The sequence below is a fragment of the Astatotilapia calliptera genome, chromosome 7, assembly GCF_900246225.1.
Source record: "Astatotilapia calliptera chromosome 7, fAstCal1.2, whole genome shotgun sequence".
Lineage (NCBI taxonomy): Eukaryota > Metazoa > Chordata > Actinopteri > Cichliformes > Cichlidae > Astatotilapia > Astatotilapia calliptera.
The window spans coordinates 62,266,955-62,320,299 of record NC_039308.1 but is presented as its reverse complement, the minus strand read 5'-3'; the positions used below and the strand labels follow the sequence as shown (position 1 = coordinate 62,320,299).

The 53,345-nt window shown below is 39.4% G+C and overlaps 1 protein-coding gene across 3 annotated transcripts; it reads right to left on the bottom strand.

Moving 5' to 3' along the window:
* Nucleotides 1–8,326: 8,326 nt before the first annotated feature.
* trim44 (tripartite motif containing 44) lies at nucleotides 8,327–51,474 on the bottom strand. Of its 3 annotated transcripts, none has more exons than XM_026176413.1 (6): nucleotides 51,186–51,473; nucleotides 49,771–50,452; nucleotides 48,459–48,536; nucleotides 41,733–42,029; nucleotides 36,379–36,401; nucleotides 8,327–9,719 (listed from the first exon to the last, which is right to left on the bottom strand). In XM_026176413.1, exons 2-6 carry the CDS (start codon nucleotides 50,413–50,415, stop codon nucleotides 9,635–9,637), a joined length of 1,128 nt encoding a protein of 375 aa, XP_026032198.1. In that variant the 5' UTR covers nucleotides 50,416–50,452; nucleotides 51,186–51,473; the 3' UTR covers nucleotides 8,327–9,634. The 3 variants fall into 3 exon arrangements, with proteins under 3 accessions (XP_026032198.1, XP_026032199.1, XP_026032200.1); XM_026176414.1 differs by having other exon boundaries at nucleotides 49,771–50,420; XM_026176415.1 differs by lacking the exon at nucleotides 8,327–9,719 and adding an exon at nucleotides 12,315–12,426 and having other exon boundaries at nucleotides 51,186–51,474.
* Between the last annotated feature and the right edge of the window lie 1,871 nt (nucleotides 51,475–53,345).

Genomic DNA, 53,345 nt, shown 5'->3' with positions numbered 1-53,345 from the left:
TTGTTCTATTTCTTATTTACTTGTAGCTAATGGCAATGGGGGAGGTTGTAATAAATCACAGACGCTGTAAAAGTTATGAAAAAAACCCAAATCCAAATATTTATGCAATCCTTCCACATTTTGTAAAGTTGTGCAGTGAGCCAGATTGGAGTCTCTGGCAGGCAAATTCTGGCCCCCGGGCCTTATGTTTGACCCCTGTGAGATCTTAAGTTAGAAGCATTATTTAAACTTTATTTAGGCCATCTCTCAGCAATGCAATTAAAATTAATGAGGAAATAAAAACAACATTAAACGAGCGACTTAGCCAAATCAGAGCGCATTTACATTCCTATTTAGAAATTCTGTAGCCAGGATCACATGTGACCCAGCTGCTGCGTGACCTTTTTAAATTCCCTGACAGTCATCGGTTGGCTGACATTCAAACAACCAGTCACAGCAGAACAGAAAAATGTTCAGGCTGATCCAGTCTTGCATTAACTAAATGAAAACGTATCACATGGTGAAAATGCCTTCCTTTTTTTGGGTTGTTTTGTACCCGGAGCAGCTGGAAAATGGACAACAAGCGCCCAGCCCAGTAAAACAGGAACAATCCGAATCCATTTTATTACTCTGGCCATTAAAAAAGGGAAAAGGCTTACCTGATTTAATGATTCTCAACAAAGTTCTCCTTTTGAACGTCTTCTGCACCACTTCCAGGGATGCTGCTCTTCTTCAGATCACACCTTGTTGCATGCAGCCAAATGTGGTGAGTCACAATTCTCTGCAAGTGCCCAACGAACCCCGGAATTGTGATTTGTGGCTGCATTTGCGGCTCAGAGGCCCAAAAATAGACATCCTTGCTTTATGTGAATCACAAAAACGTATACATACTTGATAAGCAACTAACATTCCTCAGTTAAAGCAAAACAGGTGCTGTCGAACGAATTAATTAATTGCAGAAAAGCTTCATTTTGTATGTAATTATAATAGAATGGAATAAAATAGCTCGAAACCTGAGACTGCAGTTTAGGGAAGGACTCAATGAGGAGTGGAGGTGGCTCCCAGGCCAGGCAGTTTCCTATGTACTAATAAGAGAGGAGAAAACTGAACAAAAGGGTTGGAAAGAGTACAAAAATTTGAATAAACAGTCCATAGTGGAGTGAGGCATATATAGTTTAGAACCAGAAAGGGTGTGTGTGAGGTGTAGTTCCACTCCTGAAATTCAGATAAATGATCTCCAGTTAAGCATATTTCAATATAAAGATGATTAGCTCTTGTACTTTGTCATTAAATAAAGCTTAGAGAATTCAAAGTGGCATTTCATGATCGGAATATAACAATCCCAAAACCACAGTAGAGGTCTAATGGACTCAAATTCTTGTATTGTCTTATACATACAGTAACTTCTGTTTGATAAAAAATGGTCAGATTTGATCTACAAAGTCTAATGTAATTAATTTCCAGTAATATAAGATTTGAACATTATTTCCCCTCTACTGCTGGGATATTAAAGGGTGCTGATGACTTTAAATCATTGATCAGTTTTTGCGAACCATCTGTTGACGCGTTAGCACATCACTTTCCAGCATACTCCATTCTGTATCGTCCAACAAACCCACAGGAGGACAGCGGTTCAGGTTTTATGGTAGACACTGTCCCTGATAAAACTGCTAACACCATCCATCTCATCAAACATGGAGGCGTGTATCTAATCTCCTAGCCTCAAGGCAGACCTGGAGGCCAGATGGCCGCACCCTTCCTTCCCCTCAGGCCAGGCTGGAGCAATTACTACTGCTGCTTCACACACAGACCTGTGTCACCAACGCAATTAACAAGCTCCGGAGGAGTCTGGGCAACCAGAGAGGGACAGACTGTGTACACAGCATGAATGATGAGAGGAACGAGAAAGGACGCATCAGGTTTGGTTGCCAGGTTTTAGTGAACATTTAATATGGGTTAGACTAGACTTGTAGCTGCTGCAAAGGTTTTTGTAATTTCTAGAAGTCTTGCATATGTAGATATGCTTGTTCTATGTTTTCATATTACAGCGTGTATACAGGGAGTGCAGAATTATTAGGCAAATGAGTATTTTGTCCACATCATCCTCTTCATGCATGTTGTCTTACTCCAAGCTGTATAGGCTCGAAAGCCTACTACCAATTAAGCATATTAGGTGATGTGCATCTCTGTAATGGAAGGGGTGTGGTCTAATGACATCAACACCCTATGTCAGGTGTGCATAATTATTAGGCAACTTCCTTTCCTTTGGCAAAATGGGTCAAAAGAAGGACTTGACAGGCTCAGAAAAGTCAAAAATAGTGAGATATCTTGCAGAGGGATGCAGCAGTCTCAAAATTGCAAAGCTTCTGAAGCGTGATCATCGAACAATCAAGCGTTTCATTCAAAATAGTCAACAGGGTCGCAAGAAGCGTGTGGAAAAACCAAGGCGCAAAATAACTGCCCATGAACTGAGAAAAGTCAAGCGTGCAGCTGCCAAGATGCCACTTGCCACCAGTTTGGCCATATTTCAGAGCTGCAACATCACTGGAGTGCCCAAAAGCACAAGGTGTGCAATACTCAGAGACATGGCCAAGGTAAGAAAGGCTGAAAGACGACCACCACTGAACAAGACACACAAGCTGAAACGTCAAGACTGGGCCAAGAAAGACTGATTTTTCTCAGGTTTTATGGACTGATGAGATGAGAGTGAGTCTTGATGGGCCAGATGGATGGGCCCGTGGCTGGATTGGTAAAGGGCAGAGAGCTCCAGTCCGACTCAGACGCCAGCAAGGTGGAGGTGGAGTACTGGTTTGGGCTGGTATCATCAAAAATGAGCTTGTGGGGCCTTTTCGGGTTGAGGATGGAGTCAAGCTCAACTCCCAGTCCTACTGCCAGTTTCTGGAAGACACCTTCTTCAAGCAGTGGTACAGGAAGAAGTCTGCATCCTTCAAGAAAAACATGATTTTCATGCAGGACAATGCTCCATCACACGCGTCCAAGTACTCCACAGCGTGGCTGGCAAGAAAGGGTATAAAAGAAGAAAAACTAATGACATGGCCACCTTGTTCACCTGATCTGAACCCCATTGAGAACCTGTGGTCCATCATCAAATGTGAGATTTACAAGGAGGGAAAACAGTACACCTCTCTGAACAGTGTCTGGGAGGCTGTGGTTGCTGCTGCACGCAATGTTGATGGTGAACAGATCAAAACACTGACAGAATCCATGGATGGCAGGCTTTTGAGTGTCCTTGCAAAGAAAGGTGGCTATATTGGTCGCTGATTTGTTTTTGTTTTGTTTTTGAATGTCAGAAATGTATATTTGTGAATGTGGAGATGTTATATTGGTTTCACTGGTAAAAATAAATAATTGAAATGGGTATATATTTGTTTTTTGTTAAGTTGCCTAATAATTATGCACAGTAATAGTCACCTGCACACACAGATATCCCCCTAAAATAGCAGAAACTAAAAACAAACTAAAAACTACTTCCAAAAACATTCAGCTTTGATATTAATGAGTTTTTTGGGTTCATTGAGAACATGGTTGTTGTTCAATAATAAAATTATTCCTCAAAAATACAACTTGCCTAATAATTCTGCACTCCCTGTATGTATTGTTTTCGCTTTTATGTAACTTCAGGGAGAGGCTTTGTGGAGTGAGCCTGCAAAAATGTAATATTACGCTTCTATCTCCTTTGCATTCTGCATTCATGCTTGTTGTGAAAATGATTCATCACAGCTGTGGCAGAGAGACTAAAATGTGTTACAGCCCCCAGAAGGAAAGGCAGTAGGTGTTATCTAGGTGAAATGTCATTTTATTCATGGGCACATTCCTTTATCCGCCAGAGGAAACCAGCCCATCACAATCATCATTTCTGTTACCTTGCAAGCCACCAGCCACCAGTTTTATGACTCCTAATTGCCTTCCTAATTTGAAACTTTCATTCCTTATTACATACCTGGGTATAAACCTTTTCTACTCTTTCATTCATTTACTCTTCCAGGTAGGAAACTTTGACAGGAAAATATTGCATAAAGGTGGGAGACTGAGGGCCCTAAAGGTGTCTTAGCTGAATCTGGGATGAAAGAGTGATGGAGACCGTCGAAAGGAGAGATGGATTCTCTGGCCTGTCTCGTCTCCACCCAGTCATTGTTCATGAGCTAGGTTTTCCAGACAGCTGTCTGTACCTGCCACCTGTGACAGATGCCTGCTGTCAGTCAGTCTGGGATGGTCCACGATCTGCATCACCTTCTCGCTCCAGTTGGATCTCATATGAGCCCCAAAAACCCCCAATGAATGTGAAAAGATTGATTAATTCCCTGTTACTATTTCCCAGAGGCACTTTATATGAAGCAGAGACAAGTTAGAGGTATTAGGTGCAGGTTGTGACATAAAATACTAACAACCAATGCAGACAAAGGTCATAAATAACCTTTAAAGCTGTTTTAAACTGCTTTTTTAATCGATTCATTCCCACCACAATAAAAAAGATCATTTGTGTAAACCAGTGATTTGCAAACATTTTCTGGCATGACTCCACCACACAATTTTATCAAACACTAAAATCATTTACAAAATTCATAGAAGGTCAACACTATAGCATTTCAATATTAATTTGCCTTAGTTACTCTTAATGATTTTCGCCTGGTTGTTTGCACCAATTTGCACTTGCTCTGTGCCCCAGAGTCTGAAAAGCAATGGTGCAAAACGAGGAGGCCAAAATGTGTTTTATCAGAAAGACAATAGACTCTAGAAGTGTGTTCCTCATCTTCTACTTTCCTCACAGTCTTAGTTTTGTCCAGTGCTCTCAATGACACCAAATATATCAGAAAATTATTAAATGTATATATTTCAGAATCTGATTTAAAGAGGACATAATGTCTACTTTGTAAACAGATCATTCATAAAATGCTATGTGAAGGAACCATACTTTTACTGCAACAGACACACTATTGAAGCCAATTCTGTAAATGAAAGTAAAAATAAAAACTCACACAGCAATGCAAACAACAAAAATTGTGGAGTGTCTATGTCTATGCAATCTATCCATCTAGAGATGTAGTGTGGAAACCAAGGCGCAACTTTTACAGCTGAAAAGTGTTAAAGAGGCAAGAGGCAAAAACTGTAGTTCCTCTAGGTACCAACTGAGGATGGCTCCAAACAGGCGTCTGTCCCCACAAAGTCCTGCTTTATAGCATATTTACCTCCATGGATAGTTTCCCCTTTATAACGACTCTGACTGAGAGGTTTTTTAATAACTCACCAGCCTAGATAAACAGCACGTTTAGGTCTGTTAGGCCTCATCCACCACTTTGACCCAAACATACTTTTTGTGTGTGTTTGCAGTCAGTGCCCTTTGGAGCATTTTTAATTGATTATCTGACAAAAAATTGGTCTTGCTTTGTAGCACAGACCATCTGAGACATATGTGCTTCAATTTTGGTGAGTGTAATGCTGTAATTTTTATTAGCATTGATTAACCTGCCCATGTGTTGTACTGATACAGTTTATGAATAGTTAGCTTTCTACCCAAGCTAACTATTGTAGCATTAGCTGATAAAGTAGAGATTAGATTAGATTAGATGAAACTTTATTAATCCCTCAGGGGTGTTCCTCCGGGAAATTCAGTTTCCAGTAGCAAAGCACCGTAGTACTCTTATAGTACTCTTGAGAGCAACTGTCTGAACTCGGATGATAAAACATGCTTAGGATGGTTAGGATAAAGGAGGCAAAATACATCCTTAACATTCCTGACCACGTTTTGCCATCTGAGTTCAGGAAGTTGCTCTCAGGTTGCTGCTAACTTGAACCCCAGTGTAGAACAAATATAATAGGTTGTTTGGGTAAGCTGCAAACAAATAGTCCTTCTGTGGGATTAGTAAAGATATCTTAATGTGAAAGTCCACTCTTTAATTCATATTGAGATTGTAGAATACTATGTGTAGATACCACAGTAGCAAACCGGTGTTTGGAATCAGTACACATCCTTATCTGTCTGATTCTCATCGACTTAACCATTAGCTGCACTCTTCTGCATCTTCTGCTCTGTTGTGGTTCTCTTGCTGCATTGCCACACATCCTTTGCCTCTTTTATGGATGGTGAAACAGGCTCCTCCATGGTAACAAAGTACATTTAAGTCTTATAAATATGTTCACACAACTTTTATGATGTGCGCTTGCGAGTTTTGTGGATTTTCACACCTAAATTGGCTTTTATATGTGTGAATATGAGCATACTTTGGTGATATAAAAAATCTATTCAACAAAGAAGAAATATAGTTTAATCAAAGACAGAAATAATAGGCTAATTACTCAGATTGTAGACAATTATGCTTACCCATTTGCCTAAATGTGCAAAACAATTTGCAATTTTTGCTACAGAATTAAAAATGTCCTGAAAACTTCAACTGTCAAAGTGGAAAAAAAAATAACCCTAATAACCTAATCAAATTTTTCCACTGCTCTTCATCTCCCTCTCTGTAGGGTGCAGATTGAAAACCCTTATAAGTCGACACAGGTGATGAAAATATTGGCTTTCAAGGTGACACTAGCTTTGATTTTCACCACCACGTCAGGTGTTATAGCAGTCATATCTGGTTGTAGCGAGAGTGCTTAAACCGAAAGCCAACTGATGAAAATGTAAAATAAATAAATCTCAACTAGCAACCTCAGACCGATGCCTGTTTGCTTGTTTGTATTTGTGCAGGTGCGCATGTGTGTGCATGTGTGTGTCTGAAGAGACCAGAGGAAAAGATGAATAAGAGAGTGCATTTACTGTGAGAGAAGCAATACATTCTACTCAAAGATACATGCCAACTGGGCGAGGGTGGAGGTGTGGGTCTCTGCAAACGCACATCCTAACAAATACTTAAAAAAGCACACACATAAATAAACACACAGTGTGCACGTGCAAGATACATTTCAGCGCAGTGTGGAGCCTGTTATTAGAGAAATTTCCTATTTCTCTTGCCGCTATTGCACGCTAATAAACAGAATCATTAGGGCATGTTTTGGTGGGTTGGTGAGTGGCGGAGTTGCTCCATTACTGGGAAACCCACAGACTCTGACTGCCTTTTAAAATGACGGCAGAGAAACAGGCTCCATTAATGGCGGCAATCAAAGCTTCATCCCCACCACTAGCAAGCCTGTCACGTAGCTAATTCAATCTCACAACCCATGAAGCAATTAATTCATGTCAATACAAATACACAAACAGCTTTTTTTCTTCTTGCCCCATAAGAAAAGTGGAGGTCTTAAAACTGAGCTTCTGTTTATTTGCACACCTTTGTGACGGTGTGTGATCATGCTCGGTGAAGTGTACGAGGAAGAGCAGGTGTAATTGGGTGTGGAAAAAAAGAAACCTCGTGGTCTCCCAGCTAAATGAGATCCGACAATCGTTTCCTCTGCATTTTCTCCCCTGACAACGGGCACATTGTCCCCCTCCCCTCCCTTCTCAGGTTTGTCATTATTGCTCCATGACATAAGCAACGCACATGAAGGGATAATAAAACCAGCCTCCATTTGATAACACAGGAGCTTGTATCTGACTATGCCCACGCCTAACTAACTTAAATCAATTTAGCCGCAGACACTAAAACGCTCACAACAAAAGAGAATCTCTAAAGGGGTTTAAGTGCTCTGGGGCTTTGACAGGAGGCAATGGCTTAGTAAATGTTGGAAGATCAAAAGTTAAACCAATTAGAGAATACCAAACTAGATGTTATCATCTAGATAGCAACCAGAGGCTAAATGAGTTTGTCAGAGTCAATGTCTCAGTGTTTTGTTTGAGTCAATATTTCAATTATGCTCTAAGAAAGCATTCTTGGCTTGATGAAGCAGCTCAGGGAGAAACTGGGTGTGAAGTGAAATGCGTCACACGGTGTGTCTGAAAAGTAATGTGAGAAAGGAACACGAGTGACGGAGAGACAAAGCCTTTCAGATTCAGGTTAGGAGTTGATCAAAGTGGGTTCTAGCTCATCTGAGACTATAGGCATGAAGCTAGTGTGCATTTAAATGCATTTGTGGAGAAGCAGAGACCCTAAAGAGCTCTCCTGCTCCATCACCCCCTCTTGTTTCCAAACCTCCCATTCCCAGCACTTTCTGAATGTGTTGCTTCTTTGAATTTTAATGGAAAAAGATTCTCCACTTCCCGATTTCCCTCTTTAGGGCATTTCATCTTGTTTCCTGTCTCTATCTATCAGAAAAAGGAAAAGTCTCACATGCCTGTAAGGTTTTCTGATAATGGTGACTTGGTTGACTGATGATCTTCATATGTTTCTAGAGTTTTGCAAGAGATAAAAACAATTGCTCTTAAAGTGGAGATATGAATGTCATTATCTGCATCCAATCTAAGAAACAAGCAGTTTATTTATAGATTTAAGACAAAAATAGACAAATAAAAACAAGTGAAAACATCAGATAGCCAGACTCCTGTGTGCTGTTATACTAGGAAAAAGAAAAAAAAGCGCTTTCAGTTTTTTAAACAGACTGTTGACAAACCAACATTTCCCTTGGGAAGGTATACGCTCAGTGCATCTTAGTGTAGTGCTACAGTGGTGAAGTCATGTTGTTGTCAAACTTGTCCCACATATTATGGGTGACACAGCTTTCAATTGTGGATTTAAGGCAACAGAATCAATCACATTAAAAACAAACTGCTGATACAGACAGACGCATGGCAGTACATCATAAATGAAAGGTATGGATGAGCAGGTCAAGGTAGGAGGTGCATACACTTGTCTGGAATGTAATCTGTCACTCGGTGCAGATTGGCCAGGAGTAATGAGCCTTTACATTACAGTACATAAAAGGTGATAACTGCTGGAGAGCTGTTTTGCGCAAAATGTGGTTCAATTTTCACCTAACAAAGAGTCAGCAACATTCACCGATCGATAGATGTCAAAATGTCCCCCCACCTTTGATAATAAATCTGACAAGCACATGAGGAAGTGGCACAAATCTACAAGCCTTCTGAGACAGGGTAGGGCAGAGGATGTGGGGAAAAGAGAAGGTGAAAGCAACAGGATGATATAAAGCACATATGACAGTTTCCTTTCCCCCCCCCCTTTTATACAATCAACATAAAACACCCAGAACAATAAATTCTCTTGACAATCTAAGGCATTGTGGCATCTGAGAAATGCTCCCTTTTTATATCCGAGAGTGTCCAGAGGGTTTGTCAAGACAGCAGAGCCAAAATGATATTGCAAATAAATGAAGAGTGAAGTGCACCGTGTCAAAGAATTTCCTATTGCTGACATCAGTTTGGGCTTAACATATGCTTTGCTCGCCTGCCTACCCAGGCTACCGTCTAAGTCAGCCAGGCTCACCAGTAAGCCAAGGATCTGACTGGCTGTGAAAATTGAGCCTGATGGTAATTGATTGCACATAACTTGCGTGCTTCAATTAAAGAAAGTTAGTAGCTAGTGAGGAATTAGAAAAGTTTGAGTAGAAAAGATGTGGCTATCCATATTTGTCACAGTAGCTTTCTTCAAGGTCACTTTACTGCCAGCAGGCACTGAAAGGGGAGGGCGAGGTCCCAGGGAGATGGCTGACAGAGAGAGGGCCAGCCTGACAGCTCAAGCGAGCTGATGGCTGGCTGAAGCAGACAGTGAAGGACAGGTGGACGTAATAAGAGTCTGATCTTCTTGTATCAGGGGGCGTGGTCCATTGATGGTCCAGAATCATTGTCTTCAAAGTCCCGTGGGTTCATGGGCTCTGCTCGTGGCTCAGGCAGCCTAGATGACAGAAAAACACACATGTTATATCATATCCAGTCTTCCAGCTTTTCCTCTCTTTTATCTTTTTCCACAAACATCTGAAAGCTGTCACACAAACAGCACCGTGCCACCCACACAGTTCAACACTCACGCATGTTATGGAAATATAATAAACCTTTTGTGAAATGTAATCAGCTTCAATCAAGCTACGCCTTAAGTAGAAATCATCCATTCTGTCGGTTTTATATCAGCAGCTCTGAGCTGACAGAGACAAAGTGATAGCTAAATTGCAGGGACCTGTTGTAATTTGAGCCTGGCTGATAGATTCAATTTCACTGGAGACAGTCTACACTAATCATATGCTCTAATTGGACAATGTCGAAAGGGTGACGGAGCACTGGTGATGCCAGATAAGCAACTCTCCTGTAACTTCTCTCCCACCCGATCTTTCTCATTATGATTTTCCATCTAAATCTACAGGCCAACATCCATTTTTAAAAGACTACATGTCAGCATCTTTTTCTAAACACACACACATACACACATTTATTCACAGTATGTGGAAGCTATTTAATTCACAGAGATTCAGTGCACTTTAGGGCTATGCCATTTAATCTCGCCGTTCAAATACATCAATTCAAAGCAATCGCTTTCTATGACCTTGGGCAGGTAGTTTGCATTTATATATGTGAATTTACACTCATCTATCAAAGCATGAATACGCAAAGAAGAGCTTAGTTCAAATAAACCTCTGACTTTCTACTTTGCCGGCCACAAACTACAGTAGAAGGACAAATAAACTATTATGGAGGTTTGATTGCCTGCATACTTAAAGATGTACATGAATGCCAGGCTTTTAATGCCTTTTCTTTATCACTCTCAATAGTATGTTGTATTGGTACAGTGCTGCTTTTTTCATATCTTTCAGTTTTTACATTTGGAGGTTTAATGACGAGCAAACAGCAACAGGTACATTTTAATCAATAATTTCTTCCACGCAAATGGTTACAAATGATAGTTAATAAAACAAATGAATATATTCCCAGACAAGCACTCGGTGCAGGAACTAATAATTGGAAAGCTTCTGCACATAGTATCAAAACAGTTATAATGCGAGTAACAGTTGTTTGTAGAACATATTAGTGTGATGTGGGTGCAACACAAGTCATTTTATAAAACATTCTCTCTGATGTCTTGAAATGTATGTAAGTTGATGTATAGGAGATGTGATGGAAAGATTTGTTATAATCAGACTGTTCAACAGTCTTGAGCTATTCTTTGTTATTCTTTATTCAATCATTAGACAATGAAAATGACTGAAAAAGTAGCCAATCTAGTGCTTATACCTGAATATTTTCAGTGGAAATCCTTTTATCTATGCACTAAACTCAAGCGATGAATCTATACATTACAGAAAGCTTAGCAAAGAATCGGTATTAAATTGTACCTTTAGGCACTGTGTCACTAGCAGCCTGTCACAACAACACATAACATGTTCCCATTTCTTTAGTTCAATGTACAAAAAGTACCAACAATAACACAGTTTGACAGCCAACAAGATGATTCCCGAAGAGCTATTAGCAGAAAACTTGTATCTCGACATGATGTTCTTAAATTTTTTTTAGGAAACTCACAAGTGGAGGAGAAAAAAAAAGAGACGGGTCTAAAAAAGGTATCTACAGGAAATGAACAGTATCCAAAAGTCAGTCATTCAGGACCCTTCAGCTGATCCATCTACTGTTTAAAAAAGTCGCATCAGAGATGGTCTCAGCAGAAGGGTAGCTGTCAAGAAGACATTATTAAGGAAGAGAACCAGAAAGAAAAGAATGAAGTATGCCAAACTACAGAAGAACGGACTGAAAATCAGTGGCAGTATGTTTTATGGAGTGATGGAGGACGGAGGGCAGGTCGTCTACTAAACTGAAAGTTGGTGGTTCGACCTCTGGCTGCTCCAGGCTGTATGCCAAATACAAATATCCATGGGCAAGCTACTAACTCCAAGTTGGTATCTAACCCCATGTGTGTGAATATCATGGTTTGGGGCTGCATTTTAGCCAGGGATGTCTTGACAATGTTGATGGAATTATTATACAGAAAAGTACCATCAGATCTTGGGTTTCATTTTTCAGTGTGACAATGACCCCAAACACACGCTTAGTAAAAGCATGTCTGGATAGAAAAACATACAATGGAACACTAGCAGTCATGGATTGGTCTCCCCAGAGCTTGGATCTCACTGACTAATTTAATATATTATTGAAAGACTATTACATCACGTAGTAGTATTCTACCTGTGGGTAGCTACAGTTAGTACTCTATACAACACCCAGCCACAATCTTAAAACACAGAAAACTGAAATAAGCTATTTCAATAAGATATTGACCCAAATGCTATTTTCAGTTCTACTACTACATACTAACCACCGAAACACTGACGCAGTGAATACTAAAGATATTAACACTAAGATGTTTTGACAAGACACAATAACCAGTTTAAAAGTGTCAGGACGATGTAAGATATTACATCGTCCTGACACTTTTAAACTGAAACTTTTCATCTAAGAACAAAAAAGCAGCAAACTAATAAATATATTCTAGACCTTATTTTGTGAATGTTACCTCATTTTTCTGTTATAGATACATTTCCTTCGATCTCTGCTTCCCTGAAGCTTCCTTGCCACCTTTCTTCTTCCATCTTTGTTGTCCATGTCATTTATAGCACAATCTTTGAGGGGGAAAAAAAAATCCCAATTTTTGTTACCAGGAAGCAAAACCTTTCAGAGCACTGCTCCCTGAATATTCCTGTCTGACACACTTTTGTTGGCAGAAACAAAGAACTGATTTCTCTCCCTTTCTGCACCTCCTCGAGGAGCAGATCATCACAATAGAAACTCAAAACAGGGAAGCTGATCAAAGAACACCATGACATGCAAGAATACCTGGTAGTCCCTATGTGTATGACCTGTAATTAGAACCATATTAGCCTTCCAGATCTCAATGAGTTCACACCAATTTAGTTATTGGTCAAACTGTAAAACAACACTATAAACCAAGAAGCTATAATAATCATGCAGAAACACACACACACCTTGGCATCCAGCGCCAACTTACTGACTGCCAAAAGTAATGATATTAGAGTCAACAAGACAAATAGCACAGGGTAAGTTTCTATTTAGTTGTACAATCTCACTTAAGCGTCAAAATAATTAATTCTTCCACAGCTCCGTAAACTCAAATTCTTGGCAAAGTTACCTTTTGTGCTTTTATCCACTAGACCAACTTTACTGAGGATTCAAGCTGTCTACTGCATCACACAGGCTGTTCATTCATTGTCATCTGCATAGCACACAAAAGTCTATATTGAGCTGAGCCCTGAGCTCTCACAAAGCTCTGTCCTGTCTGAGATGGTGTTTGGGGTAAAACGTTGACAGACTTATTTGTGTAAGGCAATTTCATCTTGCATCTCCAGTCAACCAAAACAGTCACCCTGCTCCTCACACACACACAAAGAGAGGCACAAGTGAGGCCTACACTACGGAGGCAAATGAACTATTTATATTCAGATGGTCTTTGCTAAGCTTTAGGACACATGGATGTTATAACTTATTTATTCCACCCAGAGGAAAATGCCATTACTTGAGTGAGAGTGAGGCTGTGAATGGGACATGTAGTGGACAAAAAAAAAAAGACAGTAGAGCTTTCAACATACAGTGGATGGGAGATAAGTTCCCCATAACTCAAAGGCTTTGATTTGTTCTCTTTTTCTGTCTGTTCATCTTCCCTGGCCTAAGTAAAAGATCACTTAGCTGATTGTATATGTGCATGTCTTCTGACGACTTAGTTCTTTCCATCCATGACTTATTCATAAGCCTTAATGCAGTTGATGTTTTATTGATCACGACTGATCATTGCCTCCTTCTCTTTATGTGACCATGGCCAGCGGATAAGAGTAGAGCTGAAGGCTGAGAGGGCTGCTACAGAGCAGGCATGGTCTTCAGTGTAACGTGCTGGCTATGCTTCTGGGTGATGGATGGACAATAAGCATTGTGTATGTGTGTGTGTGTGTGTGTGTGTGCGTGCGTGTGTGTGTGTGTGTGCGTGCGTGCGTGCGTGCGTGTGTGTGTGTGTGTGTGTGTGTGTGCGCGCGTGTGTGTGTGTGTGTGTGTGTGTGTGTGAGGGAGAAAGAGATACGGGTTTAGATAGGATTGATCGAGTAGGAAAAAGCTAATCTTACTAATGTTTCCTCTCTGAGTGACAAAGAAAAGTTTCACCAGTAGAACCAGAGTGACTCCATCGCTCACTAGAGAAAACCTCTGTCTCCCTGTGACAAAAACAGAGGGGGGGGCAAGCATGTGATGATCCCTATACTTTGACTTTTGTCTCTTTTAATCTTTTTTTTTGTTTTGGCCATAGCCTAGGGAGCTCTCTAGTAGATGGAGGAGGGAGGGGTCCTTGCCCTGATTAAGTTTGAATTCCCTGCTCTTGGCAGAGGAGCTGCGAGACTCCTAAGTCATCATCCGGAAAGAGTCCCATCCTGCTGTGGCAGCCTTGCCAGCTTGAGCCAGCCTCATTGCCATATGAATAATCATACTGCAGTAGCTTGGATATGCTGTGTGTGTGTGTGTGTGTGTGTGTGTGTGTGTGTGTGTGTGTGTAAATAGAGAGACAGAAAAGGGAGGAGCTGAAAAGCAAACTGCAGGTCGCTGATAGGGGAGTGAGGTTCTCCTTGATTAAGCAAAGAGGTTGAACAAGAGTAAGGCTATGTACATAGTCCTCATGACAATCATCCGGAGGGGGAAATAACTATTGCAATTTGCATTTCCAAACAGTGGTGATGCCATCTAAGCGTACCCCATCACATAAGATGGCTGAGCCCATTCCTCAAGCCCTGGGGGTCTATGAGGTTTGGTCTAATGAGAGAGGATCCTTAATGGTTATTGATAGAGCCCATGAGGACAGACTCTTACCCTTACTCTCCAGTCAAGCAGTGCACTCTGCTACTATTTAATGAAGTAAAATTCGCTGCTTCTGAAGGATGATTTAACACTAAAAACAGATTTCTGACAAGAGATGACGAGCGAAAGGAGAGCAGAACATTAAGGAAATAACGAAGGAAGATGGTGAAAAAAATGTAAATGGCAACGTATAATGTAAAAAAGTAAAGACAGACTCGAGTATTATGAGTAATCTACCATCTACGCACTATTGCTTGATCTAATAGTCCTAGAGAGGCTTACATCCTTCTCTCTCTTTTGCCATCAAGTCATCAACATCCATCTTCTCTCCGTGGATTTATGTTCTTTCCTTTCATCTGACAACCTTGTCTACGGATGAGTAATTTAGAAATGGCCCATGCACACACACCTTTCATTAAAAGCACCCCTGTGATCTTCCCAGCACTTTGCACTGTGATGATCCTGTTAGCTAGAATTTGAGATATGAATGTATTCTAATGAGGAGAAATGTAAGGGCAAGTCAGAGGAGGGAAAAGGAGTGACACGGAAAGGTGAAGGAAGACCATTCGGTCGAGCTTCGGAACGCTAAATATCAGAGAACAAAGAAAGGAGAGCCAGAGTGATGGAAGAAAAGCGATATTATCTTGATTTAAATGTGTGCTGCTGAGACAAGAGGAAGGAAGTGGTAATAAATAAGAGTGAAAGGTATGGATAACAGATTTTAAAGCGTTTCTTTTAAAGTTCCACTAGTCCACATTCTTCAGGTTATTTACTACACACGAAACGGCAACAGCTTTTGGCAGGCTATAATACAAGCTCAAAAGGCAGTGCATTTAAAAAAGGAATATAATAAGCACAGCAGACATGTTAAGGAAAAAAAGAGTACCTGAAGATAAGCTAAAACTGTTTCAAGGTGAAAAAAAATCTGTTTAACCTAAGGAAATCCGAAGTGCTACATTCAACATAATGCATTCTTTGAGTGCAGTATCCAATATTTCTAAGTCAATAAATGATACCATACTTTATTAAAAATGTCTTTTTCTATTAAAAAAATAAGATGTTCCATTGATGGCCATCACATCTATTCAAATAAGATACAGTGAAGGGTGTTAGAGCTGTTTCCTTTAATAAATTTAAGAGAACAGCGATGTATCGAGGGGCTTAAGAACACGGACAACAGTATCCATATAAATTACATCTGCATAGTCAAGCACTCATAGGAATGTTGCCAAGAACAAGGACACAAGCTATAGAAAGAAGCTTGCGTAGGGAAAAAGCATGCCCATAATTAAGTAAGTCTATTGATCTTAGTCCCCTAAAATTTGCTGGATTAATTTCGCAATCAGCAGAACAAAATAAGTGTGAGCATTTCTAAATGCCCTGACACAGTTGTTAAGGTCCTGGCGGCAATCCATTCAGGTGCTATTTTCCCCTATCCTTAACATCTGAGACATTTCTTGTAATATCCTTTGTACTGTCCTCTGTAATATCCTTAAGGAACAACAACAAACTGTTTTGTTGGCTGTGTAATGAAATGTTTAGTTTGTCTCGAAGGTGTAAAATTAGAACATGATCACTTAAGATTAAGGCAAGCACCACTGACAGAAATTTATGTGGTTTATTCTTTAAGATTAAATCTAGATGCGTTGATGTTTCTTGATTTTTGGCATGTGGCTAATTAGGAGTTGAATTTAATTTAATTCAATACACTAATTCTTTTTTTTAAGGAATTTCTTTTCCAGATAAATGCTTGTGAGAATGGCATCTATCTAGGAGCAGATGCATCCTAAAATGCCTTGAGGAGCAGACCTCCTGGGCTGGATGAATCAGTGAAGCCAGCGAAATTCAAATCCCTGATGCTGAGGAAAGGAAAGATCACTTGAAAGGTCACAGAGAAATTATCCATGCACTAAAAAAACAAAAACAAATAAAGAGGTGATTGCTGCACCTTGAGAGACCTGGCATCAAATCAAAGGCAGGCTTGCTGGTTTGAACAAGTCATGCTTACAAAATAAGTTTCTTCCCTGAACATACCAACATTACAGGCCCTATTATCTGCAGCCTTTCCTAAGCAGTTTTTTTTAATCTTCTGAACAACAAATGAAGCTCCCTCGCACACAGCCTGAAAAATTCAGGATTCTTTATTCAGCTCGGAGGCACTGGGTCATGAGTAAGACATGGTGTTCTGGTGGAAGTGAAAAGGCTGGCCCAGATAGCAGCACTAAACCTTTATATATAGGATACAGAGTAAGGGTGAAAAAAAAGGAGGATGTGGTGGGAGCATGAGATTAAGACGAAGAAGTCAGCTTGTTTGGAACTGTGCACTACAAAGCATGTCCGACTTCTACTAGGTGAAGATGGATTCAAGGACCCAAGAACAGATCCTCGAGACCCTCACCCAGAGGAGTTGCAGCTCAACTACGAGCAGTTCCCAAAAACCATAGTGCAACTGCAGAGGCAGTACAACTAAAAACACCTCTATATAGTGAAGAAGAAACAACTGCTAAGGGAAAGGAAATACTAGTATCAGTTGCCCAGATCTCTCTGGTCTGATGGCAATGGCACAAGATGGAAATTCAAACTGGGGAAACAACCAAAACATCTCTGATGGTATGCCCAGTAATATCGCAAATATAGATTCTACCGGCTAAAAGGCACAGTTGCATTTTCCCCTCACTCTTCTATCACTTTCTATGCCTTCATTGATTAGTTTCAAAGTGTGACTGCATCTGCTTCTTTTGACAACAAATGATTTTTCTATATTCTGACCTTCAGACAAAATCTGTCCAATTTGGCCAAGTAGACTGAGGAGAAAAGCTAACTATTTTCTGCACTGAGAGCTCTAAAAATTCAGAACAACGCACCCCAACATCAGGCTATACAGGTCAGTAAAGTACTTACCTTTATCTACTGTTTAACAATTCATTTTATGTGCATATTTTTGGCCACCTTTTTATGTCTCCAATATTGTTCTTTCTGCAGTTTCGTTTTATTTGTAATTCAAAACACCTACAATATTACAAGGTTTTTGTCTGTTATGGCAGAAAAATAAAACCTCCGAGTGTGAGAACAGTAATCGAGAGGCTGCTGTTTGAGCAAAGGTGTGACATGCAGTGCAGGCATTAGAGGTGGATATCAGAATCGATGAGTCACAGCTGGAAATTCATCTGTTTTTAAACCACTGACTGATGCACTGCATTTCATATTCGAAAAAGCATAAATACACTTTGCAATTGTATTATTTGAGAGTCACTTTAACATAATGACACGCAAATAGGTGGCATGCTGGGTGGGTCTGGATGGTTTCATTTATTTTGGCATAAAATATTCCATTTTGCTTTATATTTCCTAATTCACTGAGGATTTAAGCACAACAACAACGAGACGGGTTCCCAGAGAAAAACATTAGTAGCCATATCGAAATCAGTAACACATTATGATACTCTACAAAAAAATTCATGATGTTAGAGTCTTGCCTTGACACAAATAAAATAACCACAACACTGTTATTCCTCCTTGAGATGGGAGATCATCTACAAGGCTGTTAAAACTCCCCGGGCAGTTTAATGACAAATCCGTACATAGCGACCCCGCCTGCATGTGTGCACTAACCCTTGTCGAACAATGCTTGTAGAAATTTCGGCTTTGTTTACATCGTGATTTATTGAGCTGAAAAGATTCTTTACCCCAGGAAATATAACTGGTACCATCACAATATTTAGACTGCAGCAGACTGCAAAACTGTAAGAAAATACTGTTATACAATTATTTAATTTTTAAACGGCTCCAATCCAAGAAATGGATTCATAATCTTCTATCCAATCAGTTATGAATTAAGCACACAAACCTTTTTCTAATTAAATTTTATTTTGAGATAAAAGTCTTTAAATATTCATATTTAAACTCTGGTGATCACTGGAAGAGAGTGAAACAAACTTGTAGACCAAAGAGAAAACCGACTAATATGATGCAAACTGTGAAAAGACTGACTAATTGCTATAAACAATGACAGTCTGCCTCTTTCAGAGTCACTGGTCTATTCATACTGTTCGCTGGGACTGTCTGTCCCCAATAAACATTGCAGCACCCTGTGGTGTCTTCATGCTGCTCCAAAGACTTAATCAGTTCGCAAAGGAAGTCAAGAGACAAGGCACAATAACAGGCAATGAATCATGGTACAGGGGACAGGGAGCTAGGGGCTGTTTAAAATGACCCTCTGTGAGCACCACAGCTTATTCATCAGAACAAAACGGGAGCAGCGAGGATAAAATCCATCTCATCATCCACCAGATGTATCGCCTTAAGTAGAACCCGTTCAAACTCATGTTCATGCATGCGATTATTTTTTTAAATATACATCAGGAAGTGTGCTGCTTACTACTCCAACCAAGGAGTGCGTGCAAGCAACCGACCGCATGATGCATGTGTTGCCAAGGATGCTTTCTCCTGTGTAGAGAGTGCACGAAGCGAGACAGAAAAGGTGGGTGAAGCAGAATAAAATGGTGTGCTGACGCCTAGCCAATCAGAACAATCACACAGGTCTGTCTGTGCTGCAGCATGTATAAGAAGTTGGATGAACACCATTATCCCATAAACTAAATTCTTGATCATTTCGACACAGCTACCTGCTGTTAATCATACAGAGGAATTAATGCAGAGCCATTCAGATAAGAGCATTAAACCACTGTAGAGCCTCTATCTTACATTGGCTCACTTTGTAAGTTTGAAATTTCTGTGGCCACGGGGGCAATTGAGAAATTAATCGAGGAGAACTGCAGCAATCCAATCCCGTAGCCCACAAACATAAAACTGTTGATTAGTGTTAATGGTGAATTAAAACTGCTTCAACAAGAAGAGAAGCATCTTGTCACTTGCTAGGTAAATAGCTGTGTGCAGACAAGGGATACTTTCTTAAAAGCTCTTCTACACCATGGGGTTTTTAATCTGTCAACAATTACCTTGAATAGCACACCCCTATAGGCTTGTATGCCTCATCCATCGCTCCCTGCTTTTTCCTTTCAATTTTCTACAACCATTATACCCTTGGTCACAAATTAAATGGCAATGAATGGCATTAAAAAGATCCCTTAGAGGAGCGCAAAAGTAGATAACAGAATCACCGTAATGGTTCTCCAATGTCTAACAAAGGGAGCGGTATACGAGGACAACTGTACTGGATGTGGGTTGATCTTGAGGACATTATACTTTGCCATTTTCTACACTTCTACATTATTACAAATATGCCGGTATTCATTTTTATAACACCAAAAAACTAGGTTCCATTTCTAAACTGTAAGGGTACTTATCATAAATTGCTCACTGTGATCTAACCTACAGTCTTGTGATAAAATGCAAACACTGCTGTTTGCTGTTTCACTGTGAAAGAAACAATCCTGCAAGAGCACCACTGCACTGGCAGCATGGCTCTGGACTAACTGATGGGCGAGCCTAACAGTTGTGCAACTTCTGGAATCAACATGTATGCAAATTTTAAATGCAGACTTTGGTTTAAATCGAAATTCCAGTAGTACCTTTGAAGTTTGAATCTAAAGCTCACAAGAGTGAAAATAGGAGAGAAAAACACACTGAAGAGATAAACTTTTATCTGTTTCTCAAGAAGGCAGCATCACCTTACAGGTAATGAATAGTGACAGGTTACAATATACATACTCTCCTTTTTACTTAAAACTTCTTGCATTTCTTCTCCCTAGTGCTTCTGACTCCAGCATAGCTGTTATGTTTCCTGGTCCAATCTCTGTCCTTTATTATATCCTATGTCAGATTCCACCCTGTGTTCCTGACTGCAAAGGAACTACAGTAAGATTGAGCCAGGGTTTCTGAAGGGAGGTCTTGGTTGCCTCATTTATACAGTCTGTTATATGACCAGTGAGCTGGCTCTGTCCCAGAGGCAGACAGCCATTATGAAGACTGACTAGTCAAAGCAGCGCCCACACATTTGGCAGGCTGGCACGGCTGCCCTCTGTTGCCTCTTTTTAAACAACCCCATTCTTTAACAGCAGAATGTTGACGCCTCCTTAATAAGTGGAGAGCTCAGGTGCCCCAATGAGCTATCCTGGAATCTGGAGAGATTTTGAAAATTAAATCCTCTTTACACTAGATTTGCAGCAATCATAGTGGCTGCAATCTCTTCCTTCATATACGAAATGATGTCATGGACACAAATGGACAGAAAAAGCAATGGAGAAAAAAAAAATTGTGTGTCTATGAGACCGAGATACATGGCCAGAGTTGGAGAACAGACTGGCTATTAGGCAGAGCCTTCTGTCGCTTCAAAACTCCCCCTCCCCTGCATCCAAGCCCTCACTGTGAAGGACACCCAGACAGACAGCCCAGAAAACCTGGGCTTCAGACTGTCACAACGCTCATCTTGCCAGATAAAAGTCTCATATGCCTCATGCGGCCCTCCCCGCTTTTTTTTTCCTCCACTGAATGTTAAACACACTGTGGAATTAAAGGACTTCCTCAGAGTGCAGCAAGAAGATCTTTCGCTTGCAACAAACAAAAAGATTAACAGTTGTGATCTCTACCACATAACTGACTTTAAAGCTCAAATTTCAAATGCAAACCTGGTGCAACGATGCCTAAGATTAACATCGAGCTTTAAAGATGGTGCTTAACAAATTAAGACTAGCCTGGACACAATTCTTTTGTTTTTACTCCTGCAACACGGTTAGATGCAGAAATTCCACACAGTGAAATACAAAGTGTTGGGGCTTAAAGTCTCCCCAGTGTCCCCTGACTTATAAAAACTTTATGTGTACTAATGCATCCTGTAAAACATCAGTCATAAAATTCTGCCTTTTGAAGGTCACATGCTGTTATTGCATACTTCATCATCAGTAAACGGGAAGCAATTTCCTTTTTTATTTAACTTTATTTATTTATTTGTTTTTGAAAGCTAGACCTTTATCTGTAATCACAGGTGAATAAAAATGTTAATGTCTGCTTTACATGCACAACTCTCTATATGATAAACAACATTCATAAAAAAAAACCCTGCGTGTTAATTACCTACAAAAAAGCAGTTATGAACAAATCGTTTGAAGGGGAAATGAGGATGGGCAAATGGGGCTGACTTCAGAAAAAGCTATTAATTTTTCGTTCACATCCCTCCCCTCAGAGAATAATGCTGGATTAAGGTGATTTTGTAAAGTGCATGCTAAATCTCCCATTAGAATCCTGAGGTAGTTAAATCCAAAGCATCTCCTCATTCCTCTCTACCCAATACTATAAATCTACATGGTGACAGGGCTTGTCGTGAGGCTGCTGAATTAAACATGCCAACTGTCGCACACTCCTACTTCCTCTCACTGCCAGAATAACTGATCAGAGGGGTAAAGTGGGGACTGGAAGAGGCACAGTGCCTTGTGTGTGATGTGACATTGTTTCCTATGTCCAAATGTGGAAGGGAGATGTTTTCCAGAAGTGTGAGAGTATGGGTTACTGCACTTTCTGCGATGACAGTTCATACCTAGAGCCAGCGTTTGATAAGCCACTGATTCATAGCCCCTTGGCTGAGCCTGCTGCTGTTGCCCTGCTACATCTTCACCAAGCTGAAATCAGACCTGTAATTTCACCCGAAGAGTAACGCGATGTGATACGCATGTGTACATGTGTTTCTGATTAAAGTGGACATGGGTCAGACAGCACGAGGAAGGCTTCTGTGCGTGAAAGAAACCATCTCTTCACTCTGTGAAGAGATGGTTTCACAGAGTGAAGAGATGGTTTCCTCATTCTTTTCGTCTCTTCCCTAATTACCTCATCCATGTGAGTGTGTGTGTGTGTCTGAGTGTTGTTTGTGTGGCTTCTAGAATGAATAATGAATGTTTATACAGAGTGTGACACCTTTTGAGAGATTTTACTGTGTGTGCATGAGCACTGCATGCACAAAAGGGTGCATGGCCAAGTCTTATCAGATCCAATATGACAATCTGCCTTGTGGACAGAACCCTCAAACAGGGACTGTGTGTGTGTGTGTGTGTGTGTGTGTGTGTGTGTGTGTGTGTGTGTGTGTGTGTGTGCATGAGAGAATAAGAAAATAGATTACAAAGAGCCTATTTTTCCTATTTGTAAATGGGAAAAGTTTTTTGACAAGAACAAGACAGGAGAAGAGGAACTCTAATTGCCTAATCCATTTCCTGTACAGTATGTCAATTCTGCCTTCCCAAGGCCAAATCATTTTATTTTCTTGAGCAAACAAAACTCCCAAGCACTACTAGACTGAATATGCTACATGCCCAATCCACTAATTATTATCTGGCTGGTCAATTTTTCAGTCTCACTGACATTTCCAAAACCCTTATAGTCCAGAGGGGTATACTATAAAGTGAGATTAATGGCTTAGCGAGCCGTGTCGATCTTAAAGTTTTCTGAGATTTCTGTGTCACAAAAGTGGCTCTCTTTTTACCTGGCTAAATCACTGCAGTAACTTATACTGAACACATAACCTGTTCGGGTTATGTGTTCAGAGTTTTGATTTAAAATTGACTGGGAGTGACAGCTTTTACTGATTCTTTTATTTACAGCATAGATGGATCAATAAATGTTTAAAGTGTGTTATAGATTCTCTGCTGGGGAACAGATTTTATATGTCTAAGTTGTTAAGCAATGACTACCTAAAACCACAGTGCAAACTGTGCATCGCACTGTCATGGGAATGTTCGTGTTTGGTGATGCAGAAAATACATAAATGTTGTTATAATTGATTCTAATCTGCCGTTAAGCCACTTTTGCACTGCTGGAATTGCAGAACAGAATTCACACCAAGAATATCTGTTCAATCAATACAATCAATTTCACTGTCATTTTCCAACAAACTAAAGTGATTTTCACATCTCTTTTATAAGAGTATGGGAGAGCCACCTTTGATTTAATTCCATTTTATTTATATAGCACATATAGCACAAGACAACAACAGTTGCCTTTTATATTGTAAGGTGAAGCCCCTACAATAAATACAAAGAAAACAGAAAAAAAGAACAACAATCAGATGACCCTCTATGAGCAACCGCTTTGGCAACAGTGGAAAGGAAAAAAAACCCCAAAACTCCCTTTTAACACGAAGAAACCTGCAGCAGAACCAGGCTCAGGAAGGGGTGGCCCTGCCCTGACTGGTTGGGGGGTGAGTGGAGGAAAATAGAACAAAGTTGTGTTGTGGAAGAGACACAGAGATGGCTCTAGTAAAGGGATTGATTTTAAAGTTTCTGAGCTTCACGTTAGAAATACTCATCAGTACCCACAGCGCTTGCATTGTTAAAATAATTAACTTGAATTAAAATGTTTATTTTAACACTCTTTGTGGTTACTTGTAACAATCTTGCATTATTGTATTTATTTTTATGTTTCATGATTTGTAGTGATTTTTAATCCCTATTTTATCATCATTATCTGATAACATCTGTGGTTTTAGTAGGCGGGACTCGCAGGAACCATTTTGAGTGGAAGAGTCATAAGAGACTGAAGCTGGAGTTTTACATTTTGTCAAGCCAGCTAATGCAAAGAAAGCCTGGATGTACTGAATTTTGTATTTTTGTATTCTACCTTACAATAATTTTTATATTGTAAGGTAATAATACATAAAGAGAAAAACCCAACAATCATTTGAGCAAGCGCTTTGGCGACAGTAGGAAGGAAAAACTCCCTTTTAACAGGAAGAAACCTCCAGGCTCAGGGAGGGGCGGGGCCATCTGCTGTGACCAGTTGGGGTGATATTAATGTGTAGCCAATCGTCTGCCCATCAGCTGGGACTACTTTTTTCCCCCCTTTGTAAAATTCCCAGTCACTACAGAAATAAACATAATGATTTTAGTGATTCCAATAACTTTTATGTTGTCCACAGTAAAGTAATGCCATTTACTGTTCCCATATGGCAAATGCTAATTAATGAGGTAATCGCGCATTGTGTGACATGTTTATTAAATACACTGCAGTGAAAATTGGGACGTTCACACAAGCGCACTTAGTGTTTAGGTTATACCTAAGCCTTATTATTGATTTAGACTTGTGTAGTGAATCTCCAGGAGCCTATGACATACAGTAACTTGTGCAAGTGGCTGATGCTGTTGCCAGCATGTGTGGTGCATTATCTGTTAATTACTGTGTCTCAGACATAAAACACATAAAATGGTGGGACTTTGCTCCTTCCTCAATCCCCACCCTTTGTTGTGCTCCTTTTTTTCTTTATAGGTACTTCTTTGTACTTTCTCTCACTCTATTCTGGTAATTTCATTAATGTCCTTCCAGGAATTTGGCAACATCTGTGAGTCCTTATATTGAGGCTATCACAGTTGATGTGCGCTGTATAAATGTGACATGTATTTACATTTCTAGTGAGCTGCACATTAGAGCAGGGCGATATGACCAAAAATATTTATCACGATATACATTTGAAAATTTGCGATAATGATATAACTGACGATATAATTGACACTAGATAAAATACTTTACATCCCCCCATCAATGTATTTTCACTTAAACAAGCAGCTGTTTTTTATGTGCATTAAAGTTATATAAAAATATAACAGTGGAAATGCAAATTCCTTGCTGACAGTTTAACCAAAAGGCATTTCCAGCTGAAATTGGCCGACATATCCTCAGCATAACCATGTATAATATCCACAAAACTTAAAAAGAGGTTATACACACACAATACGGTAATATGTTGAAGCACAGTACGTATCACTCCGCGAGGCGCCTGCCTACGATATAGCCGTAATGCTCCAACAATCCATCAAGCGGTGCGGCTTTGTAGCTCAGCAAAGTCGCACTAAAACATTTGACAGATTTTCGAGCGCCGTGTACAACATAAAATTGTTTCGAGGTCAGTAAACACAACCAGAATTCATACATAAGGCACACGGGATTATAAGGGGCACTGTCGATTTTCAGAAAAATTAAAGGATTGATTTTAAGTGTGCCGTATTTTACAAACAACACGGTAATAACAACGGCCCGCTAGCATGCTCTACCAAAAATAGTGCTTTGTTGTGTATCTGACGGACGAAAGCTAAACCAGTTCCACACCACTGAAGTTGCAGCATTTTTACAAACCAATTCTGGTTCATCCGTTTCATTTAACGATCCGCTTTCGCTCTTCTCATTCTGCGTCGCCGCCATGTGCGTATGTAAACATAGGCACTGCGCATGCGCGTTTTACCCATATTCTATCGCGATATGTCATTTTCCTATCGTTGCCCAAAATTACACCAGTATTACCGTGAACGGTATGATATAGCCCAGACCTACTGCACATCATGTTATGGTGTAGGTTACAATGTAGGGTTTCAAATGTGCATGTGGTTATGACCTATGGTTTAACCGGCGGTCGGTGTACCTAATGCGTTTCTGTTTTTTTGCTAGTTGAAAATTTAAAATCCCTTTCAAGTTTGCCTTCTAGGTTCTAGGTTCTTTATTATTTGTTTTATTATTACGTTCTACACTGGTCTCTCATTTATTGCGGGAGTTATGTTCCAAAAGTAACAAGCGATAGGTGAAATCCGCAAAGTAGCCAACTTCATTTTTTTTTTTACAATTATTATAGATGTTTTAAAGCTGTAAAACCCCTCACTACACACTTTATACACTTTTCTCACACTTGTAAATTTAAAAAGCTTTACGCATTCTGTATTGGACAGGAGACACGGCACGAGATTGACAGACAATGGTCTACAGCCAATCAGGATGCAGAACACGATGCGCTGTTAAAAAACAAACAAACTAAAAAAAAACAGCATGCAAAATGGCACAAAAAAATAATTAAATCTGCGAAACAGTGAGGCCGCAAAAAGTGAACCTGCTTTTTGTTTATAGCGAGGGACCACTGTACTGTAAAGCATGAGCTTAAAAAAAAACCCCTATAACATCTACCAGACAATAAAATATTCCTCAACAACAACAAAATCCAAAACAGAAGGTTATTTCTATACCACTGCGGCATGTTATGGACGAACAAGGAGAATATGCAGATGTTCATCGTTAATCACCTTCATTACTTCTTTGTTGTTTTTGCTTTCTCCTATTCAAATAATTACATGCATGCAGAGATACACACCAAGATTCACACTCTGCAGAATAGACAGACAATCACTCAAGTATCTAGTTTCATGGGAGAAAGTAAGCTGCCATTAACACAATTGGATTTCTTTCTTTTTTAAAAAAAATATTTCTGATACCAATTCCTCATGGTCTTTCCCCGAGTTTGTGTGGCATCTATGACAATGTGGTTATCAGACAAAATAGCTAGATGTCTCGACGAGTAATTTAATGAGAGGATGCGGTGGGAGGGAGCAGGCTATGAAAAAGGGGAAAGCAGCATATAGAAACACTGTTCTGTACTCACCAGTGTGTGAATGTGTGTGTGAATGGGTGGATGACAGGTTGTGTAAATCGCTTTGGGGTCCTTAGGGACTAGAAAAGCGCTATACAAATACAGGCCATTTACCATTTTACCATTACTCCTAAATAATGAAGTACATAATAACACATCAACACACTTTATGACATGACATAAAGATGACATGTCCTGGCTCAATTTACAGCCACAGCAACTGTAAAGGAAGGTGAGACCTGAAGAAACTGAAAGTGGTTCCTTAGTGTAAGTGACTCATTTTGATCTTCAGTACAGAGCTACAGTAGGTAGTGCAAGGTTATCAGGAAGGGTAGTTGGTGAAGCAGATACGACAAAATATGGTCCACTGGAAGAGATAAAAATGCTTTGTGCTACGAAGGTCAGTGAAGTTTACTGAACTAACCTACTGTTGCAGACTTGTGCAACAGAGCCTTCTGAAATATGATTTGCCATGCTTTCTTTCATTTTTCCCACCTTTTCCTTCTCTAGAACCAACCTGCTCAGTAGTCTTACAGTAATTCTGCCGTTTTCAACGCCCTCTTTTTCCTTTTTCCTCTTCAGTAGTCGCTCCACATCTTCCCTGATAGAGTGGAAATAGATCTCTACAGACTTCACCTTCTGCTCATCTCATCTCTGCCTGGTTACACACTACCACAGCTAAATTTCATTTGCACAATGTACCAATACAAACCGTATTTTACAATTGGCTTATAATACAGCTTTGGTCAATGCACGTGTTTTTCTATTAGACATATTAGACTGATGTTAACTTTCAAATTTCATAAAGATGCTCTGCAGAACAACACTAGCCTTTTTTAAACAAAAAACTTTTATTATTTTAGAAAAATTGCAAAGGTTCCCACACCATTTCTTTCTGTTAAATCCAATCTTTTATACTTCAAGGCAAAGTTTAACAGATATGAATATTTAAACAGTTCAGTGGTGCTCCTTAAATTGCTAAATATCTCTTTCTTACAGTTACCCAATGTTAGCAAATCAAAACTGACAACCGTTCCTTTTCTCAAACCAGTATGCTGATGAGGATCTTTTAAGAAAAGCAGATGCACACAGAGCAGTCAGAACAATATCAAATTACAAACACACCTTGGCACACACAGAACAAAGGGGAGAGTGGAAGATGGATGTATTTTACATACATGGATTAAGAATATTTTATTCATGGACACTTCAGGCTCAGTATCAACACAAACAGAGCAATAATCCGACATTAACCCTGGACAAATCCTAAGCACTTAATGCAGACTCTTTGCTCTCTGTGTGTTGTCTGTGAGCCCAGAGCGCTCTGTAGAGCACTCGTGTATATCTACACAGCAGATCAATACTAGAAGTACCCCTAAACACGCTGTGCTTCTGGTCCTTACAGGGCTATAGGCAGTGAAAAACTACAAATATCCAGCAGAAGTGCCCTAGAGTTGTGGTGAAATTCCTGAGGTAAGATCAGACTTATCTGGTGACTTATCAGGCCCATGGCAGTCAAGTCAAATATCAAAAGAAGGATTTTCTGTTGGAAAATACTTTCAGCGCTGTCATGTCTGTTTTCGCAAAAATACATTCCTACCTGTCTGGACTATTTCGCTTTTTTGACAGGTGGTGTACAGTCATGATTCTTGTGACTCTAACAGATGATTCAATTAGACAGTTTCTATTTCCCTACTTGATCCGGAACCACCATATTGTAATGTGTGTCCACAGGCAAAAGCAAACTACATGGGCATCATCAGAGGTGTTTTTCCTCTAGGTATATCAACTAATTTTATATAAAAGAAAAATGATTCAGGAAAAACAAAGAGTCATTAGCTCCCATAACAGACTAACCTGTAACAGATGTACACACATGCACACATACACCTCTCTCCCTTTGCTTCCCAAAAACTGTTGGATGTGAGTCATGCTATGCTGACAGTATTCATGTGCCCACACACTCAAACACAAATGAATGACATCTTAAAAATTGGAGGAAAATTGTGCCTGTGGCATGAATTATGCATGCTTATAGTCTCTTATCATCTAAATGCATGTCTATCCATTTGTCAGGAAGGTTTGTGTGTGCTTTGCATTCATTGGGGGCCTCAGATCCACCCCTGTGGAATGGTGATGGCCTAAAGACAGACTGAAAGAGGACAAGAAGGCAGAGAGAAAGCAAGGCAGATGCAGAGAAAGAGCAAGAGGGAGAAGGGATCTGGTGAAACCATAAAAAAAAAGAGCAGAGCCTTACCCCTCACACACACACACACACACACACACAACCACACATGCAGAAAAAACAGATACAGATGCATCTAGCTAAAACATTTTTAATTATTAAATGAGGGCATGTTGATATGCGCACACAAACACACATGGCATAAAACCAGTAGGCGCTCCTTTTATAGAAAGCAATGTAAATTTTTCATTAGAGGAAATGCAGCTCTCTCTCTCTCTCCCCGTGCCTTCATCTCTGGGTTCTGTCCTGTGTCCTCCGGCCATGCTCCCCTGACACCTTCTTGCTTCACTCAACTCATCTATTTGACCCAGCGAAGGGCAAGCAGCCCAGACAGATAAGCTGTGTCCCAAAGTACCCGCTTTGCTTCCACATCAACCTCTTTTCTTGATTTGTGTGTTCATGTGAATGCATGCCATGATTTTGGGTGGTCTGCAGCCTTCACATGGTGAGGCAGTGTGATTTCTCCCCCCCCCATCTCTCTCACACTTCTGTCAGCAAACACAAACTGTCTAATTGAATCATCTGTTAGAGTCGCAAGAATCATGACTGCACACCACCTGTCAAAAAAGCGAAATAGTCCAGACAGGTAGGAATGTATTTTTGCGAAAACAGACATGACAGCGCTGAAAGTATTTTCCAACAGAAAATCCTTCTTTTGATATTTGACTTGACTGCCATGGGCCTGATAAGTCACCGTGCAATGACAGATGATGTAGTGTTTTAAGAACACTCAAACACAGAAAAAAGGAGTATAAAACAGGAAAATAATACAAATCCACAACAACAACAATGATAATAATAAGGAGAAGAATAGAAATAAACTCTGAAAATGGTGACCACATGTCTCTTTTAGTATTTTAGTGTTTCCTTTGTCAAACAAAATATAAATTTTTGCTCATGAAACTGTCCAAAATACCAGGAAACTGGACAGATTTCTGCCAAATCAAATAACAGACATACTGTGTTTACTGTATACAGTTATGTTTACTGCTGTGCCTTGTCATCCCTATAGACTGTATATATATAAAAAAGCTCCTGGGCTTAAAGCTAACCCAGCAACAGTAAACTTGCAATAAACTTGAATTCTTTTTAATAGCCACCAGGGGGCAACTACCTTTAATGCAAAGAAATCAAATTGTACAGAAATCCAAGGAAAAATGATCTTGTATCTCTCTTGACAGTTTTCGATTAGTTAACTAATATATTCTTAAAAAATAAATGACTTTGCAAATTATCTTTCCAAATGAAATCAAAAAGACCAATAATTTTTAGGTTAACGTTTTCTTAACTTCTTCCTTTTTATTTTTGGCCAGAGTTTATAACCATGCATGCATGTCTGTCGGTATGGCTGATTCTGTGTCTGTCTGCTTTAATAAGTACACTTAATATTGACTTTATTTGAACTGCAAAGCAATTTGTATTGTTTTTGTGCTTTGTTTTCAAAAGTGGAATATAAATACAGTCATCATCATTATTATTATTATTATTATGATGGCAAATTCTGACCCTACATCTGAATGTTGCAGTAGAGAATGGTCACTTCAGTCACAGACACACCCTCATCTCACAGTCTATTTATATCTACCATTAAGGAGCAAGACGCTGCCGCAGTATTCTCCTAAACAACAGTTTCCTGTTTTGCAACATCTCCCTCTGTATATTTGTATGTCTCTCAGCTTCTGTACTGGAATATAAGTATAATGGTTGTAAAAATCAACACGATCGTATGCTCGTATTTTCAGTCCAGCTGTGACGGCTGTGGTGCAACGTGCCAGGTTACAAAAACCGAGAGGTCCATGACTGACCGGTGCAACAAACAATGTGCTGCCAAAATCGCTGTGAGACACCGACGACACAATGAGGATAATGGCCCCCATAAGAGTCCCACACACCAGTAAAAAAAATAAAAAAATAATCCCCACCGTGCTCTGGCCATTTAAATCTTTTAAGTTCTCATATATTTTTCTGAGCTCATTTATATCTAGTGTGATGTTATTATAAACAGAGACTATCTAAAATTACAAAACAAATAAAATGTACAGAAATGACTAAATAAAGAATGGAACATTGGAAAGTACATTACTGATACATTAGAGTAAATTCATGGTAGCTATTCAGTGCGATGGTTGTGTTTATGTAAGACAAAAGCAAAAAGATTACTGAAGGAACCAGAGAGAGAATCTTTACTTTCAGCTGTGTGTGTTATGCGAAATGCATTAAAAAAGTAAGTGAAGCAAGGCAAAGCAAAGGGACTTCTGAGATACAGAGAGACGTGACTGATTAAGGCAACGAATGGGGGGAATTTTACACTGGAATTAGAAGTGCTGTGCTCTCCTGCTAGTTTTACCTTTTTTGTGTAATTGCACCATGAGAATCATAAGCTCACAGGCCTTGATCAGTTTTAAAAAAAATTTTTTTCTTTGCCTATACTGACCTGAGAAACAAACCCAATTATCAGCAGCTATGACAGAGCAATATGATGTAGTTAAAGACAACTATAGCCTCCAGTGTCCTAATCCTATTTCCTTATTTGTGTGTATTTCTTCTTTTTGTCCATTATTGATGGATTCTGCTGCTTTTCAGTGCCCTTTATCCTTGGATCTGACTTTCTTCCCATGCAAATGCAACTTTATGTATTAATTACTTTTGTTTCAAAGTCTTAAATATACCTCTATACATAACAAAATTCTTATTACCAAAGATCTAAGTACATGTTTAGTAGGAATGATATTTTCACACATAATATAGACACAGAATTTAATTACATTTGATTAAGTGACACATTAACACATAGATGATTTTAAGCGTTGGTTATTTCCACTGGTTCATTAATATCCATTGTAATAATACAAAGTTCAAATGTTTAAAGTTCACACTTAAAACACTTTTGTTATTAAGATATGATTTCAATGTATTTGTTTGAATAGGGTACAATTCTTTTCGTGGCTTGAAAAGCTTTTAAACCTATTATATAGACACAATTGTAAGTCAACACTGATGCATGATTTTTCCCAAAATACCTCTCTTAAAGCCATCTCATATTCTGTATTTGTACTGTAGTATATGGCCAGGATGACAGGCTAAATCAGAGGTACAGCTCACTGTGGGAAGCAAAGAAAACAGAAACCTGCCTTCTCTGAAAGGACCTAACTTAAAGATGGGCCAGCTTTCAAAAATACTTAGAGTTACAACTGTCACACTAGAAAGTGTGAAGCAGAATTTTACAGAAATGCTTGGGTAAGTTTTTTATTAAAGAAATGTAGCAAAAACACACCTGACAGAGTAAATATAGGCATTAGGCCTAGTGTTGGGACCAGTTACTATCCCGAACCTATTTTAGCAAGTTATGTATAGAGGTGTGTTCATTAGATATTCACATCTCTGACACAACTAAGTTAAAACTAAAGCCAAACAGGGCAAACATCCATCAGCCAAATCTATCACAAGTATGTGCAGGCGACAGTCATATTAAGGCTGACTTCTGCCCTTGCTTAGAGGCTTGATAATGTGACAGAGCAGAATGAAATAATCCCATGAACGGTGCCCCACTAACTTCTTTTTGGCAAGCGGAGCTCCAAAAACCCACTCACTCAAAAACACATTCAGTCCTACAAGCCAAAAGGCAGTTAAATCTGTTTACGCGTTTGCTAAAAATAGGCCTCCAAAAAGTCTAACAGAAAGGCAAATGCAAATGCGTAGAATTCCTTAGTGTAAAATCTTTTTCTGTCAATGTCTTATTTTATTTTCTTCCATTTCTCTCTTAAGCAATACCTCAGGAGACAACTTAAAAGTGCCTTTCAGGAACCGAAAATCTACTAGTAAATCCATTTCTCCCCATCTTTTCCTTGACTGTGGATGCGTGTTTGTGTGTTCAGACAGCATGCAACACACGTCTATGATCACTGGCAAGTAGACATAGTTGCAAGAAAGTTTCTGAACTCTTTGGAATCTTCACTGATTAATCATAAATGGAACTCAAAACTGAACACTAAGAAACTGACTAAACTAATAACACACCACTATACTTTTCATGTCTTTATTGGACTCAGTCCAGTGCAAGCTGGAAAAAGTTCAGTGCTAATAGCTTCTTCAACAGCTACTTGCTGAGCTGGGAGAGAGTGGACTGTAGAGATGCACTACCTACAAATGAAGTAATAGAAAAACTGGCTACTGGTAAAGACTACTCTCTAAAAATGACTAGTTGTTTTGAACATCAATTGCAGTAATATAGACGAAGCATTACAGAAAAAAAACCCACCACAAAACACCCTGTAAGACATGGATTTTTATCAATCCACAGAGAAACAAAATCAACAAATGATGGAAATACTGAACAGCTGCAGCTCTCATGAAAGAAATGGGGTAGGCAAGGGTAATGACAAAAAGCACCTACAGTAATCTCTACAAAATCGAAAACACTGTAATTTTGTGCATTCATTCTGCTTCAACCATTTTGTGTTTCAATAATGGTGGAAATGCAGACAGCACAAGTGAATATACTTTCACTTTCCCTATGCTCTCCCACTTTTCATGAAAATCTGCAACAGGCAAGACAAACGACTGCTGAAAAGATACGGTTCTTTGCAGAAGTAATCAATGCAGAAATTCTGCTAATTGTCCAGGGTTTGCAAACTTTTTCTTCCAGTTTGTACATAGATAAGCTATGAAAGGGAGGTAAATGCCTATTAGCTTTAATTTAATAAATACTTGTAAAATTAAATTTATAAAACAGATACATTAAATGTCAAAGGCTGCAAGCATGAGATATTTCCACCTTTAAGCATTTATCTATGAGCACATGCAGCATATAAAACCACCAAAATTATTCATGAAGAGAGTCTAAGAGATAAATTAGATAAATGACAACAAATAATGTTCCCATTCGCAAATCTGAATTCATACAAATATTACACTCAAAAAGCTTTGTATCCTTTAAATCCACACCAGACAAACACATATACAAACATATGTAAAAACTTAAAAGTCAGGAACAAGGGCTGGAATGGAGGCGCTCAGACTAAAGCTAAGGAATAAGAGTGAAATTTGCAATGCATCATATTAGAGCCAGCAGAGAAATGGTTGGGAGAAGGAGGAGGGAGCGAAGCAAGATTTATATTCAGAGGAGGACAAATCTTGGCAGGCATGGAGTACCTATGTTAAGCGGCTTGGGGAGAGGCAGGGGTTTGTATTGATGAGCAAGACCAGGAAAGATGTGTGTGGGTGCAGGATTGTGGTCCTACGGGAATGCTCTGTCTACGGCAGCGATATGGGGCTCAGACAGCGGATTAGTGTTTCTGCTCCATAATCAATTTGCTGTCTGGATCCCATTGCACATAACCCTAAACATCCTTTCCATGCTTGATCCTCTAAAATCTATTTTCTCTTTCTCTTTATTTCCTCCCTACACCTATTCCACTTCATCTCTTTTTCCTGCTTACCTTTTTGTTTGCTTCACCTTCAAGTTGTAAGATGAGTAAGCCCCCCCCCCAAAAAAAAACACCCCAAAACACCCCAAAACAAACAAACACAGTCCTACATCAAGCTCTTTCAAACACACCTTTCTGTTTTTTTCCTTTAATTTCTCTCCAACTTGGTGCCATTTTTCACCAGCCATGATAAATTCTGCACACACTGCGTTTTAGTGTAATATGTCGGAGTAATTATATCAGGGTGTGTGTGTGTGTGTGTGTGTGTGTGTGTGTGCGCGCGCGCGCACAGAGATGTAGAGGTTAACCTTGACCAAAGGCAAACTATTAGCTTCATTTCACCCTCGAGTCCAAGCTTGCCGCCATCTGGTCTAGAACTTCAGGGTCATAATAGCGGCTGACCAATCAATAACACACTGCATGTTGGCACCATGCACCAGCCCTGGCCAATGTGTTCATTTCTTATTAAAAAGAACATTACACTCCAGGGAGAAAATAAAGTACATTTCCCACAATCAGGCAGCACAAATGTCAGCGGTACAAAGTTTAATTAAAAATTAAAGTTCTATTTGCTGGAAACAAGGATATTGTCCATCAAAAGTGTATTATACAACACATGACTATTTCTATATTTATATTCAGCCTTTATGTTAAATAAATACAGAAATGATTTTTCTTTAAAGACAGATCAACTGGCATTTGCTGTAACTGTCTGAATCTGTGTATTGTGTGTATTTGTGTATCTGTCTGTGTCTGTAGAGGGGAGGAGTGCTTTTGAGATGAAAGCCCACAGAGACAGCTAAGCAGGAAGGCAGAGACAACAGATGGTGTTAGGAGTGCTCCTGTTCTGGTGGAAGAAGGTGGAGAGGTTTTCATGTCAACAGATCAATAAGTGTGAGACTATCCATTTCAGATTGTCTGACACACACAGACAGAATGGTGAAAGAGAAAGTATAGACAAACCACCACGCAAATTGACACATAGTAGCTGAGAAAGAAATCTCCCTTCTACACGTCTGTAGGCACACCTTACCCGCTTTGAGACATTAGAGATGTAAATACAATGATGTATAAGATAGTGAGACTTGATCCTGCTGATGATGCAGCAATCCTGTCAGAAATGCATGCAAGCCGATACGCCCTAAAATTATCACTGATAATATTGTATTCAAGGATTAACTATGGATCCAGACATTAGTTAGGAACCATGTTAAAGATTGTGTGTTTGTTTGTTTTTTTAAAGACACTTCTGGGCTTTTTGAAATGGCTCAGATGAGGGAATGCATGCACATATGCACACACACATGCACACACGCATCTTGCCAGCAGCTGTTCTGAGCACTTTTATTGGACCAGGCAGACTGTCACCTCTTCTGATTCCAGGGGGACACTCAGAAGAGGACTACTAATTGCCTTGCTGGGGCACAGATGTGACTTGCATGTGACTGAATAGGTTTGGAGGCATGGAATGGCTTGATGTGTATGAGTTTGGGTGATGTTTGAGGGAGGAAATGACAGGTTGTTAGAGGGAAGGTAAAAAAAAAAGAAAAAAAAAGTTGTAAGGTGTGTGACTGTATGTGAGATGAATGCTAGTTAGAGTCATAGTGGATGATGTTGGAGAAGGAGGAGGTACAGAGGGGTCTTCAGTCACAGTTAAACTATTCTGCTATAAAAAGCTGAACATGAATCATACGGGCAGTCTTACCTTGGCCTGGCCTCAATGTTGTGCTGAAAATAATAAATGGAGGGAAAGGGGGAGAAAGAAAAGAGTGAGACAGGGAGAAAGAAAAACATATTTAAAAACAAAACATTTGACATCTTTTTGCATGCATTTTGAGTAACAAAAAAATAACTCAATTTAAATCAGTGCAGTCCACAGATGGTGTGGCTTAAAATCTGACCCATTAATTTTTAGTTTCATTTTGCACTTGCTTTTAAAGGAACAAACTGGAACAAAGCTGCAAACATTAGTCATGTGCAGGCCGTTCTATTTAATTTTGATTGGAGCTTAAAAGATTTCTCAATGTCACACTGCCGGCGTGGAACACTCATATCATCATTGCAAGAAAAATCCCTTTTTTATGTGAATAACAACAAAGTAAATGAAATCTCATCCAATCCTAGAAGATGCAAATTCATCATTTCCTGAAGCAAATCTGTCACATTTAAATTACTGCTGGACTGTAGACATGAAATCTTTACAGTCAGAATTTAACATGTTTATACATGTGCTTATATTGAACACTCCTGTTTATACATTGATGAAGGTATAGACTTAAACAATGACACTCCTACCTCCTTGAAATGTTCTTGACTTGGCTAGATGTTTTATAACCCCCCCCCCCCACCAAAACCATTTTTGTTGTCCTCTGTGATGTTTCATGCATTTTGGTGTTGCTTAACTGGCCAATATTCCTTTTGTTTAATAACGCACCAGATCGCTGACTTGGCCACTCCTAAAGGTTTTGCTTTCTCTCTGATAGGTTTATTTAGATTTTTCAGCCTAATGATCAACATCTCTTCGGACCTCATATGGAAAGCTCCAGTAAACAGCTGCAACTTCAGAACTTGGAATCAACTCTAGATCTTTTATCCCCTTAATTTGTCATGCAATACTGAGGGAACAAGCCTGGAACTGACTGCAAGTCAATTAATTTCTAGCCTCTGAAAATAAGGGACTGTGTATAAAAATGGCTGTAATTCCTAAACAGCTAATACAAAACTTGTTTTTTGTATCAATCCTTGAAATTAAAGTTGAAATGTTGCAATTTAATCGAATCTTGGTTGTCTGATTTAAAATCTACTGCGGTGATATACAAAATGATAAATTGCCTTTGTAGATGGCAGATGCTTATGAATCACTGGTAATCTTGTTTTGTCTGTGCCGTTAAAGCAAATATGGCTTTTTAATGAGGTAAATCGCATTTTAATAGAAACTTCCATTTCATTTTTTTATGAAATGGAAGTTTTATTTAAAAAGGCCTAATAGGGTTATGCATACTGGCTGTTAAAGGTAAAATATATCATATTCATGTCCGTTTCACATTTCACCTTATCATGCAAGTCTTTTTTTCATTGCAGGCCAACTGTCTATTAATAACACATAATGCATTTCTTTGTTTTGACTAGATCAGTTTATGAGTACAAACAAGGCTTGTGTTACACTGCTGTGTTCATCATTTTTATTTTGTCCAATTAAGAGTTTTTAATGGAACAAAATTAAAAGAAATGTGCAGTTTGAAAGAAGATCTCAGCTATAGGACTATGGTTACCTTTTCAATAGAAACAAAAATATCCCTCAAGGTCTGAATGAGCCCAGATTCAACATTTCCTACATTATTCACATGGCCTGGGGCAACTTAGTTATTATGTGCACACATAAAAACTGGTCTCTCAAAGCTGGAAAGAAACCACAGTCAGAGAATTTAAAACGAAAATATCCTAAAAGAATGACCTGTTTTTCAAATAACAACTTAATTGTATTTGAAGCTTTAAGCATCAACTGAAAAGTGTAAAAAATGATCTGAAGCAAAAAAAAAAAAATTTCATTTGACACCCCATTTGTACAGTCATATATAATAGATATAGAAAAAATGAAGTGAAAAAAAGAAAACTTATTGTTAAAATATTATTTCTTATCATTTTCAAATGGTTTAAACCAAAATCCTGCTAACATGTATAAAATATAAAAACCGAACAAAGCAGACTTGGGTCAGAACTAAGTGAGGGTTAGGTCACTTGTTCTGACTCAGATTGCCTGAATAATGAGGCTTCTTAGCTTTCTGTTCATGCTGCATCTTCTTTATAGCTTAGTGAGGCTCTGTGTCTGTTTTTCGAAGATATATTTCTGAGAACTTCGAAATCCAATTCAGTACTTATACGCTAAGCATTTCACATAAACTCTGTCTACACAGTATTAACCGTGTTTAGTCTACAGTCATGCACCTGTTGTGTACCATCTTCTACAGTCCTGTCGTTTTAGTGTGCATGTTCAGTTACAGTGTTTGCTGTGCTCTCTGTGTATCTGTATGGATATTTTAGCTGACACATATCGCCCTTTTAGCTGTAAGACTCCTGCCCAGGGGCATGTGTGTTTTTTTAATTACTCTATCATCAGTAATTGTTTAAGTAAACACAAATTTAATGATGATATAAATGAGTACCTACAGCCACTTTTTAATGAAAAGATGGAAATTGAGCAATGTGATAACAAACAGACTGTAACTTTTAATATTTTTGTCTAACTCCTTCCAATTGTTTAATTTTCATCCAAAGAATGTTAAAAGGATAAGTGCAAGATATATTTTACATCCTAGCTTATATATCTCACAGACTTGCAGTTACATGGCCACAGTATTTGGCCTTGATATGCATACAAAGCAGCAATTGTCTGAAAAAGTAAATCCTTCTTTTCTTGTAAAAAGTTTAACTCAGAGCACCAATTCCAAAAGGGCTGGAGGGTGAACTGTAGCTCCCGGGCTAGCAGGATTAGATTGAGCTTTACAAGAAGAGAAATAAACAGTAATCCAAAAAAGCAAACAGGGACCGCATACAGCATGTGAAAACTTTTCAGACCCCTTTCTAATTTTCCAAATCTTGTTAAAATGGATTCAACACATTTTCTTCCATATAAGTCTGGATGTAATTCTCCACAATGTCAAACCAAAGGAAGGCTATGGAAATATATTGTTAATTCATCACGGGAAATCCTTACAGAAGCACAATCAGTAGCACGGCCCTTCACCAATAAGATTTTTATAGAGGGATGGAGTGCTATAAAGCATCTGAAATGAACCATTTGGCCACATTTCCCAACCACATGAAACCAGGCACTGAGCCTCACTTCATTAGTATAATCCACACAATTGAAAACTGTGGTTGCAGCATCATGGTGTGGAAACTAGTCCCAAAAAAGGAAGAAAATAATGGATCCAAAGCACAACATCTAACAAACTACCTAAGGCACCAAGTAAACACAAGTGTGGTTTTCGGTAAATTCTATGAAATTCATAGTGTGACCCAACCAGATTCTGACCAGCAACCAACATACCATTTATCATCAGCCATCATAGACGGACCTTAAATGGTTGTGTACTAAGGCTCCCATCCAGCCTAGATAAAACTTTAAAAAGACTGATCCCAAATTTGCCTAAACATCCAGTGCTATCAATAATTGGTGGAGTCATCATAAATGTTAGTTTCATCCATGACAACATGAAAGGTTGTTACCCAACACACTGCAGGAGGACTACATGAAACATGCAACAGTTACAAGCGCTGTGGGAACACCAAAATGTTGTAGATAAACAAGTGAGTGATAGCGTCAGTGTATATTCGCTTGAGTACACAGCAAGATACGTAATAAGTGAGCAGCTACTTAACTTCTCTTTCTGTACTGACACGAATCTCCAGTGAACGAATAATGCTGCTTTTTAGTTACTCCATTAATAACTAACACATGACAACAAACAGCTTACCCATCGACATTCATTTAGGGCCATAAAGCAATCTACACATCAGCTACCGCTATTACTACAACCTACTTAGTTGTGCACAGAACCTCCAGAGAACACTCAAGCCTCCTCTCTTAACTGCAGTGACTGCAATATAGAGAGTGACAAATGGACCAATGCGATATTTTAATTTGGGGCCATGAGCAGTAAAAGCCTTCTCTTCAATTTTCAAATGAGACACGCAGTGAAGCGCCACAGAGTTTGATGCACATGTGAGGAGATGGGTTGCAACCCTTTACTGTGCAAGAGTTCACATACATGCAAACCTCTATAATATATAGTGTAGTTGCACACATGTGCAGGTGTGTGCAGTTCTTTGGCACAAGGTGTAAACTTTCACCAAGGGGCCAAGATGTAAAAAGACTAAATGTGTTTATAACTGCCAATACTATAGCAAAAGTATTACATTGCAGCCAAAAGCTTAGGCTTTATCTGCATCTATCTACATGCATCACATTAACAGAGGAGAGAACATTCTGAAAACATAATTTCAATATATATAAGTATAATGTATAATGAATAAATACTGTAGATCCAGTGTCTCTTTTCACTTGGAACAAAGCTGTGTATGATGGCACCTGTTCTCCTTATAAATGTTGCTGTTTGCAGAAGGTTTCTTAAGTACTTGGAAGAAAATCCTTTCAAGTGGACGACCTGGAATCAAGCACCCATGGCTGACAGCATTCATCTTTTAACAAAGACCTCATGCGCAAGACCATTTTCAGGCCTAACCAGAAGCAAATAAACACAGCTTTATGTAACGCTGATAACTGTTCTGTGTTGCGGTTCTTGTTCTCTATTCATCCTACCTTAAAACTACCTATAACCTTTTTTAGATAAGAGCAATAGCACTGCTTTTACAAGCATGTTCTCATGTTACACGAGTTAATCATTCTTTCAAAATCTTCTCAACAGACCTTGTGCTGTGATGTTGCTAATTAGGGTGCCAAGTTCAATCAAACATGTAAGTAAGACACTGTCTTTTCATTAAATTTCTTGAGCACTTGGTTAATGTTCTAAGACTGGTATGTTAATGACATTTTTAGGTCTAGTTAGTAAACAAGCTTGTTTAAATATGCAAGTGGAAAGGCTCCAGTGTACTGGGTACGGTATAGTTTCTGTGGCTGCGAGCCTGCTGGCATGCTTCAATTCACGACATACATTTTGACGGTAAGTTTAACGCTCTAGGTAGATGTTAGTGTCTGAGACTGTGTGGACTCGTCTGGTGACTTTGGATTACAATGCATCAAGATGGGATGTGTCCCACAGGCAGATTTCATTATAGTAAAACAGGAATGACTGCTTTTATATAGTCTCTGCAACACTATAGTTCCTGCTTAACTGGTCAAACAAATAGGTAGCGTAAAAGTCTAAGAACATAAAGAAAATAGCTATAAAAATAATTAAATTAATTAATTAACAAAAATCAGATTTTGTTTAAAAGGCACCAACTTAGAGGAAACAATTATATTCCCCACTGCATTTAAAAGGTTTAAGAAGGTAAACATCCCTCATAAAAAGAAAATGTTATGAATGCTACTCTTACCAGCACTCTGTGAGCTGCTCCAGGCCCTGCTAAAAGGGCCTCTACTGCCACTACAGGAGCTATTGCCTGCGCCTCAGCCTGCTCCAGCAGGCATAGCTGGTGTGTTATGTTGGCCATTTCTTCCTGAAGCTTTTCAGTCTCAACAGTGATCTCTGCGATTTTCTCAGCAGCAGATGCTGTGAGGAATGCTTCTTTAAGGTCTACCAGGTGAAGGGTCCTCTTCTCTTCCAGTAGCACCAATTTGCGGAGCTCCTCGAACTGACTGTTCACATACTCCTCAAGTTCCTCAGTAGACATCTAAGATATGTAGAAAGAGTTCAAAGAGACAAAGAAGGAAACAATGAGAAAGAACGAATAAACAGGGCAAATTTAACTCACCACAAAACAGAGATATACAGCCGCCACAAATTAACCAGAATAAACCACAATGAGCTACTCAAAATCTGAATGCGGGGGGAAAAGCAATTAAAAGCAATGCATGTGAGGGTCAGATAGGGACTTTATACATTTAAATGTGAACATTATTCCAGCAAGCCTACAGGTCTCTGTCATGCATTAACTAATTGATAGCATATATTAGATTCCCCAAAGGCAAACTCCATGCATCCCATCTGCAGATAGAGATCTCAGAGGCTCCTTCTACCACAGCAAGCCATCTGTTTGGCTTTCAAGGCAGCAGAACTGCTCACTGAGATACCTTTTTAATTCCTTTGCCCATTCCCCAACGAGCCTCTCTTTAGCTATGACTCATTACGTTAAAACACCTCAATAAACAAACTCGTTCCTGCAGTTCTTCTGTCTAGACAAAACTCCACCTCCAATGAAGATACTGTCATGAGGTAAAATAACCCAAAATCCCTTGTCATGATCTCTGCTCCTGAATATAATTGCTTCAATCTATGAACATCAGCTGCTCTGTCTCCCGTTTTCCCTTGAGCAGAACTTCACTCTCTTCCTTTCCATCTATTTAATCTTGTTTCCCCTCAGTCTCCCTCTCTCCAGTGAAGCAAAGAATCATCAGTCTTTACTAAGGTTGGCAGAGCCATGGCCCCTGGGGCCCAAAGTTTTATCGTGTATTTGCCATTTCTGCACAAGCAATCAGATTCTCCAAATTGCCCATTAAACCAAGCGCAAGAAGTAACACTTTTAATTTACTTTCTTTGTGTGAGGAGAGAAAAACATGCACATTGCTCATTCTCTTATCTTCACCAAAATCAATGCCATGAATGTATTTCTCTCAGATAAAGAACAAAAAACTACAACTGGGTTAGACTAGTAACAAAGTTTAATTCATTGTCAAGACCTACTTGTATCAAAGCCCCCCATTGTAGACTACTGGAGAGAAAGGACCAGCATTGACTACATGACTCTCTCCGAGTTCATTTATTCTAAAATTCCAAAACAACTGTGTGCTCTGTGGAATGTAAATAAAAAGAAAATGCAATAGTTTTCAAATAATTTAAAGTTTATAGAAAATAGTACCAAGGAAACACACCAATGCTGAAACTGAGAAGCTGTATTACTTTTTATTTAAAAAAAAACAAAAAAAAAAACACTGAAGTTAATTCTAACAAGGCAAAATATTTAATATGTCAGGAAAGATGCAACAGAGTAAAGTTGAGACAGTGAGTGCCTCAGGACTAAATAGGCAGGGGTTCACAACTATGTGAGCAAAAACATGGACAGATGAAAGTTTTTCACTGTAGAATTTCGATTTTAAACATTCTAATAATCTGAGAAAATTCCTGTACACAAAAGGACTGTACACAGTCTTTTTTGCCACAGTGAGGAACCATAAAGAACAAACCTTCCCATAGCCAACGCTATGGTATGAATACACGGAATTAGGCGTCCTCTCTCTCAACCATCTCTGTTGGTTCTCTGTGAGGCCCCATGGCCTTTGAGGCAGATGGAGGCTGTGATCCTGGATCAGTTCTTTGTTTGTTGAGAAGCAAGAGCTCTCTGCCATTGGACCTTTCACTCAGCAATGAAGCTTCTCTGAGAATTTGTCCCGATTGGAAAGTAAGAAGGAAGAAGCACTCATGCGTGCTAATCTTCATTTCCAATGCTGCAAACTAAAGCCACAAAATGAGGCCTCAGGAGGGACAACAGTCCACTGCTTACTGGGAACTAGTTGGAGTAAAGATACAGCGTGAGCATTCATTTGTTTCTTAAGTGCCATTTTGAACCCTCGATATTAGAAAAAAATCCAAATCAAACAAACAAATAAATACATGAAAAAAGGAGAGGGACTGATTGTAAAATTGCAACCTACATGAATAACCCTCAATTCTGAAACAAAATTACCAAGATTTACAAAGTTAGAGGGAGAGAAAAAAAAGCTGTTTTTCCATAGACTTCCAAAGATCCGAAGTCTTTTTGGAACTACAGCTATCACCATCTGGTGGCCTATAAATAGAATGTAAGTTGAAAACACTTTCGCATTAGCTGATTTTTGTGACCCATAAGCTACGTCCATGTTTTACACCATTAGTGACTGAATTATAAAAGCAGCAGCTGTGTTAATAACAAAGGAGTTTTTAATCTTAACATTTTAAACCACAATGAAACTTCAGTAAATTCGTCATAAAAAAAATAAAAATAAAATGCCGTTTTAATGTGTAGTTAACTCCAAATGTTTCAAAAGACTGCTACGGTCTATCAGCACAATGATCAAAACATCTAAAATTAACCGACTGATACAAAGGTTCAAACTTTCCCTGTTTTTAACGGATGAAAAATAATCATCTCATTTTTTTTTGTAATGGTAAATGGCCTGTATTTATATAGCGCTTTACTAGTCCCTAAGGACCCCAAAGCGCTTTACATATCCAGTCATCCACCCATTCACGCACACTGGTGATGGCAAGCTACATTGTAGCCACAGCCACCCTGGGGCGCACTGACAGAGGCGAGGCTGCCGGACACTGGCGCCACCGGGCCCTCTGACCACCACCAGTAGGCAACGGGTGAAGTGTCTTGCCCAAGGACACAACGACCGAGACTGTCCAAGCCGGGGCTCGAACCGGCAACCTTCCGATTACAAGGCGAACTCCCAACTCTTGAGCCACGGTCGCCCTTGGAGTGGTAAAAAGGTTTGTGCTTTAGGGATTTATTTTAAGCGACAGAGTTCAGATAGATATGTTTCTCTGTTGTTCCAAATCACAGCAGACTCTACTGCCTATTCACAGCTCTGTTTGGTGTGATGCTTTTTTAAAAAGGCCTAAAAAGCATTAATAGAACATTAGGACTAAATGGATTTGAACTGTCCTTGCCCTTAGCAACAGTGGCCTTGTTCCAAGTGAACACTACTCTCCCTCGCTCTCCTTTATCTCTCCCAGAAACTAGATTTTCCAATTTAGCCTCTAACACAACAAAGCAAGGGACAGATAATTGATTTGAATAAAAACAGCTCTGCTATAGTCATATAAAACAATAAGAAAAAAGGGAAGTGGCGGAAGTTATAAAATGGTTTTACAATAGCATAGTTTCAATTTCCAACACCTTTTTATTTGTTTTCGACTAAAGGAATGTCAGCCAAGAAACTTTCTGGGGAATGATACATGATAAATTCAATTAAAATGGCAAAATAAAATGGGAGTGACAGCTCTAAAGAGCAAAAGGAGGTAGGAAGAGAAAGAATAGGACAAGGTAGAGAGGGGTGAATAAACCTAACACTACCAAGTCTGCCAAGTCTTTTCATGTCTCTCCTGTCTATTCCTCAACCTCAGCTTCCTAAGACACCTTTAATGTGTCTGCTGCTCTTGTAGATTTTATGAGGCAGGGAAAATGGATGTAGCCACTGCACACACATACACAGTTGTGACTGGGCTGATACTGCTGTGCTGCTAATGGACTCTTCTCTTTGTAGCTGAGAGGCTCTGTGGACTGCATGTGCCCTAGACGGCATCCTGGTTGGCAGAAACAAGTAAAAAGTAAATAAAACATGAGACGAGGTAAATATGCTGACTACGTACTGCTGTGGTTTGAAACCCCAACATGCCTCACCTGCACTCTTACTATAGTTAACTTCAGGTGACTGGCTGACTGACAGACGGCCATCTTTACTCCTCAAATTATGTTACGCCTCTGGCCCTCTATTAATATGTATGCAGCTTTATCACTGTTTTCCCCCCTTATATTCTAGTCCCCTGTGGAGAATTACAATATGAGCTCAGAGATTAAAATCCCCAAGCCTGTGGCAAAGTACATAAGCAGATTAGAATTAATAAGCAAATGCAAGCCAAGGGTTAAATCTTTCATCCACCTCTCACCTACACACAGACAGCCACTCAGACCCTCTTTCTCTCTGAAGTGTTTTAAGATGTCAATACCATGCAATTTAAACTCCTCCAGCTCCTCTTTTTCTTTACCCTCTATTTTATACGTGCACACACACACACACACACACAACTTTTCTCAGCACAGGTAGTCATTCTGACTTGCCTGTCATGCATAATAAGCGACGCTGACATTTGAGAGAGCCGAGAGGACATGCCGACATACCACATAATAGTCTCTAACACAGTGCCCTGTGAGCAAGCAGGTAAGAGGTTTTCAGTAAGCACACTGCAAATCCACAGTGAAACAACCCCAGACTAAATGTTCAGGAAGTCCTTGGGGTGGCACTGATATTTTACTATGATAATACACATGAACTTGGGTGGGGTGTAGGCTGCCAGAAAACGTGTTCTCTCTCACAGGCCACTCTAATTAACCGGTTACACTACGCCACTGTGCTTGGGTCACATCTCTGCATGTATTCAACAATGCTCTCGTGTGCCACGGCTCACCGATGGGTTCTGACACAGTTATAAAAGCAGAGCATACAGCAGAACAAGGACTGCAGAGGTGGTTGAGAGAGAGAACAGGTACTGCAGCTTTAAATGGTAAATAGCCGAGACCGCGGACGCACATTCCCAATCCTGCCTTTGTTTGTCACACCTCTCAGTGCACAACTCCTAGGCATATGTGGTCAGGTTTTATTTTCAGTGGCAGAACATGCCCCCGCTATAGCATCTGTAATGGAAATACAGCAACTGCTTTCAAGGTTGACTTGTCATGAAAATTCAGTTTGAATAGCTTTTGTTTAGGCTGACATTAAGAAAAAGGTTACCATGTTTGTTTTTGGAGGGCAACCTGGAAAAGATTTGATGAAAATGGTAAAGTAAGGTTACAGCTGTGTCATGATGATTGAGACAATCTGAGAAGAAGAAACAAATCTATGTCACATATCCCGCCTCCCAATGCTTACACCAGCAGGTGCCTTTGCAGACGGCACTACCGACAGTAAGATGCTGGTATACAAAGCCAGCCCTGCATAGAATTTGAGTGGATTTAACAAGTAAACAAAAGTAGTGAAATAGCACAACAGTCCTGTAAAGATACGATCTTCATTATTATATTGGATAATTCGTCCCCCTTATTGCCTTAATTATGAATTATAAAATAATAAAAATTCATTGCAATGCAACATTGTATTTTACACCATATGCATATTCTGAGTCGAAGACTGAACACTTGATTTTTTTTTTTGTCAGCTTACCCAGTTCAAAAAGGGTTTAACAACAGCTACGGGGCATTCAGTATTCAGCACTCTTTATTTTTTTTACATGACAATGCCTAGATCACAGTCACTTTGAAAAATACAACCTCTGACTTGGCACAGAAGTGCTGAGTCAAAAAAGTGAAATCAACCGAAGTCTAAAAACGTCATGACTCAGTAATCACACAATGAAGCCACGCTTCAAGCTGACTTCTATCTGCAGAAACCTAACACAATAGGGAATATCTGTGGTCTGTGCATGGAGCAGCACAATGAATATACACAATGCTGAATCCCTTTATGACATAATCTACTTCTATTTTAGACTGCCGTTTCTGATACTACACTGTCTATATCATATTTATAACTGCACACAAAAAGATGTAACAGACTAATATCTTTTTGTCTTTTTCCTTGTTAGGGCTTCAAATAATGTTCGATCGTAGCTACAGAACCTACAAAATCAAACAAGTTGTTGCTACAGATATAACCTAGTTGATTTTTAAAAAAAAAAATCGCTATTCATCTTTTTTTTTTCTTTTAAAAGAAGCCATGACAAAGAAATAATGCATACAAGGACTTCATATCAGTGACATCCCAACTGTGCCAGCATAAATATGCATTTGCATTTAAAATATAGAAATGCCCAGTGCCTGCAGCTTCAGTTTGTTAGGATGACTGACACTGCTTGCCCTAAATACGTCCATGGATATGACTTAAAATCGACCATCATTTTCTTGACTGTGGAGTCACTCCCAAGTAAGTAAAAAACCTTCAAGCAACTGGTTATTTGTATAACTACACTGTTGTTTGATCTCTAACTCAAACCTCTTATATCTATGTTCTGTAACACTTGGACACTTAATGTTAAATACACTGATTGTTCAGCTGTCTCTTAAATGTAAGCTTCAAAAATAATCTGCATATTCAAACTCAAAACACATGGCACAATCTCACTAAAATCCAAATTAATATACAAATGGTGCCCTGTCACCCCTTGCATGGAATTTAAAACCACCTTTTATCACCACAAATATATTCAAACTTCATTTAAATAGGTGCCGGTATGAGCTCATTAATTAAGAACAGATGCGTGCACCTTTTTTGGGAGAGGTTTTCTAAAAATGGTTCTTTGCTGTATAACAAGTGTTAGGCTTCTGTACACAGGAGTTAGCACTCACCTCAGGGTTGGTCCACTTGGTCTTGATCTTCTCAGCCATCTGTTGTGTACAGCCCAGCAGGTCATAACCCTGCCTGCTCTGCAGATACAACAGACAAACAAGCGGTAAACACAGCACAGTAGGCCACTATAAAAACAGCACAAACACAGATATTCTTTTTGTGCAAGTCAAACAAGACATGCAGCAGGCTAATTATTTGTTTACCTTAATCTTGCACTCATTCAAAAGAGTACCATTGAGTTTACATTTTAGTTTATAACTCTACACAAGGACAGTGCCAAAAAAACCTCATCTGGTAGTATGACAACATTTTGAGGAGACTACAGACTACAATATTCCATATTTTGATATGCAATATACAAGGTGTTAAAGTTTCTCCACAAGAGCACATTAACACAGGAAGCAGGATTAAAGCTAAGGGGTGTTTAGACTAAACACTGTGGCCTTGGGCTGTATGTCTGACCCTCTTTGTCTGTAATCAATCCATATGTGTCTGTAAATGTAAGTCAGTTAAGTGTGTTGCTCTACTTTTGTTTGTACCACCAAAGACAACACTGCAGTTCTAGACAGTTAAGTTTCACTGACTTTGCATGACCATTTTAAAATAAGGCTTCTGCTCAGACTTTCTAAATCAGTTTATTTCACCGCTCACAAACAAAAACCTCTTATGCTCATAACATTAATTCAAAACTAAGCCCTTGTTTCTGATCATATCACCTTGTCCTCTGTGCAATAGCACAGCCCAAATGTGATCAGTGTGCTGAACATCTGACCTGAAATGAAACTATAATAATCAGAAACACCAAGCTCTGCATAAATGAACCCAGATTTGATGGACCTTTTTTCCCCCCATAAATCCAACAGATTAACATGACTTACTAGACCAAATGCAGTGCTTCACTAAACAACTTGTGACTCAGTGGCTCTATTTAAAATGCCTGAAGAGAAAAGGCCATCTGGGAAAACGAAGTAAGGGTGAAGCCATAATTGGCACCAAACCAAAAGGGACATCGGGGTGTATTTTTAATGTTTCATTTCTCTTTCACAGCTTTCACAAGAATCAAAGTGTCTGTAAGAATTAATTTATTGATGAAGAACTGTGGGTTATCATGGGACATATATTTAAAATAGAGCACATAGCCCTCTCAAATTAACTTGAAGACAATGATTGGCACACTAACTAATACAAAATTAGAAATGCAAACTAGACATGTGACACTGTATGTTTCATAGCAGATATTGTTGGGGGGCATGCCATAAAGATTAGGTACACTATATATATATATAAACCTTACATAAGTGTGCATCTCACCTTCTGCCAAACGTAGGCTTCATGCAGAGTTATGATCTCATGTTCCTTGTGCTCACCTTGCACAGCACACACCACACAGATTATCTTTTCATCAGGTTTACAGTAGAGGGAGCCCTCCTGGCCATGCTCCTTGCAACGCAATCTCTCTACTGTCACGGTGTTTCTCTTCCCATTGTCTTCAGCAGCCCCAGCCTCTGGCCCTGCTTCTGCACCCTCAGCTCCCTCGCCGAGCTCTGCTTCCACAGGTGGAGAGTTATGGGCTCCTTCTCCTTCCTCAAGATCAACCCTCTCATTCCCATTAACTACTGCCACTCCAAGAGGTGCCATCCCACGATTTGCACCCATTTCAGCTGCCATCTCTCCCACAGCTTCATCCTCAGCTGCGCCTCCAACTCTGGAGTCCCTGTTTGTGCCAAGACCATTAGCCTGGGTGCCTTCGGGGTTATAGGGCAATAGCACATGATGCGTGCTACTGGCGTGTCTGTCTGCATGGATGGGGCAGAAGGCAAAACTGCAGATGGGGCACACTTGTGTCGCTGGCTGGGCCTCATCAGGCTCGCACGCATCACATGAACCGTCCATCTGCGGCAACTCTTCTTGTTTCAGTTCATTAGAACCTGTCTCAGGTTCTCCGTTGTGCTCCATGGTGGCTGAAAAAATTCAAGGTATCAGATAGCAAAGTCTGACAGGAGAGAAACAGTGAGAAGAAGACGGGTTATAAATAGCTGTGACCTTCTGTAAACACATCTCATCTTTGCACAAGGGAAAGTCCAAGATTCTCAGGACTAATCCCCTCTGATTTAATATTCCCGAAACAGATGTTGTCAGGCATCTAGACGAAATGCCATCGAGTGCCACATTACAGCACATCTGCAGTCACTGAACTGCCTTTGTGTGCAAACACACTCACATTGTTTACTGACTCACAAACAGAAAGTGCTGAGTGTGTATTCCTGTGCCCTCAGCATGACCAAACACTCCCCTGCTCTCCTTCCTTCACCTTCCTGGTTATGTCGTCAAGCCTTGACCTTTTCATATCTTGTTCTTTTTTGTCTTTATGTGCACTCACCACCACCCCCTTTCAGACCACTCTGCAGGAGTGAAGCTGAACAGAATGAAAAGAGCACAGATGCATGCCTGGCTGGTACACACTTTTTTGTCTCCTTTCTCTTTCTCCTCGAAGCCTTCCTCTCTTGGGCTCTGTTTGTGTACTCTCTCCACTGCTGACACAAACAACCGACAGAAAAAGTGCTGTAATGGAGAGAAAACTCCCCCTCTTTCGCTCTTCCACCGCCCCTCTCTGCCAGTTCTCTGTCTCTTACTCACATTCACACAGTGCCTCCTCACACAAATACACAGACATTTTCTCCCTCATCCTGCAGGGCAGTTTGCAGCAGTCTGCAGAGTGTACTTACTCGTCTGTCTTCCTCTTCCCTCGTGTTTTCTCTCCAGGGCTTGTTCTGAGTTAATGTGGAGTCTGTGAAGAATTAGCTTGACGGCTAACTTCCTTAGCGCAGCCGTCGTACTTTGAATTCTGCTGCTGAGCTGTCGACTTATCTACTTTTACTTTACAGCACAAAGGGAGCTCCTGCTCTAAACCGACAACGTTTACTTCCTTATTTTTGTCAGCTGCTGTCTTCTTTTTTTCTACTTCCTGCTAGCAGTCTCCTGTGTGTTTGGGAACGGTAGAGACACACAGAGGCGGGAGAGAGAAAACTCGTTTGACGAGTAAAACCAAGACAGAGAAGCCTCGCATTTTTTGTGTTTGGGTTAACATTTTTCCGTGTTTTATTTATTCATATAAATATTTTATCTATTTATTTTTACATTACAAATGCACCCAAAAGCCAATGACCTTGTCATGTAGCTAATATATCACCGGTCAAGAGGTTAGATGAGATGAGGTCTTCAGGGAAATACTGTTTTGTGGTGAAATCTTTGCACAGCATACATCTTTAAGGGGTTTCAAAACAAGATCTACGTGGACTTTCACAAAGAGTCAAAATATACACATGCGCTGAAATGTATGCATACGTTAATGTAAATATTTTAATAAGTGGTTGTGATGACTTCACAAAGCCATGGCTCATTAACTTCTTGGTAGAGATCATAATTGACAACAACTGGCAGTTTCTGTTTGCCAGCATCAAAAGGATTTGTTTAACAGCGCTCACTGGACTGAAGTGAACTCAGAACAATGGGGAAGTCAAAGGAACTCACGGAAGATCTGAGAGGGAGATTTGCACAAGTTGGGAAGTTATCTTGGAGCCTTCATCAGTTCAAACAATTGTATGTACCGGTAAGTACAACTTATTTGGGTGTGTCACCACTGCCAAGGGCTGGGAGAAGACAGAGACTGCCACCTTTAAATGAGAAGTTGGTTAGGATGTTCAGGAACAGCTCAGCAACCACCAATACTCAAGTCTGCCGTGAACTGGAAACTGCAAGAACCCCAACATCAATGTCCACATTGAAGAGAGTTTTACATTGCTGCACAGGCTGACAATAAATCTCTTGGACGTCCCAACATAAAATGTATTGAAAATTTGTGGACTATACTTAAAAGCAAGGTCTGTGCCAGGAACCCAACCAATTCATATGAACTCAAACTTAAAAGCCCCAAATTCTGGGTTACGTGTAATGCATGCATTGCTGTAATCCCATTATATTTTTCAGTAATGTAATGTGTTACTGTACTAAATTTAATCATCACACTGTCATTACTTGCATTACATAGATTCAGTTACCTGAACGTAGGATGAATGGAAAGGGAAAGAGAAATCACAAACATGCTGTTTTCTTCCTACGCTCTACAAACAGCTGATGTTAGTTTGTGTTCAAGGAGAAATGGTGGGATGTGTACAACTTTAGAGGAGTAGCGATGTTCACATGTTTATTCATTTCTTTTTTGCATTAAATGACAAGCATGATGGTATAGGTACACTCCATCTATGATAGAAGCAACCATATTATACTGCTAACACAACTTTGACTCTTTTAGGCATCTCCACATGCTAACTTAAAGCTGCACAAAAATCTTCTAGTTCACAAGAAAGTTCCGCCGTTAAATCAGTTAAACACATAAATAAATGTATCTAAAATTAACTCGGTGCAGTAGGTTTAAAATGACAAATATTTACCAAAATATAGTGTTGTTGTATTGTAAGTATTGTAAGATAAGAAAGCCTATGCACACATTTGCATGTAAGTCATTTTTCCAACAAGTAAAAAACATTTTTAAGGTGTTAATTAAAACTGAGCATTTTTATAGCAGTAGCCTTGAAATTATGAATTGAATGCAAAAAAAACCCCTGAAAGCAACCTTATATTTTTATGTGTTTAGTTGGCTCCTATTGTAATCCTTTGCAGTGGCTCAAAATAGGGTGTGACGATGAGAAGACATTGCTAGTTAATTTTGTAGTTAACAGAAAGAATGGATGCCTTCCCTGTTCATCTAAAGGGCAGCAAAGGAAGGGTTCTTTACAGCTGATGCATACATTTGTAAAAAAAAAAAAAAAAAAAATTACAAAAAAGTGAGTGGAAGCTATAAACTCCAATGTATTCATTATACAATA

What these genes read in the sequence shown, in the direction of transcription:
- trim44 (XM_026176413.1), bottom strand. Translation starts at nt 50,415, where the DNA reads ATGGAGCACAACGGAGAACCTGAGACAGGTTCTAATGAACTGAAACAA. An exon ending in AAGCCTACGTTTGGCAGAAG is followed by an intron (nt 48,537 to 49,770) that starts GTGAGATGCACA and finishes TTGTATCTGCAG; the next exon opens with AGCAGGCAGGGTTATGACCT. An exon ending in GAGCAGCTCACAGAGTGCTG is followed by an intron (nt 36,402 to 41,732) that starts GTAAGAGTAGCA and finishes TATTATTTTCAG; the next exon opens with CACAACATTGAGGCCAGGCC.